Source organism: Oncorhynchus kisutch, linkage group LG30 (assembly GCF_002021735.2).
Source record: "Oncorhynchus kisutch isolate 150728-3 linkage group LG30, Okis_V2, whole genome shotgun sequence".
Lineage (NCBI taxonomy): Eukaryota > Metazoa > Chordata > Actinopteri > Salmoniformes > Salmonidae > Oncorhynchus > Oncorhynchus kisutch.
This window is the reverse complement of record NC_034203.2, coordinates 26,507,357-26,579,210: the sequence shown is the minus strand read 5'-3', so window position 1 is coordinate 26,579,210 and position 71,854 is coordinate 26,507,357. Positions and strand designations below refer to the sequence as shown.

At 43.0% G+C, this 71,854-nt stretch overlaps 3 protein-coding genes across 10 annotated transcripts in view; 1 reads left to right on the top strand and 2 right to left on the bottom strand.

The window, feature by feature from the left end:
* dusp22b (dual specificity phosphatase 22b) overlaps positions 1–9,858 on the bottom strand; it is a 16,188-nt gene extending 6,330 nt beyond the window's left edge. Inside the window, exons 1-6 of one of the 2 annotated variants that reach the window (XM_031810698.1) lie at positions 9,810–9,858; positions 8,113–8,204; positions 6,383–6,416; positions 6,118–6,200; positions 5,238–5,287; positions 3,985–4,059 (exon numbers count right to left, since the gene is read on the bottom strand). In XM_031810698.1, the coding sequence (XP_031666558.1) occupies positions 3,985–4,059; positions 5,238–5,287; positions 6,118–6,200; positions 6,383–6,416; positions 8,113–8,187 (317 nt within the window). In that variant the 5' untranslated portion in view covers positions 8,188–8,204; positions 9,810–9,858. Of the gene's footprint in view, positions 1–3,984; positions 4,060–5,237; positions 5,288–6,117; positions 6,201–6,382; positions 6,417–7,961; positions 8,205–9,809 lie in introns of those variants that run through there. The other variant, XM_020475265.2, reaches the window with a different exon arrangement.
* An 8,510-nt stretch (positions 9,859–18,368) lies between these two features.
* Positions 18,369–51,216, top strand: LOC109883234 (receptor-interacting serine/threonine-protein kinase 1). Of its 2 annotated transcripts, XM_031810436.1 has the most exons (12): positions 18,369–18,615; positions 18,938–19,147; positions 19,510–19,666; positions 19,847–19,984; positions 20,378–20,621; positions 21,979–22,128; positions 41,546–41,622; positions 41,825–41,900; positions 45,682–46,338; positions 46,486–46,638; positions 47,068–47,363; positions 49,442–51,216. In XM_031810436.1, the coding sequence occupies exons 2-11, from the start codon at positions 18,990–18,992 to the stop codon at positions 47,361–47,363; spliced, it is 2,106 nt and encodes a 701-aa protein (XP_031666296.1). In that variant the 5' UTR covers positions 18,369–18,615; positions 18,938–18,989; the 3' UTR covers positions 49,442–51,216. The 2 variants fall into 2 exon arrangements, with proteins under 2 accessions (XP_031666296.1, XP_031666295.1); XM_031810435.1 differs by lacking the exon at positions 49,442–51,216 and having other exon boundaries at positions 47,068–48,063.
* A 6,979-nt stretch (positions 51,217–58,195) lies between these two features.
* Positions 58,196–70,635, bottom strand: LOC109875131 (opsin-5). 6 transcript variants are annotated; one of them, XM_031810841.1, is made up of 6 exons: positions 70,484–70,635; positions 66,536–66,629; positions 63,950–64,112; positions 63,411–63,538; positions 62,161–62,495; positions 58,196–58,928 (listed from the first exon to the last, which is right to left on the bottom strand). In XM_031810841.1, exons 1-6 carry the CDS (start codon positions 70,535–70,537, stop codon positions 58,233–58,235), a joined length of 1,470 nt encoding a protein of 489 aa, XP_031666701.1. In that variant the 5' UTR covers positions 70,538–70,635; the 3' UTR covers positions 58,196–58,232. The 6 variants fall into 6 exon arrangements, with proteins under 6 accessions (XP_031666701.1, XP_020322932.1, XP_020322930.1 ...); XM_020467343.2 differs by lacking the exon at positions 70,484–70,635 and adding an exon at positions 68,493–68,918; XM_020467341.2 differs by lacking the exon at positions 70,484–70,635 and adding an exon at positions 68,551–68,918.
* Positions 70,636–71,854: the final 1,219 nt, after the last annotated feature.

Here is a 71,854-nt window from a genome sequence, read left to right as displayed (position 1 = left end):
TTCATCCAAAAATTAAAATAGCGCCCCCTATATCCAAGAAGTTAACACAGTGTCCAAAGAAGGGCCAGAAGTATACAGCATGGTGTCGTCTGCGTAGAGGTGGATCAGAGACTCACCAGCAGCAAGAGCGACATCATTGATGTTTACAGAGAAGAGAGTTGGCCCAAGAATTGAACCCTGTGGCACCAACATAGAGACTGCCAGACGCCCGGACAACAGGCCCGGCTGGGGGCAGAGGGTGGTCTATAGCAGGCGGCAACGGTGAGAGACTTCTTTTTAGAGAGGTGGATTTTTAAAAGTAGAAGCTCAAGTTGTTTGGGTACAGACCTGGATAGTAGGAGAGAACTCTGCAGGCTATCTCTGCAGTAGATTGCAACATCGCCCCCTTCGGCTGTTCTATCTTGTCTGAAAATGTTGTAGTTAGGGATGGAGATTTCAGAGTTTTTGGTGGTCTTCCTAAGCCAGGATTGGCAGAGTGTGCTAAAGCAGTGAATAAAACAAACTTAGGGAAGAGGTTTCTAATGTTGACATGCATGAAACCAAGGCTATTACGGTTACAGAAGTCATCAAAAGAGAGTGCCTGAGGAATAGGAGTGGAGCTAGGCACTGCAGGGCCTGGATTCACCTCTACATCACCATAGGAAAAGAGGAGGAGTGGGATAAGGGTACGGCTAAAAGCAATGAGAATTGTTTGTCTAGAACGTCTGGAACAGAGAGTAAAAGGAGGTTTCTGGGGGCGATAAAATAGCTTCAAGGTATAATGTACAAACAAAGGTATGTTAGGATGTGAATACAGTGGAGGTAAACCTAGGTATTGAGTGATGATGAGAGAGATATAGTCTCTACCAGGAGATGTCATCGCATGCGTGGGTGGTGGAACTAATAGGTTGGATAAGGTATAGTGAGCAGGACTAGAGGCTCTCCAGTGAAATAAACCAATAAACATGAACCAGAACAGCAATGGACAAGGCATATTGACATTAAGGAGAGGCATGCTTAGTCGAGTGAGTAGTGAGGTTGGTTGGGGTCATGGCGATTCAGACAGCTAGCCGGGCCATCGGTAGCAAACTGGCAGAGGATGGAGGTCTGTTTTTAGCCACCTTGTGCGTTTCCATCGGTAGATTAGTGGGGTACCGTGTGGTAGAGGGGAACAATCCAATTGGCAAAATAGATATAGTGACCCAAGAAAATTGTCAGATAGACCTATTCAGATAGCAGCCGATAAGACAGCTAACGATTAGCGGGCCGCAGATGGGCGTTCAGGTAACGTCGCGACGGAGGGGCCAGTTGGATAACTCCCTCGGGCAGATAACGTCGGTAGTCCTGTCGTGAAGACCCAGTGGGGCTCTGCATCGGCAGTAAAACGGGTCCGGATAGGTGATTGTAGTCCAGGAGTGGCTGATGGAACTCTTCACCTGGCTAGCTCCAGAATAATTGATGTTTGCTCCGGGACTGACGTAAGCCAATAGTCACTCGGATTGAAGCTAGCTAGCTGCAAGATCCAGGTGTAAATGTCCAGAGCTTGCGGTAGAAATCCAGGGATATGGAGAGAAAATTGGTCCGGTATGCTCTGGTCTGAGTCGCTTTGTACAAAACTGGCGATAGCTTTTCGAGCTAAAGGATAGCTGATGACCACCAACCGTGGTTAGCTGAATACTAACGATTAGCCAGTAAACTGGCTAGCTTCTGTCTAGCTTCTATTATGGATTTCAGATTTGAGGTGAATAATACTTTTTTTTTAATTGGTGAGGCGGGTTGCAGGAGAGTGTTTTGAAGTTGAGATTTTTAGAAAAAAAGATATATAAAAAGATATGCGAAGAAAAGATGTAAATATATATTTACACGGGACACGACAAGACGAGGAGAAAGGACGTCTGACTGCTATGCCATCTTGGGAATGAAGGATCCGAGTCCGACTCCAGTATTTTATTCAAAGCTTCTATGTCGGTATACTTATTCATAGTTGCTTTCTTTTTAGGTTTCTGTTCGGTATTATTAGTTTTTACCTTTTTTTTACCCCTTGAGAAGCATTTTATGTTAAAGTGATGAAATCTGTTTACAATGTAATGTAGTGTGCGTCTCGTCTCTGATCCAGGTAGCAGTAGTTCGCATTACGCATAAAAGGTTCTAGGCCTTGCTTTGTCCCATCCAGGTCAACTGCATATCCCTGGAAAGCTTACCTCATTGGCTACAAGACTGTCAAGGTGCCATAGTAGCCAATTCTCTGTGTAATGGATGCCTACAGCGCGTCAGCCGGCAACATCATAGTTGCCGGCTATAGTCATTCGATGGACATTGGCCATTTGATCTTGCCATTAAGTTATACATCATCAGATAACATTGGCAATAAGCTAGATTTGCTCCTACCAACCTAGGGATTAATTTCATATGCCCCATGTAGCGAAAACACAGACCAAATCGAAGCTTACCTTGTAAGACCCATGAGGATTTGGCATGGGTCCCCGTAAACCGCTACAGAGGGTAGTGCGTACGGCCCAGCACACCACTGGGGGGTGGCAGGACCTATATGACCTGGGGTGGCAGGTATCCTAGTGGTCAGAGCGTTGGATTAGTAACCGTAAGGTTGCAAGATCGAATCCCCGAGCTGACAAGGTAAAAATCTGTAGTTCTGCCCCTGAACAAGGCAGTTAACCCACTGTTCCTAGGCCGTCATTGAAAATAAGAATTTGTCCTTAACTGACTTGCCAGGTAAAATTAAAATAAATATAATAGGTGGTAACAGAAGAAAGCCCATAAAATTATCACAGACTCCAGTCACCTAAGTCATACACTGTTTTCTCTGCTACCGCACGGCAAGCGATACTAGGACCAAAAGGCTCCTTAACAGCCTCTAACCCCAAGCCATAAGACTGCTGAACAATTAATCAAATAGCCACCTGGACTATTACATTGACCCCCTCCATTTGTTTTTACACTGCTGCTACTCACTGTTTATTATCTAAGCATAGTCACTCCCCCTCTACCTACATGTACAAATGACCTGGACTAACCTGTACCCCCTCACACTGACTCGGTACCGGTACCCCCTGTATATAGCCTCGTTATTACTTTGTTATTGTGTTACTTTTTTATTATTTTTCCTTTACTTTATTTTGTAAATATTTTCTTAACTCATTTCAAGCATTTCACGGTAAGGTCTACACTTGTATTCGACCCATGTGACAAATAAAGTTTGATTCGATTATAATTTGTTTGATGAAAACGTTGGGTAAAATAAACATTTTGACTCTGGTGATCAATAACGGTAGGTCACAGGCAGCTGAATAACATATCCTTATGATCTGCGGAGTTCCGGCTTTTGGTGTTTATCAGTGTATTCCGTGTTTATTCCGTTTATGCTTCACAACGCTAACCGGAGTGAAGGTAGCAGCCATCTTGAAATGAGGTTATCGGCTCGGCCCCACCTTATACATTCGTATGCCCATATATGGTAGTGAGTCACACCAAAGACATGAAGGCGCCGATCAATAGCCAAGATACTCAGCTTTCCGCAGACATCCTGGTTTTGCAGATAGGGTCTACCATTCTCATACCAGCCCTCAATTCAATAAAACAAATCAAATAGGGTCCCCAAATATGGGGACTTTACATTTAAGAGGGAGGGATGGATAGGAGCTGGCATGGCCATGATAGAGATAAAGGGCATGGACATCAGCAGGTCATATTAATAGACAATACATTTACTTGACTTGGAAGTCAAAGATAGAGACTGTGGAGGCAACATTAGAACATTTATTTAACAGAAGGGTCTTCTGTATTTCTCAGAAGACCCTCACCAGAGATACCTCAGATAGTTGAACAACACAACATATTCAAATCAAGATTGTTGTTTGGGGAAGTTCAAGAATAGCCTTCTGTGTTATCTGTCTATGTGCTGCTTACCATAGTCACACATGGGTTCACTTGTGAGCAGTCAGATTAACCCGGAGATACAGTAACAGATGGACAACGTTTATGACTCACCAGTGGACCAGACAGCCCTCTCCTTTCAGCCGGGACTCGTGCATGAACATGATGCTCTGTTTGAAGTGCTGTGTCCTGAGAATGACACACATACAGGTTATGTACAGTCATAAGCAGGTCATAACACAATAACAAACCAGTTACCATTCCCACAGTAGTAACAACATTGTATTTGTTGTGGAAGACAAAGAATATAGGACAAGTAACATTAAATTTGACAAAAAAGCTGTAAAACGGGCCCTCCACCCCAGTCATAGAAAGTGGGGGTATGAGTGGGTAACGACTCATAATGCTGAGAGGAGAACGACTCATAATAATGGCTGGAATTGAGTGAATGGAAAGGTGGAAAAACACACATGGAAACCATGTGTTTGATGTGTTCGATACTATTCCATTTATTCCCTTCCAGGTATTACTATGAGCCCATCCTCCCTAATTACGGTGCCATCAGCCACCTGTGGTGTGCGAGCAGTGAAGGGTATGGGTGAGGGGAGGGCCATAGGGGTGAGCATGGGTGTGTTCTTCTAGGCCCTAGGGCCATCTATCTATCTATCCTCCTGACAGGACCAGGATAAGCAAGTGGTGTCTGTCCATCTCTGGCTAGCCAGGGCCAGTTTAACATTTCACCTGCAGGTTTCACACACCTTGCTGGAGAGGCAAGGTGTGGGAGTAACAGGGGAGTTGACAGCGACATCTGGGTGCCTGGGTGTTAGTGTGTGCGTGAGTCTTTTTCGGGGGTGTTATAAAAATAGAGGCGCAGTGCAGACGGACGTGGCAACTCATAGAGAACCAGAGACTTCCTGTTCCTTCCTGCATAGAGGACCAGGCCACCTGCACTCTATGCACTCAACCAGAGGAAATGTGTGTGTGCATTTGTGCATGTTTTTACAGGATCTATCTATCCACCTATTTATGTATGTATATGTTGGTATGTCGGTGCTCACTACATCTCTGCATGTTTATTGTCTTAATCCTAATGAGTAAAAAGCATTGCATGATTTCTCATTAGGGAAATAAGAAGCCGAATCGCCTAGTCAGCTGGTGATTTATTCAGTGCTTTGATTCACAGTCAACTGGTGAGCATGTGAAGCATATCATTTTCATATCAGGAGAACATGAACTAGAGACGCCCACACAGAGTGTGTGTGCTAGATAGAATGGATCTGACTGGTCTAGTCTGCTTCAGTCCGGTGCTGTTCTGTTCTGTATGGTAGCCTTGTGTACTGTGTGGTGCTGTGTGTTGGGCTACTTACAGGTTTTGTGTGGGCAGGTCCGCTGCTGAGATGCATAGATAGGTAATCTCCTGCAGGAAAACATACAACTGTTATACGCTCTAACACAATTACAATCTAACAGGCAAAGCATGCCGACAGGATCGTTGTAAACACCACTCTGTTCACACTATTACATGATGCTCTCAGTCTTACAAGTGTGTCTGCAAACAATAACAACCATTATGTAAGCTTACACACCAGGTCCTATCCTATAGACGGTGTTTCTGATGTGGTGATTGCAGCTGTAGTGGGGAAGTAAAGGAACGGGACAGACTGTGCTAGTTTCTATAGGGAGTAGTAGAATATGAGAACACCAAATCCCACACAAGCTAGAGCCAGAGCACTGGGTCAGAAACTAAAAAGAATACTCCTCTCTACCGCCTACACCCTCCCACAGAGCTCATACAGGCTCCAACAAATGATTTCTATTGATGTAATGTGAACCTGTTTTGTTTGGGATGGGGCCTAGTCTAATATTACACACTAAGCCACATTCCCATACTGCTGTCCTGAATTTTCTGACAGGCTGGTCCAGGGGCAAACATATACCATGCTCTTATAGGAAGAGCAGTCATGAGGACTGACATGGGGACTGTCAATTTATTTGCTTAACCAAACTGTGTCCGCATTCTTGGATGCAAATCTTGATTTGTCACATTAACATCCATCCAAATTGGATTTTGAAACTGGATTTTGTGTGTGCATATGCTACAGACAGGCATTAAGGAATGTGTGTTAATGCATGTGTCAGGTGTCATTAGATCACGTACATTCATATAATATCATGCTGAAAGGCGGTCTGACGCGGTATTTAGCCATTTTGATCTTGCGAATGGTCCACTGGGAATTGTTTTCTTACCGGCAGGATAGGGGCTGCACTGTCATGGATGGAGAGGATGTGTGTGATGTTGTTCCTCGCTAACTGCTCTCTGTCCCTCGCATCTAAAGAAAAACAAGTATTGAATGACAAAACACATGAATCATCTATTAAATATTCATAGAATGTTCTCAAATATGAATGTGCCACTGAAATGTACTGGAAGGGAAAATGGTAAAGGGGTGTCTTCATTGGTCTTCTCCTTAGCTCAAGCCTTTGACCAGTACAGCTGGGAAGAAACACTTACCTTTGAAGTTTCCCAAGTACAAGTCAGGCAGGACCTATGGGAAGGTAAGAATGGAATATTATTGTGTGACCTGTTGTTTACATTCACCAGTTCTTAAACCTCACATAATTACAACAAGCATTTCATTCATTACACAAATAACTAGGCTAAGCAACAATATTACTACTTAAACACAAGCCCCTGGGCCTATACTCCTGTGCCACTATTGACAGCAAAGACGAAACTCAAATATATAGCCTGTGTTCTCAAGGAAAGACAACATGGAGGTGCAGAGACTGTATATTTAGTTTGACACCAAATACCAGAGGCGAGTGAGCTCACATAACCGACACAGTTCACTCTGATGATAGTGATAATAAGACATGTTCATGTAGGATCTGTGTGTGTGTGTATATACTACCATTCAAAAGTTTGGGGTCACTTAGAAATGTCCTTGTTTTTGAAAGAAAAGCATTTTTTGTCCATTAAAATAACATAAAATTGATCAGAAATACAGTTGTAGACATTGTTAATGTTGTAGATGACTATTGTAGCTGGAAACGTCGTAATAATACTTGAAAGTACTACTTAAGTCGTTTTTTGGGTTATCTATACTTTTTACTCCACACATTTTCCATGTCACCCAAAAGTACTCGTTACATTTTGAATGCTTAGTAGAACTGGAAAATGGTTCAATTCACACACTTATCACCCCTACTGCCTCTGATCTGGAAGGCTCACTAAACACAAATGCTTTGTTTGTAAATTATGTCTGAGTGTTGGAGTGTGACCCTAGCTATCCATAACATTCCCTTTTACTTGAGTCATTGGGTACTTTTTCATCCACTGTGTGTGTGTGTGTTTATGTGTGCGTGTGTGTGTTTGTGCGTGTGTGTGTTTATGTGTGTGTGTGTGTGTGTGTTTATGTGTGTGTGTGTGTGTGTGTGTGTGTGTGTGCCTGCGTCCCTCATACCTCTCCTCCCCCATCTCAAACCCAGCTGGAACAACAGTGATGAGAGGTGCAGAAAGCTTTTCCAATTGAAATGAGTTGATGACACCTGTTGTGTACACCAAGTACCAAGCCAACATTTGAGAAGGTCAATTGCTAAAGTATCCATGATGACACGGAGCCTACAGTATGTGATAAGACACAGCAATGCATTACACCCATAAGTAATATCATCAAATGTAGCATGCTTTGATAATTTTCAACAGAAATCTGTCCAATGTGTAGCCAAGGAGTTGGAATGTAAAAGCACAACGCCTACACACCGGGTGTGTCTACTTTGATAGACAGCTAGAGTCATTAAAGTGTACAGTAGCATACATACAGCGACAAACAGACACTCTTATGGCAGATGGCCTGAAGTGAATATGCTATTATGCAATTGTGCACCGATTCAATATAAATTAGACGCAATACGTGTTCATAACACCAATAGAACACACGCATTAAACACATTTGACTACACGCGTTTGATTGACATTCTATATTCATTGAAACCCCCTGTCTACAGAACTACTGTAGCCTACTCAGCGACCATGCGTAAACTTTGCTTTAGGAGCGCATGCATAGGCTGTATATCAACGAATAACATACCTTATTGAGCCCATTACCCATTCTAAACGAAGAATTCTGTAAAACCAACAAATGGAAATTACGGCATTTATTGTTGTACTCTTGTTTCGAGAAGTAGGTCTTCAACGGCTTTCCCGAGAGCTCCCCAAATTGCGAGCGATCGAGTACTCACACAGTCTGCAGCAGCGCTGTTCCCTAAAGCTCCCGATGTTTTCAATGCTTCCTGGGATATGTAGTTTTTTCTCATCTAGAGAGGCATGGTCTCTGTAAAGGAAGGATGGCAGGCCTACGCTTATTTTTATATTCACAATTTGTATAAAGTCTATGCCACAGACTCTATGGGTAGACTTCACCGACAGTGGGCTCCAAAATGACTGGCACCCCTGACTGGCAACGCACAAACAATACTTAAAAATATATTTAAAATATAATTAGAGATAAACTCAAAATACCAACATGTGAGAAATACTGTACATTATTAATGTTTCAATGGAACTAACCAAAATCATACAATTATTTAATACAAAATACATTTCACCAAAATCAAGGTTTCATAATTATTGGCACTCCTCACTCAGTACTTAGAGCAACCACCTCTGGCAAGGATAACAGCAAGGTTAAGTAACACATTTGGAGGGATTTTGGACCATTCCTCTACACAGATCCTTTCAAAATCCTTCACATTTTTGGGTTTCGCTTATCAACTGACCTCTTCAACTCAGCCCACAGGTTTTTGATTGGATTGAGTTCTGGCGACTGAGATGGCCATGGCAGAACATTAATTTTGTTGTCACAGAACCATTTCTGTGTGGATCTTGAGGTATATTTTGGGTCATTGTCTGGTTGGAAAGTCCACCTACGGACAAGTCCCAGCCTTCTGGCAGAGGCAACCAGATTGTCAGCCAAAATTGCCTGATACTTGGTGGAATTCATTCTGCCATCAATATTAACATGTGCCCCTGTACCTCTGGAATTAAAACAGCCCCAAAACTTCACTGACCCACCACCATATTTCACCATGGGTATGAGGTGCCTCTCCTTGTATGCATCTCTGTTTCACCGTGGGTATGAGGTGCCTCTCCTTGTATGCATCTCTGTTTCACCGTGGGTAAGAGGTGCCTCTCCTTGTATGCATCTCTGTTTCACCGTGGGTAAGAGGTGCCTCTCCTTGTATGCATCTCTGTTTCACCGTGGGTAAGAGGTGCCTCTCCTTGTATGCATCTCTGTTTCACCGTGGGTAAGAGGTGCCTCTCCTTGTATGAATCTCTGTTTCACCGTGGGTAAGAGGTGCCTCTCCTTGTATGCATCTCTGTTTCACCGTGGGTAAGAGGTGCCTCTCCTTGTATGCATCTCTGTTTCACCGTGGGTAAGAGGTGCCTCTCCTTGTATGCATCTCTGTTTCACAGTGGGTATGAGGTGCCTCTCCTTGTATGCATCTCTGTTTCACCGTGGGTATGAGGTGCCTCTCCTTGTATGCATCTCTGTTTCACCGTGGGTATGAGGTGCCTCTCCTTGTATGCATCTCTGTTTCACCATGGGTATGAGGTGCCTCTCCTTGTATGCATCTCTGTTTCGACGCCAAACATGCCGATGCTGTATCGGACCAAAACGTTCAATTTTGGTCTCATCTGACCAGAGCACCTACTTCCAGTCATAATTGAAATGACGTTTGGCAAACTCCAAGCGCTTGCGTCTGTGTCTTGCGGTCAGAAAGGTCTGACCCCAAGACGCCACCAAGGCCTGCATGTTTGGGGGGGGGGGGGGGGTGCATTTCAACTGTTCCATATTTTTTTTCTTAAAAAAAAAAAAATGCCCTGACAATGCTCAGTGGTATAATAAATCATTTGTGAATCTTCTTGTAGCCATTACCAGATTTATGAAGGTCTATGACCATCTGTCTCTTTTGAACTGCCAGTTATTTTGTTTTTCTTCATGGTGTTGGATGACAAAAGGATATTGCATGCGTGTTACCTCATTTTTATACCCTAGTGAAACAGGAAGTGATGTAATGGCTCAATATAGTTCCTTAAGACTTAGATAAACATAAATAAGTCGAATTTAATTCCTGGTTTAATTTTGGTAGATGTCATTTACAATAATCTTTAAGGGTGCCATTAATTGTGAAACCTTGATTTGGAGGACATTGATTTTTTATTAAATCAATAAATGATTTTGGTGGGTTACATTGAAACATTAATAAAGTACAGTATTTCTCACATGTTGGTATTTTGAGTTTATCTCCATAATTATATTCTTTATATTTTTTAAAGTATTGTTTGTGCATTGCCAGTCAGGGGTGCCAGTCATTTTGGAGTCCACTATATAGGCAATAGGCATACAGTCAAAGATCTCTCAACTCATGAATGAAGGAATGGACATAGAGTTGTTTTCTTTTGTGTCAAAACAAAATTATTCTAATTTCACAACATACATACTCATGGGTAAAAGCCACTCACTGAACATTTTTGTTTATCATTATTATTATTATTTTTTTTTTTTCGCCTTTATTTAACCAGGTAGGCCAGTTGAGAACCAGTATTAATTTACAACTGCGACCTGGCCAAGATAACGCAAAGCAGTGTGATAAAAACAACAACACAGAGTTACAAATGGGATATACAAACGTACAGTCAATGACAGAACTGAAAAATCTGTATACTGTGTGTGCAAATGAAGTAAGGAGGTAAGGCAATAAATCGGCCATAGTGGCAAAGTAATTACAATTTAGAAATTTACACTGGAGTGATATGTGTGCAGATGAGGATGTGCAAGTAGAAATACCTGGTGTACAAAAGAGCAGAAAAACAAAAACAAATATGGGGATGAGGTAGGTACAGTTGAAGTCGGAATTAACATACTGTACACCTTAGCAAAATACATTTAAACTCAGTTTTTCACAATTCCTGACATTTAATCCAAGTAAAAATGCCCTGTCTTAAGTCAGTTAGGAACACCACTTTATTTTAAGAATGTGAAATGTCAGAATAATAGTAGAGAGAATTATTTATTTCAGCTTTTATTTCTTTCATCACATTCCCAGTGGGTCAGAAGTTTACATACACTCAATTAGTATTTGGTAGCATTGCCTTTAAAGTTTTTAACTTAGGTCAAACGTTTCAGGCAGCCCTTCACAAGCTTCCCACAATATGTTGGGTGAATTTTGGCCCATTCCTCCTGACAGAGCTGGTGTAACTGAGTCAGGTTGTAAGGCCTTCTTCTGCCCACACATTTTCTATAGGATTGTCAGGACTTTGGTGATGGCCATTCCAATACCTTGACTTTGTTGTCCTTAAGCCATTTTGCCACAACTTTGGAAGTATGCTTGGGGTCATTGTCCATTTGGAAGACCCATTTGCGACCAAGCTTTAACTTCCTGACTGATGTCTTGAGATGTTCCCACAATATATCCACATAATTGTTCTTCCTCATGATGCCATCTATTTTGTGAAGTGCACCAGGCCCTCCTGCAGCAATGCAATGCTACTACTTGCTTCATGGTTGAAATGGTAATCTTCGGCTTGCAAGCCTCCCCCTTTTTCCTTAGAACATAATGATGGTCATTATGGCCAAACAGTTCTATTTTTGTTTCATCAGACCAGAGGACATTTCTCCAAAAAGTACGATCTTTGTCCCCATGTGCAGTTGCAAACCATAGTCAGGCTTTTTTATGGTGGTTTTGGAGCAGTGGCTTCAGCACCAACCATCTGTGGCTGCAGATGTCACACTGCCGGTCGGTGCCAGGTTGGTTCCTCTGGGGATCGAGGCAGCAGGTAGGGCGCTCTGGCGTCACCCCAGGTGAGCCGGCACCATTCTCACCCAGAGCCCTCTGTTGCACATATGTTTGTGTATGTCACTTTCCCAGAGTTTTCCCCGCATTTCCAGCATAAGGCGCTCGTCGATTCCGGCGCGGCTGGGAATTTTATTGATAGAGCGTTAGCTCATAGTTTAGGGATCCCCATTGTTCCCGTGGCTATGCCTTTCCCCGTTCACGGGTCGATAGTCGACCATTAGGGTCAGGGTGGATTAGGGAGGTCACCGCTCCTTTGGGCATGGTGATGCAGGGGGGTCACAAGGAGAGAATTAGTCTCTTCCATATTGACTTTCCTGCGTTTCCCGTGGTGCTGTGCCTACCCTGGTTAGCTTGTCATAACCCCACTGTTTCTTGGCCACAGAGGGCTCTCACGGTGTGGTCACGAGAGTGCTCAGGTAGGTGTTTAGGGGTTTCTGTTGGTGCTACTACGGTGGAGAGTCCAGACCAGTTCTCCACCGTGCGCATTCCCCCTGAATATGCTGATTTGGCTCTCGCCTTCTCTAAAAAGAAGGCGACTCAATTACCACCTCATCGACTGGGCGATTGTGCGATAAACCTCCTGGTAGACACTGCACTTGCCAGGAGTAACGTGTATCCCCTCTCACAGGCGGAGACGGAGGCTATGGAAACATATGTCTCCGAATCCCTGCGTCAGGGGTACATTCGGCCCTCCACTTCACCCTCCTCCGAGTTTCTTTTTTGTGAGGGAGATCTGCGTCCCTGTATTGACTATCGGGGTCTGAATCAGATCACTGTGAGGTATAGTTACCCGCTACCGCTCATAGCCACAGTGATTGAGTCAATGAACGGGGCGCGCTTCTTCACCAAACTAGATCTCAGGAGCGCTTACAACCTGGTGCGTATCCGGGAGGGAGACGAGTTGAAGACGGCTTTCAGTACCACCTCTGGGCACTATGAGTACCTCGTCATGCCGTACGGGTTGATGAATGCGCCATCAGTCTTCCAAGCCTTTGTAGACGAGATATTCAGGGACCTGCACGGGAAGTGTGTGGTGGTGTATATTGATGACATTTTGATATACTCCGCTACACGTGCCGAGCATGTGTCCCTGGTGCGCAGGGTGCTTTGTTGCGTGTTGGTGCATGACCTGTACGTCAAGGCTGATAAGTGCCTGTTCTTCCAACAGTCCATCTCCTTCCTAGGGTATTGCATTTCCACCTCAGGGGTGGAGATGGAGAGTGACTGCATTTCAGCCGTGCGTAATTGGCCGACTCCCACCACGGTAAAGGAGGTGCAGCGGTTCTTAGGGTTTGCCAACTACTACCGGGGGTTTATCGGGGTTTTGGTCAGGTAGCGGCTCCCATTACCTCACTGCTGAAGGGGGGCCCGGTACGCTTGCAGTGGTCAGCTGAGGCAGACAGGGCCTTTAGTCACCTGAGGGCTCTGTTTACCTCGGCTCCCGTGCTGGCCCATCCAGATCCCTCTTTGGCATTTATAGTGGAGGTGGATGTGTCCGAGGCTGGGATAGGAGCTGTGCTCTCTCAGCGCTCAGGTACGCAACCAAAGGTCCGCCCCTGTGCCTTCCTCTCGAAGAAGCTCAGCACGGCAGAGCGAAACTATGATGTGGGGGACCGGGAGCTGTTGGCTGTCGCCAAGGCCTTGAAGGCGTGGAGACATTGGCTTGAGGGGGCTTGACACCCTTTTCTCATCTCGACTGTCCACCGCAATCTGGAGTACATCCGGGCAGCGAGGAGACTGAACCCTCGCCAGGCAAGTTGGGCCATGTTTTTCATCCATTTTGTGTTTACCGTTTCCTACAGACCAGGCTCCCAGAACGTTAAAGCAGACGCATTGTCCCAGCTGTGTGACACAGAGGAGCAGCCCGTGGATCCCACTCTCATACTCCCCACCTCCTGCCTGGTGGCGCCGGTAGTGTGGGAGCTGGACACAGACATTGAGCAGGCGTTATGTGCGGAGCCCGCTCCCTTCCAGTGTCCCGCTGGGCATCTGTACGTCCCGTCTGCTGTTCGTGACCGGTTGATATATTGGGCCCACACGTCACCCTCCTCTGGTCATCCTGGAATCGGTCGGACAGTGCGCTGTTTGAACGGGAGGTACTGGTGGCCTACCTTGGCAGGGTAGCCTAGTGGTAAGAGTGTTGGACTAGTAACCGGAAGGTTGCAAGTTCAAACCCCCGAGCTGACAAGGTACAAATCTGTCGTTCTGCCCCTGAACAGGCAGTTAACCCACTGTTCCTAGGCCGTCATTGAAAATAAGAATTTGTTCTTAACTGACTTGCCTAGTTAAATAAAGGTAAAATAAAAATTTAAAAAAGGACGTGAGTGTTTATGTTTCCTCCTGCTCGATGTGCGCCCAGTGTAAGGCTCCGAGGCACCTACCCAGAGGTAAGCTACACCCCTTACCCGTTCCACAGCGGCCTTGGTCGCACCTGTGAGTGGATTTTCTGACTGATCTTCCACTCTCACAGGGTATCACCGTGATCCTGGTCGTTGTGGATCGTTTCTCTAAGTGCTGTCGTCTCCTCCCTCTGCCAGGTCTCCCTACGGCCCTACAGACTGCGGAGGCCTTGTTTACACACATCTTCCGGCACTACGGGGTGCCTGAGGATATAGTGTCTTATCGGGGTCCCCAGCTCACGTCTAGGGTCTGGAAGGCGTTCATGGAATGTCTGGGGGTCTTGATCAGTCTTACTTCAGGGTTTCACCCTGAGAGTAATGGGCAGGTGTGAGAGTGAACCAGGATGTCGGTAGTTTTATGCGGTCCTATTGCCAGTACCGGCCGGGGGAGTGGGCGGCGTTCGTGCCCTGGGCCGAGATGGCACAGAACTCGCTCCGCCACTCCTCCACTAACCTCTCTCCCTTCCAGTGCGTACCGGGGTACCAGCCGGCCTTGGCATCAGGGTCAGACCGAGGTTCCTGCGGTGGACGACTGGATCAGGTGCACGGAGGAGACATGGGAAGCCGTCCGTGTCCACCTTCAGCAGGCCGTGACGCTCCAAAAGAGGAATGCACCGCAGTGAGACCCCGGTGTTCGCACCCCGGTGTTCTGTTTTCTGGTGGGTTTCTTGTTATTAAACTGCGCCGTTTGGAAACACAGTTTTTGCTCTCCTGTGTCTGACTTCTCTGTCGCCAGTACGCAGCCCTTACAGGAGAAGATACGGTGGGATTCGAAATGGTCGGTTATCTGGCCTGTTATTAATTACAGGACTTATTTCTTATTATTTTGGAGATGAGGCAAGCAGTGAGATACTGCAAACTTATTTTATCTGTCTTCACATAAACCATAATATACATATTGTTGAATAATTGCAATCACATCTCATGACCAGTAATAACATATAGAGGGATATTTGCTTTGAATGAAAGGCTTACTAAACTTATTGAGCTTTGCTGTGGGCAGAAATTGTTACAATGCTGGCCTATACAAAATAGGCATCAGGCCAGACAATAGTACATTTAGGCCTATTGCACCCATACAGTTATTGATTAAACCACTCATTCACCCAGACTCTATTACAGGCAGACAATAAGATCCAGTTAAAACAGTGGATGCCAGGGTTACTGTAATGACCATGAAAGAGAACCCAGAGAAATGGCAAATGATGATGTGAAATACTTTGTTGTGGCTTTAGTGTGTGAGGACAGGCAAAGAATATAGCGAAGGTCGGGGGCGTTTACAGAATATAGGCCTACTCCAGATGCACTGTAGGCTTTGGCCTAACTCTGCACATTCAGTGTAGTCTAGTCACTTCACCCAAAACCATCAGAAGCCCAAAACCTTCACAAGTGCTACAATTCAGGTGGTTTCCCATTCTGGTTTCAGAGAAAATCTGACTTTATCAATGGATCATAATCTCTTTGTTTTTGTGAGTATGTTGCTTTAATTCAGTGTGGTTTGGCTGTGTTGAGTCATTGTGCCGGTAAGGGAAAGTGTCTTGTTATTTCCTTTTTAGTGTCTGTAAAGTACTCTGAGGTAGATTATAAAAAATGTTCAGGTTATTTCGAGGGTAGCTATTTTTACCTTTAACATATTATTGTATTTTACCTGCTGCCTGTAGGTTCCACTGCCATAGGTTTTATTGATGTACTGTATGTCATTACTTGAGAAGTCAAAAAGGTCAAAGAAGTCTTAAAAATTAAAATTGAGACTGTCCAAAAACTAAACCATCTGGTGAAAATCCTTATAAAAAATAATCTAGTGCAGTCTTTCACAATGCCATGGCTGACATATCCTTGCTCAGCACGACCCATTGTCCATCAATGGCAAATGACTTCCAGGAACAGCCAGGCTATAAGGGTAAAGTGGCCTACATGTTTCACATGTCTCTCTCTCTCTCTCTCTGTTTCTCTCTCTCTGTTTCTCTCTCTGTTTCTCTCTCTCTCTGTTTCTCTCTGTCTCTCTCTCTGTTTCTCTCTCTCTCTCTCTCTCTCTCTCTGTTTCTCTCTCTGTTTCTCTCTCTCTCTCTGTTTCTCTCTCTCTCTCTGTTTCTCTGTTTCTCTCTCTGTTTCTCTCTCTGTCTCTCTCTCTCTGTTTCTCTCTCTCTCTGTGTCTCTCTCTCTGTTTCTCTCTCTCTCTGTTTCTCTCTCTCTCTGATTCTCTCTCTCTCTGTTTCTCTCTCTCTCTCTCTCTCTCTCTCTCTCTCTCTCTCTCTCTCTGTTTCCCTCTCTCTCTCAACACACACACAAACAAACGGTAAAGCCCGCCAAAAGTCAGGCGATACTTGGTTGTGAATAATGTTGATCCATGTTCTCTTCTTTGGAAGATGAACTGTGATAGAGGCATACCTCCAGTAGGCGGTGATAGTGCTTTATGTTACTGGACTATTTTTACTTTTATGGGCTTTTGCATCCCGATCTGACATTGGCTACTATGCAATTTTATGAACATGTGAGTTGTTTTGGGACAAAAAAAGTTGTCCAACTGTGTTATCATTGAGTTTAGCCTAGCCTATTGCCCAGGCTAGGAATCCGTCTTTGACCAAAATGTTCAGCTCCATTCACACTTTATAATATAAACCGCAGAACAAAAACGTTGAAAATGGTAAAATAATGATTTTCTCCTTGGACTTGTGGTTAGAGTGCCTTCCCTAAAGTCAATCCCTGGCAGAGTCACACCAAATACTGTACAAATGGGACCTGATGTGTCGCCTCCAAACTCGTCATCAAGCTCGAGACCCTGGGTCTCGACCCCGCCCTGTGCAACTGGGTACTGGACTTCCTGACAGGCGGCCCCCAGGTGGTGAGGGTAGGTAACAACATCTCCACCCCGCTGATCCTCAACACTGCGGCCCCACAAGGGTGCATTCTGAGCCCTCTCCTGTAATCCCTGTTCACCCACGACTGCGTGGCCACGCACGCCTCCAACTCAATCATCAAGTTGACGACACTACAGTGGTAGGCTTGATTACCAACAACGACGAGACGGCCTACAGGGAGGAGGTGAGGGCCCTCGGAGTGTGGTGTCAGGAAAATAACCTCACTCAACAAAACTAAGGAGATGATTGTGGACTTCAGGAAACAGCAGAGGGAGCACCCCCCTATCCACATCGATGGGACAGTAGTGGAGAGGGTAGTAAGTTTTAAGTTCCTCGGCGTACACATCACAGACAAACTGAATTGGTCCACCCACACAGACAGTGTTGTGAAGAAGGCGCAGCAGCGCCTCTACAACCTCAGGGGGCTGAAGAAATTTGGCTTGTCACCAAAAGCACTCACAAACTTCTACAGATGCACAATCGAGAGCATCCTGCCGGGCTGTATCACCACCTGGTATGGCAACTACTCCGCCCACAACCGTAAGGCTCTCCAGAGGGTAGTGAGGTCTGCACAACGCATCACCGGGGGCAAACTCCCTTTCCTCCAGGACACCTACACCACCCGATGTCACAGGAAGGCCATGAAGATCATCAAGGACAACAACCACCCGAGCCACTGCCTGTTCACCCCGCTATCATCCAGAAGGTGAGGTCAGTACAGGTGCATCAAAGCAGGGACCGAGAGACTGAAAAACAGCTTCTATCTCAAGGCCATCACACTGTTAAACAGCCACCACTAACATTGAGTGGCTGCTGCCAACATACTGACTCAACTCCAGCCACTTTAATAATGGGAATTGATGGAAATTGATGTAAAATATATCACTAGCCAATTTGAGCAATGCTACTTAATATAATGTTTACATACCCTACATTACTCATCTCATATGTATATACTGTACTCTATATCATCTACTGCCTCTTTATGTAATACATGTATCACTAGCCACTTTAAACTATGCCACTTTGTTTACATACCCTACATTACTCATTTCATATGTATATACTGTACTCGATACCATCTACTGCATCTTGCCTATGCCGTTCTGTACCATCACTCATTCATATATCTTTATGTACATATTCTTTATCCCCTTACACTTGTGTCTATAAGGTAGTAGTTTTGGAATTGTTAGGTTAGATTACTCGTTGGTTATTACTGCATTGTCGGAACTAGAAGCACAAGCATTTCGCTACACTCGCATTAACATCTGCTAACCATGTGTATGTGACAAATAAATGTGATTTTTGATTTGATTCTTGGCACTCAGCATTAAGGATATAGATTGGGGGTTAAGGCCCTGCGATAGACTAGCACCCTGTCCATTCACCAAGCTGCCTCACGCTACAGAAACAGGATTTGTAGGCTCCTGCCCTATGATCCGTTCCGGCTCGCACACGGCTACTTACTTGCTGTAGTCAGTGACTATTTGCATATAAATCATATGCTCCTTTCTCGATTAGCTACACTGGTCTGCAACTAACTTCCACAACATATTTTTTGTTGTTTCACTATTGCGGAAGCAAGGCAAATCCCAGAACTATACGCCTACCCGTGGAATGAAAAGGTAGGTTATTTATCTATAATTAACGATTTAACCTACATATTTTATCCTATTGAATACAAAGACCTATTTACCTTGAATATTAAACTGGATACATTATTGATGTTATCCACCCTATGTGTTGACAACTCTTTAACAGAGCAAGTTACAGTATTGGATTTCCGACTACGTCTTTCACTTCCATATTCAGTTTTGTATTTCGAGTCAATGTAACGCCGCTGAAGCTCCTTAGCCTACTCCTCCATTCGTTCGGAAATATATTATTGTTACTATTTACATGATGGGAGATTGTGATTGACCAGTAATAGAGCAATGTATCCATTAGTCTCGTATCAACGCTAGAAGGAAATACCCGACCGAGGACCGGGTAGCAAGCCATGGCTACTGCGCAGGACTCCATCTACATGAAATCCGCTGACCTTATCAAAAAGGAGCCTCTGGACTACGGTGGATTCGGTACAGTGTATCTGTGCTATCACAAAACCCTCGGCCAGGTGGTTCTGAAGACCATCTACACCGGGCCACCGCGTAATGAGTGAGTATAATGGGCTATGGTAGAGAGGATGCCCCCTGTGTCTGTAAGTGTTATGACTGTCACGCTCTACTGAGTTTCATATTGTAGTCTACACCAGGGATTCCTAAACTTTTTCACTCAGGGACTCCCTTCCAGCATTGGGAGTACCAGCGGGTAGTTCTAGGCTACACTTATCCTTTCCTGTGACAGAAAGGACGATAAAACCAGAGAAATTGGGTGACTATAGACATGTTCCTGTGATGTCTATAGTGATAAAGTAGGCTACAGTAGGCGGCCCAGTTAATACATAGGGATACATCTCCAAGTGAACATATTTCCCTAGCTCGTAGTCTTGACCAAGCCTTCCTCCCGCTCTCCCTCAGGGGCAGTAAGCAGTCCCTGCTAGAGGAGGGCAGCCTGATGAGCAGACTGAACCATGAACGGGTGGTCAAGCTGCTGGGGGTGATCCTGGAGGATGGGGACTACTCTCTGGTCATGGAGCTCCTCCCTAAAGGCAACCTGCTGGCCATGCTGAACCGGGTGAGAGGAGATCACAAAAACAGTTAACTTAGTCTACAATGTTACTATATGAATGAGGTTAGGTCCTGGACTCACTGCAGGTTTTCAAACAGAACTCCATATCAGATTTTCTCTATGTAATATCAACAAGCTATTTTCTCTCTGGGCAAACAACTTGTATATATGCCTGTCTTTTCTCAGGTACCAGTGCTGATATCCATCAAGGGCAGGATCATACTGGAGATTCTGGAGGGGATGGTGTACCTGATGAAGAACCGTGTCATACACAAAGATCTCAAACCAGAAAACATACTGGTGGACAAGGATTTTCACATCAAGGTACAGCACACACTGTATAATATGCTTTATTACTGTTTATATCATTGACTTTACGGTGTGTGTGTGAAGTCCCACAAGAATAGTAAACAAAGACAAATTTGACCAACTGGTCAAATGCTATTTCTAGGTGGTTACGGTTAGAATTAGGTTTAGTGTTAGGTGAGCTAGGGTTAGGAGCTAGGGTTAGGGGTTAGGGAAAATATGATTTTGGGACTGAATTGTGAGTCCCCCACAAGGTTAGTTATGCAAGACTGTGTGTGTGTGTGTATCCATGTGCATCTGTGTATTGATGTCTCTGTGTTCGATGTATTTGAATGAAAATGGATGTGTGTGTAATCTGTGTATGCAATGCATGTACATGTATGAATATGCATGTCTGTATCTGTGCTCCAGATTGCAGACCTGGGCCTGGCCACCTGTCAGACGTGGAGCAGGCTGACTAAGGAGGAGTCTCGCAGGCAGAGCCGGCTGGCGCGTCCTGGGGCTGGGGGAGTGGGGGGCAGGGCAGCCGGTACTCTGTGCTACATGGCTCCTGAGCACCTGGACAGCATCCACACACGCTCCTCTGAGAAGTCTGACGTCTATAGCTTCGCTATTGTCGTATGGGTCATCCTCACTGGCAGTGAGCCATATGAAAGTGAGTGTTGCTCACTCACTCTACAGAGGACTGTTGCATTCAAATGAATCTGATGCGATTTCAGCCATATATATACTGAACAAAAATGTAAATGCAACACGCAACAATTTCGAAGATTTTACTGAATTACAGTTTGTGTAAGGAAATCAATCAATTTAAATTTATTTACTGGGCCGTAATCTATAGATTTCACATGACTGGGAATACAGATATGCATCTATTTATCAGAGATACCTTCAAAAAACCGGAAGGGCAAGTATAAGAACACCAGTCAGTATCTGGTGTGACTACCATTTGCCTCATGCAGCACAACACATCTCCTTTGCATAGAGTTGAAGAGAGTTGTCCCACTCCTCTTCAATGGCTGTGCGAAGTTGCTGAAGACTGGCGGGAACTGGAACACGCTGTCGTACACGTGATCCAGACCATCGCAAACATGCTCAATGGTTGACATGTCTGGTGGTGAGTATGCAGGCCATGGAAGAACTGTGACATTTTCAGCTTCCAGGAATTGTGTAGAGATCCTTGCGACATGGGGATGTGAATTATCATGCTGAAACATGAGGTGATGGCAACGGATGAATGGCACGGCAATGGGCCTCAGGATCTTTTCACAGTATCTCTGTGCATTCAAATTGCCATCGATAAAATGCAATTATGTTCATTTTCCGTAGCTTATGCCTGCCCATGCCATAACCCCATTGCCACCATGGGGCACTCTGTTCACAATGTTGACATTAGAAAACCACTCACCCACACATCGCCATACATGTGGTCTGCAGTTGTGAGGCCGGTTGGACTTACCGTCAAATGTTCTAAAACGACATTGGACATTGCACCTGCTTATTGTGGAGAAATTAACATGTATTTTTCTGGCAACAGCTCTGGTGGGCATTCATGCAGTCAGCATTGCAATTGCACACTTCCTCAACACTTGAGACATCTCTGGCATTATGTTGTGTGACAAAACTGCACATTTTAGTGTGGCCGTTTATTCTCCCCAGCACAAGGTGCACCTGTGTAATGATCATGCTGTCTAATCAGCTTCTTGATATGCCACACCTGTCAGGTGGATGGATTATCTTGTCAAAGGAGAAATGCTCACTAACGGATAAAAATGCAATTTGTGCACATTTGAGAGAAATAAGCTTTTTGTGCATATGGAACATTTCTGGGATCTTTTATTTCAGCTCATGAAACCAACACTTGACATGTTGAGTACATTTTTTTGTTCAGTGTAGTTTGTGAACTCAGATATATTTTATAGTAAGAGGTCCTTTGTTCTTTTTTTATGAATGGATAAGATTTGAGATCAAATTTGAATGCACTGAATTAATATTGGATAAGTGGATTTCAGATGCTCGGAGTGAGGACCATATCTGCCAGTGTGTCCGTAAAGGTGATCGTCCTGATGAAGACCTCATCTCTGCTGATACTCCTGTAGAGATCACAGAGCTAATGAAGAGATGCTGGCATAAGGATCCACAACTACGACCAACATTCCAAGGTGCGTGTGCATGTGTGTAGTGAGATTGAGGTACGGGAATTCCTAAACACAGTACAATGCATTACAGTATACACAATGCCAATCAATACAATGTTATTTGTATAGCACTTTGTCCCAGCACAAATCATGAAACCCAAACCTAACCCCTTTGAATAGCAAGTTCAGGTCAACAGAAGCTTGGTATCTGAAAGGTCTGGCAATAGGTAATGATGCTTCGTGGGAGGCAGTTGTTGTGTTCAGAGGGTCACTGTTTCGAGCCGAGGTTGGGGCAAGGAGAGGGACGGAAGCAATACTGTTACACGTGTACAGACATGGCATTAAAATGGGTGTATGTTTCTCTCACATACACACACACACACACAAACACACACGTGTATATATACATACATACATACATACATACATACATACATACATACATACATACATACATACATACATACAGTGGGGCAAAAAAGTATTTAGTCAGCCACCAATTGTGCAAGTTCTCCCACTTAAAAAGATGAGAGGCCTGTAATTTTCATCATAGGTACACTTCAACTATGACAGACAAAAATCCAGAACATCACATTGTAGGATTTTTTATGAATTTATTTGCAAATTATGGTGGAAAATAAGTATTTGGTCAATAACAAAAGTTTATCTCAATACTTTGTTATATACCCTTTGTTGGCAATGACAGAGGTCAAATGTTTTCTGTAAGTCTTCACAAGGTTTTCACACACTGTTGCTGGTATTTTGGCCCATTCCTCCATGCAGATCTCCTCTAGAGCACCGATGTTTTGGGGCTGTTGCTGGGCAACAGGGAATTTCAACTCCCTCCAAAGATTTTCTATGGGGTTGAGATCTGGAGACTGGCTAGGCCACTCCAGGACCTTGAAATGCTTCTTACGAAGCCACACCTTCGTTGCCCGGGCAGTGTGTTTTGGATCATTGTCATGCAGAAAGACCCAGCCACCTTTCATCTTCAATGCCCTTCGGGATGGAAGGAGGTTTTCACTCAAACTCTCACGATACATGGCCCCATTCATTCTTTCCTTTACACGGATCAGTCGTCCTGGTCCCTTTGCAGAAAAACAGCCCCAAAGCATGATGTTCCCACCCCCATGCTTCACAGTAGGTATGGTGTTCTTTGGATGCAACTCAGCATTCTTTGTCCTCCAAACACGACGAGTTGAGCTTTTACCAAAAAGTTATATTTTGGTTTCATCTGACCATATGACATTCTCCTAATCTTCTTCTGGATCATCCAAATGCTCTCTAGCAAACTTCAGGCAGGCCTGGACATGTACTGGCTTAAGCAGGGGGACACGTCTGGCATTGCAGGATTTGAGTCCCTGGCGGCGTAGTGTGTTACTGATGGTAGGCTTTGTTACTTTGGTCCCAGCTCTCTGCAGGTCATTCACTAGGTCCCCCCGTGTGGTTCTGGGATTTTTGCTCACCGTTCTTGTGATCGTTTTGACCCCACGGGGTGAGATTTTGCGTGGAGCCCCAGATCGAGGGAGATTATCAGTGGTCTTGTATGTCTTCCATTTCCTAATAATTGCTCCCACAGTTGATTTATTCAAACCAAGCTGCTTACCTATTGCAGATTCAGTCTTCCCAGCCTGGTGCAGGTCTACACTTTTGTTTCTGGTGTCCTTTGACAGCTCTTTGGTCTTGGCCAGAGTGGAGTTTGGAATGTGACTGTTTGAGGTTGTGGACAGGTGTATTTTATACTGATAACAAGTTCAAACAGCTGCCATTTATACAGGTAACGAGTGGAGGACAGAGGAGCCTCTTAAAGAAGAAGTTACAGGTCTGTGAGAGCCAGAAATCTTGCTTGTCTGTAGGTGACCAAATACTTATTTTCCACCATAATTTGCAAATAAATTCATAAAAAAATACTACAATGTGATTTTCTGGATTTCTTTTCTCATTTTGTCTGTCATAGTTGAAGTCTACCTAAAATTACAGGCCTCTCATCTTTTTAAGTGGGAGAACTTGCACAATTGGTGGCTGACTAAATACTTTTTTGCCCCACTATATATATATATATACATGCATACATACATGCATACATACATACATACATACATACATACATACATACATACATACATACATACATACATACATACATACATACATACATACATACATACATACATACATACATACATACCGTTGAAGTTGGGAAGTTTACATACAGTTAGGTTTGAGTCATCAACAACCAATTTTTCCAACAATTGTTTACAGACAGATTATTTAACTTATAATTCACTGTATCACAATTCCAGTGGGTCAGAAGTTTACATACACTAAGTTGACTGTGCCAATAAACAGCATGGACAATTCCAGAAAATGATGTCATGGCTTTAGAAGCTTATGATAAGCTAATTGACATTATTTGAGTCAATTGGAGGTGTACCTGTGGATGGATTTCAAGGCCTACCTTCAAACTCAGTGCGTCGTTGCTTGACATTATGGGAAAATCTAAATTGTAGACCTCCACAAGTCTTGTTCATCCTTGGCAGCAATTTCCAAATGCCTGAAGGTGCCATGTTCATCTGTACAAACAATAGTATGGAAGTATAAACACCATGGGACCACGTAGCCGTCATACCACTCAGGAAGGAGACGCGTTCTGCAAATCAATCCCAGAACAACAGCAAAGGACCTTGTGAAGGTGCTGGAGGAAACAGTTACAAAAGTATCTATATCCACAGTAAAACAAGTCCTATATCGACATAACCTGAAAGGCCGCTCAGCAAGGAAAAAGCCACTGCTCCAAAACCTCCGTAAAAAAGCCAGACTACGGTTTGCAACTGCACATGGGGACAAAGATGATATTTCAGAAAAAAAGTATGCTCTTGTCTGATGAAACAAGAATATAACTGTTTGATATCAGCCAGGAAGTTAAAGCTTGGTCGCAAATGGGTCTTCCAAATGGACAATGACCCCAAGCATACCTCCAAAGTTGTGGCAAAATGGCTTAAGTACAACAAAGTTAAGGTATTGGAGTGGCCATCAAAGCCCTGACCTCAATCCTATAGAAAATGTGTGGGCAGAACTGAAAAAGCGTGTGCGAGCAAGGCGGCCTACAAACCTGACTCAGTTACACCAGCTCTGTCAAGAGGAATGGGACAAAATTCACCCAATTTATTGCGGGGAGCGTGTGGAAGGCTGCCCAAAATGTTTGACCCTTTTCACCGGTGTCGTTGGAAGTAGACCAAAGTGCAGCGTGGTGAGCATACACTTCTCCTTTTATTTAAAATGTCGCCAACAAAACGAGAAACAAAAAAACAACCGTGAAGCTCACAGGGCTATAGTGCCACTAATAAAGTTAACTACCCACACTGAAAGGAGAGAAAAAGGGCTACCTAATATGATTCCCAATCAGAAACAATGATAGACAGCTGCCCCTGTTTGAGAACCATACCCGGCCATCACATAGAAACACAAATCATAGAAATAAAGGACATATTATGCCCACACAAACCACAACCTGACCAAACAAAAAAGAGACATAAAAAATGCTCTCTAAGGTGAGGGCGTGACAGTACCCCCCCCCCCCCCCCCCCCCCCCCAAAGTGCGGACTCCGGCCGCAAAACCTGAACCTGTAGGAGAGGGTCTGGGTGGGCATCTATCCGCGGTGGCGGCTCTGGTGCGGGACGTAGACCCCGCATCACCTCTGGCTCACCCCGCTTTGGTGGCGCCTCATGTGTGAGGACCCTCGCCGCCGACCCCGGACTGGGGACCCTCGCTGTGGGCGCCCTCGCTGCGGGCTCCGGTCTGGGCGCCGACGCCGGGGGCTCCGGACGGGAAGCCGACGCCGGTGGCACCGGACTGGAGGCCGACGCCGGGGGCTCCGGACTGGAGCTATGAATCATCACTGGAGGCTTTTTGCCATGAATCATCACTGGAGGCTTCGTGCCATGGATCATCACTGGAGGCTTCGTGCCATGGCTGATCATTGGAGGCTTCGTGCCATGGATCATCACTGGAGGCTTCGTGCCATGGATCATCACTGGAGGGTTGGTTAATCCGTTTAGGGACTCAGATACTCCCAGGATTATCAGAAGCGGGTCTGGATCTATTGAAGTCTCCAATACTTCAGAGAGGATCCCAAAAATTCCACACCAATAACCATGCAAGCTAGAGCATAGGGCAAAGCAGTGGAGTAGTGTACCCTGCGCAGCCTGACATTAATCACATGTAGGGGATGTATCAGGAAATATCCTATGCAGTTTAGTTTTGGAATAGTGTAATCTGTGTAATACTTTGAAATGTATGAGACGATGTCTGGAATTAATGGAGTATGTGTGGATATACTCCAAGATCTCTTCCCAGTCTGCCACAGAAATGTCAGTCCCTAGTTCTTCCTCCCATTTTGCCTTGATGGCATCTGTAGAAGGTGTGCTAACAGATTGAAAAGCATCATATAGACGCGATATCAGTTTATCTGAGGTGGGGCATATTTTTATGCATCCGTCAAACATGGAAGGTTTAGCATTCCCAAATGTTGGGAGGTGTTTTCTAACGTAGTCTCTAATTTGTAGGTATCTGAAAAAATGACTTCTGGGAAGATTATAAGTTTCCCTCAGCAACTCAAAGGAAACAAAGGTCCCTTCTATGTATAAATCCCCTATGGTACTTATCCCCAACTCTCCCCATCGCTCAAAGGTGTTATCAAGGTTAGAAGGGGCAAAGGAGGGATTCCTGGCGACAGGGAGCATGAATGACATTGGTCTAAGCTCAAAGTGGACTTTAATTTGCTTCCAGATTCGGACTGTGCTATGTATAATAGGATTGTTACAATAAAGTGACATCTCCAGATTGACAGGTGACAAAATCACAGCGCCAATAGAGAAGGGGTGACACTCCTCACGCTCCATAGTAAAGCCAGCTGGATGACGGAAGTGCGTCATCCAGCAGAAACGTAACAATGCCAATAGAGAAGGGGTGACACTCCTCACGCTCCATAGTAAGCCAGCTGGATGCCGTAAGTACGTCATCCAACAGAAACGTAACAACGCCAGGAGGTTAGCAGCCCAACAGAGAAGGGGTCCGTCCTCATGCTCCATAGTAGCCAGCTGGATGCCGGAAGTACGTCATCCAACAGAAACGTAACAACGCGGAGGTTAGCGGCCCAGTAATAAAATATCAAATTTGGGAGAGACAATCCTCCTTCCATCTTGGATTTACAGAGGTGTTTTTTACCTATCCTGTGTGTTTTATAATTCCAGATGAAAGGATTTATAATTGAGTCCAGTTGTTTATGAAAGGATTTAGGTATGAATACTGGGATGTTCTGATATAGGTAGAGCAGTTTTGGGAGGAAGACCATTTTAATGGCATTAATTCTTCCGAGCAGAGAAATTGGGAGAGTTCTCCAAAATAGTATGTTTGCTTTGAGTTTTTGTATCAGAGAGGGGAAATTCTCTTTAAATAGTAAGGAGTATTGTTTGGTAACTACAATTCCTAGGTAGGTAAATTTTTCTGAAGATAACTTAAATGGGAGATGTTCTAGCCAGGAGGTGTTTTGCGACCGTATGGGCATTAATTCACTCTTGTTCCAATTTATTCTGTATCCCGAGAAGGTACCAAACAAATTGATCACATCAAGAATAGCTGGGATACTAGCCTGGGGTTCTGTTACATAGAGGAGGATGTCATCTGCGCATAGGGAAATCTTATTTAGAGTATCTTTAGTATTATAGCCGTGTATTGCTGCATGAGATCTAATCGTCTGAGCGAGCGGTTCGATAATTAGGGCAAAGAGCATAGGCGACAGCGCACAACCCTGCCTTGTCCCCCTGTTAAGGTTAAATCGGGGCGACAATGATTGGTTAGTGAATATTCTGGCACAGGGGTTCCTATATAAAAGCTTGATCCAATTTATGAACTCATCTCCAATATTACATTTCTGTAGGACCTTGAATACTCAACTTGGTCAAAGGCCTTTTCGGCGTCAAGAGATATGACGGCAAGGTCCACGTTGGGTAACCTCTGAGAATACATAATATTGAAGAGGCGCCTGAGATTGAAGAATGAGTTTCTGTTAGGGATAAAGCCGGTCTGATCCGAATGGACCAATTTGCCAATTAAAGTGCTAAGCCTGTTAGCCAGAGTTTTTGCTCAAATCTTTTGGTCTGTATTAAGGAGAGATATTGGTCTGTATGACCCTACCTCTTCTGGATCTTTACCCTTCTTATGTATAACTGTAATGAACGCTTCATCAAAAGTAGAAGGGAGAGCTCCATCCTCATTGGCCTCAACCAACATTTTGTGCAGGTAGGGAGAGAGCATGATGCTGAATGTTTTATAGAATTCACCAGGGTATCCATCTGGGCCCGGGGTCTTGCCACTCTTTAGAGATTTAATTGTTTCTCGAATTTCATCAAGAGATATTTCCTTATTCAGGAAGTTAGAATCTTCCTGGTTCAGGGCAGGAAGATTACAGTCTTCCAAAAATGTTTGCATAATTAAGGGGTTAGGATCCACTTTAGATGTGTATAGAGTCTCATAAAACTGCCGGAATCTGTCATTGATGTCTTTGGGGTAAGAGTAATTCCCCAGATGCAGATTTAACTGTGTGAATCATTCGGTCACTCACATTTTTTCGAAGTTGTCTGGCGAGTAATTTGTGTGGTTTGTCACCAAACTCAAAATATTTTTGCTTGGCATAGAGAAAAGATTTAGCAATTTTAGCTGAGAGAATCTGATTATATTAACATTTTAAAGAGGTAATTTTTTTATGTTTCTCCATAGATGGGTGGCTAGCATTCTCCCTATCCAGTAAGTGGATTTGTCCCTCCAGTTCTTCCAGTTTTCCTCTGTTTTGCCTACTCCTGGCAGCCTGAAAGGAGATGATACAGCCTCTCAGATAAGCCTTCAGTGCTTCCCACAATAATGCTGGGGAGGTCTCTGTGTTGTCGTTGGTATCAAAGAAAAATTTAATTTGGTCCTTAAGATATTCACAGAATGTTGGTTCTGTGAGGAGCTGAGGATTCAACCTCCAGACCCTCTCGTTTGGTACAATGTCACCCAATCTCAGGGAGAAGGTGAGTGGACTGTGGTCCGAGATTATAATATCATGATACCTCACATTACAGGTATAGGGGAGTAGTCTAGCATCCAACAAAAAGTAGTCAATTCGAGTGTAAACATTGTGAACATGAGAGTAAAAGGAGTATTCCCTACCCGTAGGGTTAGCGATCCTCCATATATCAAATAAGTTTGAATTTGTTATGTAGGTATTCAATAATTCGCTTGAATAGGAGGTAGGGGTTCGCCAGGTAGAGGATCTATCCAAATACTGGTCTAGCACACAGTTAAGGTCCCCTCCAATGACCAGGTTAGTATGGGAGATATCTGGAATCAGGGCATGGACTCTTTTGAAAAAAGAGGGGTTATCAATGTTTGGCCCATAGATACAGTGCCTTGCGAAAGTATTCAGCCCCCTTGAACTTTGCGACCTTTTGCCACATTTCAGGCTTCAAACATAAAGATATAAAACTGTATTTTTTTGTGAAGAATCAACAACAATTGGGACACAGTCATGAAGTGGAACGACATTTATTGGATATTTCAAACTTTTTTAACAAATCAAAAACTGAAAAATTGGGCGTGCAAAATTATTCAACCCCCTTAAGCTACTTTGTAGCGCCACCTTTTGCTGCGATTACAGCCGAAAGTCGCTTGGTGTATGTCTCTATCAGTTTTGCACATAGAGAGACTGAAATTTTTCCCATTCCTCCTTGCAAAACAGCTCGAGCTCAGTGAGGTTGGATGGAGAGCATTTGTGAACAGCAGTTTTCAGTTCTTTCCACAGATTCTCGATTGGATTCAGGTCTGGACTTTGACTTGGCCATTCTAACACCTGGATATGTTTATTTTTGAACCATTCCATTGTAGATTTTGCTTTATGTTTTGGATCATTGTCTTGTTGGAAGACAAATCTCCGTCCCAGTCTCAGGTCTTTTGCAGACTCCATCAGGTTTTCTTCCAGAATGGTCCTGTATTTGGCTCCATCCATCTTCCCATCAATTTTAACCATCTTCCCTGTCCCTGCTGAAGAAAAGCAGGCCCAAACCATGATGCTGCCACCACCATGTTTGACAGTGGGGATGATGTATTCAGGGTGATGAGCTGTGTTGCTTTTACGCCAAACATAACGTTTTGCATTGTTGCCAAAAAGTTCAATTTTGGTTTCATCTGACCAGAGCACCTTCTTCCACATGTTTGGTGTGTCTCCCAGGTGGCTTGTGGCAAACTTTAAACGACACTTTTTATGGATATCTTTAAGAAATGGCTTTCTTCTTGCCACTCTTCCATAAAGGCCAGATTTGTGCAATATACGACTGATTGTTGTCCTATGGACAGAGTCTCCCACCTCAGCTGTAGATCTCTGCAGTTCATCCAGAGTGATCATGGGCCTCTTGGCTGCATCTCTGATCAGTCTTCTCCTTGTATGAGCTGAAAGTTTAGAGGGACGGCCAGGTCTTGGTAGATTTGCAGTGGTCTGATACTCCTTCCATTTCAATATTATTGCTTGCACAGTGCTCCTTGGGATGTTTAAAGCTTGGAAAATCTTTTTGTATCCAAATCCGGCTTTAAACTTCTTCACAACAGTATCTCGGACCTGCCTGGTGTGTTTCTTGTTCTTCATGATGCTCTCTGCGCTTTTAACGGACCTCTGAGACTATCACAGTGCAGGTGCATTTATACGGAGACTTGATTACACACAGGTGGATTGTATTTATCATCATTAGTCATTTAGGTCAACATTGGATCATTCAGAGATCCTCACTGAACTTCTGTAGAGAGTTTGCTGCACTGAAAGTAAAGGGGCTGAATCATTTTGCACGCCCAATTTTTCAGTTTTTGATTTGTTAAAAAAGTTTGAAATATCCAATAAATGTGGTTCCACTTCATGATTGTGTCCCACTTGTTGTTGATTCTTCACAAAAAAATACAGTTTTATATCTTTATGTTTGAAGCCTGAAATGTGGCAAAAGGTCGCAAAGTTCAAGGGGGCCGAATACTTTCGCAAGAAAATAGTAATAAAGTACAAATAGTAATTATATGTACGCACACCTACACAGACATAAGCACTACAGAGGGCTGGTGGGACTCTAGTCGGGAGAGCGGCTCACGGCTAGACAAAGGTAGAACGGCACAAAACATCAACATCAACTAATCTTCTTCTGGATCATCCAAATGCTCTCTAGCAAACTTCAGGCAGGCCTGGACATGTACTGGCTTAAGCAGGGGGACACGTCTGGCATTGCAGGATTTGAGTCCCTGGCGGCGTAGTGTGTTACTGATGGTAGGCTTTGTTACTTTGGTCCCAGCTCTCTGCAGGTCATTCACTAGGTCCCCCCGTGTGGTTCTGGGATTTTTGCTCACCGTTCTTGTGATCGTTTTGACCCCACGGGGTGAGATTTTGCGTGGAGCCCCAGATCGAGGGAGATTATCAGTGGTCTTGTATGTCTTCCATTTCCTAATAATTGCTCCCACAGTTGATTTATTCAAACCAAGCTGCTTACCTATTGCAGATTCAGTCTTCCCAGCCTGGTGCAGGTCTACACTTTTGTTTCTGGTGTCCTTTGACAGCTCTTTGGTCTTGGCCAGAGTGGAGTTTGGAATGTGACTGTTTGAGGTTGTGGACAGGTGTATTTTATACTGATAACAAGTTCAAACAGCTGCCATTTATACAGGTAACGAGTGGAGGACAGAGGAGCCTCTTAAAGAAGAAGTTACAGGTCTGTGAGAGCCAGAAATCTTGCTTGTCTGTAGGTGACCAAATACTTATTTTCCACCATAATTTGCAAATAAATTCATAAAAAAATACTACAATGTGATTTTCTGGATTTCTTTTCTCATTTTGTCTGTCATAGTTGAAGTCTACCTAAAATTACAGGCCTCTCATCTTTTTAAGTGGGAGAACTTGCACAATTGGTGGCTGACTAAATACTTTTTTGCCCCACTATATATATATATATACATGCATACATACATGCATACATACATACATACATACATACATACATACATACATACATACATACATACATACATACATACATACATACATACATACATACATACATACATACATACATACATACATACATACATACATACATACCGTTGAAGTTGGGAAGTTTACATACAGTTAGGTTTGAGTCATCAACAACCAATTTTTCCAACAATTGTTTACAGACAGATTATTTAACTTATAATTCACTGTATCACAATTCCAGTGGGTCAGAAGTTTACATACACTAAGTTGACTGTGCCAATAAACAGCATGGACAATTCCAGAAAATGATGTCATGGCTTTAGAAGCTTATGATAAGCTAATTGACATTATTTGAGTCAATTGGAGGTGTACCTGTGGATGGATTTCAAGGCCTACCTTCAAACTCAGTGCGTCGTTGCTTGACATTATGGGAAAATCTAAATTGTAGACCTCCACAAGTCTTGTTCATCCTTGGCAGCAATTTCCAAATGCCTGAAGGTGCCATGTTCATCTGTACAAACAATAGTATGGAAGTATAAACACCATGGGACCACGTAGCCGTCATACCACTCAGGAAGGAGACGCGTTCTGCAAATCAATCCCAGAACAACAGCAAAGGACCTTGTGAAGGTGCTGGAGGAAACAGTTACAAAAGTATCTATATCCACAGTAAAACAAGTCCTATATCGACATAACCTGAAAGGCCGCTCAGCAAGGAAAAAGCCACTGCTCCAAAACCTCCATAAAAAAGCCAGACTACGGTTTGCAACTGCACATGGGGACAAAGATGATATTTCAGAAAAAAAGTATGCTCTTGTCTGATGAAACAAGAATATAACTGTTTGATATCAGCCAGGAAGTTAAAGCTTGGTCGCAAATGGGTCTTCCAAATGGACAATGACCCCAAGCATACCTCCAAAGTTGTGGCAAAATGGCTTAAGTACAACAAAGTTAAGGTATTGGAGTGGCCATCAAAGCCCTGACCTCAATCCTATAGAAAATGTGTGGGCAGAACTGAAAAAGCGTGTGCGAGCAAGGCGGCCTACAAACCTGACTCAGTTACACCAGCTCTGTCAAGAGGAATGGGACAAAATTCACCCAATTTATTGCGGGGAGCGTGTGGAAGGCTGCCCAAAATGTTTGACCCTTTTCACCGGTGTCGTTGGAAGTAGACCAAAGTGCAGCGTGGTGAGCATACACTTCTCCTTTTATTTAAAATGTCGCCAACAAAACGAGAAACAAAAAAACAACCGTGAAGCTCACAGGGCTATAGTGCCACTAATAAAGTTAACTACCCACACTGAAAGGAGAGAAAAAGGGCTACCTAATATGATTCCCAATCAGAAACAATGATAGACAGCTGCCCCTGTTTGAGAACCATACCCGGCCATCACATAGAAACACAAATCATAGAAATAAAGGACATATTATGCCCACACAAACCACAACCTGACCAAACAAAAAAGAGACATAAAAAATGCTCTCTAAGGTGAGGGCGTGACAGTACCCCCCCCCCCCCCCCCCCCCCCAAAGTGCGGACTCCGGCCGCAAAACCTGAACCTGTAGGAGAGGGTCTGGGTGGGCATCTATCCGCGGTGGCGGCTCTGGTGCGGGACGTAGACCCCGCATCACCTCTGGCTCACCCCGCTTTGGTGGCGCCTCATGTGTGAGGACCCTCGCCGCCGACCCCGGACTGGGGACCCTCGCTGTGGGCGCCCTCGCTGCGGGCTCCGGTCTGGGCGCCGACGCCGGGGGCTCCGGACGGGAAGCCGACGCCGGTGGCACCGGACTGGAGGCCGACGCCGGGGGCTCCGGACTGGAGCTATGAATCATCACTGGAGGCTTTTTGCCATGAATCATCACTGGAGGCTTCGTGCCATGGATCATCACTGGAGGCTTCGTGCCATGGCTGATCATTGGAGGCTTCGTGCCATGGATCATCACTGGAGGCTTCGTGCCATGGATCATCACTGGAGGGTTGGTTAATCCGTTTAGGGACTCAGATACTCCCAGGATTATCAGAAGCGGGTCTGGATCTATTGAAGTCTCCAATACTTCAGAGAGGATCCCAAAAATTCCACACCAATAACCATGCAAGCTAGAGCATAGGGCAAAGCAGTGGAGTAGTGTACCCTGCGCAGCCTGACATTAATCACATGTAGGGGATGTATCAGGAAATATCCTATGCAGTTTAGTTTTGGAATAGTGTAATCTGTGTAATACTTTGAAATGTATGAGACGATGTCTGGAATTAATGGAGTATGTGTGGATATACTCCAAGATCTCTTCCCAGTCTGCCACAGAAATGTCAGTCCCTAGTTCTTCCTCCCATTTTGCCTTGATGGCATCTGTAGAAGGTGTGCTAACAGATTGAAAAGCATCATATAGACGCGATATCAGTTTATCTGAGGTGGGGCATATTTTTATGCATCCGTCAAACATGGAAGGTTTAGCATTCCCAAATGTTGGGAGGTGTTTTCTAACGTAGTCTCTAATTTGTAGGTATCTGAAAAAATGACTTCTGGGAAGATTATAAGTTTCCCTCAGCAACTCAAAGGAAACAAAGGTCCCTTCTATGTATAAATCCCCTATGGTACTTATCCCCAACTCTCCCCATCGCTCAAAGGTGTTATCAAGGTTAGAAGGGGCAAAGGAGGGATTCCTGGCGACAGGGAGCATGAATGACATTGGTCTAAGCTCAAAGTGGACTTTAATTTGCTTCCAGATTCGGACTGTGCTATGTATAATAGGATTGTTACAATAAAGTGACATCTCCAGATTGACAGGTGACAAAATCACAGCGCCAATAGAGAAGGGGTGACACTCCTCACGCTCCATAGTAAAGCCAGCTGGATGACGGAAGTGCGTCATCCAGCAGAAACGTAACAATGCCAATAGAGAAGGGGTGACACTCCTCACGCTCCATAGTAAGCCAGCTGGATGCCGTAAGTACGTCATCCAACAGAAACGTAACAACGCCAGGAGGTTAGCAGCCCAACAGAGAAGGGGTCCGTCCTCATGCTCCATAGTAGCCAGCTGGATGCCGGAAGTACGTCATCCAACAGAAACGTAACAACGCGGAGGTTAGCGGCCCAGTAATAAAATATCAAATTTGGGAGAGACAATCCTCCTTCCATCTTGGATTTACAGAGGTGTTTTTTACCTATCCTGTGTGTTTTATAATTCCAGATGAAAGGATTTATAATTGAGTCCAGTTGTTTATGAAAGGATTTAGGTATGAATACTGGGATGTTCTGATATAGGTAGAGCAGTTTTGGGAGGAAGACCATTTTAATGGCATTAATTCTTCCGAGCAGAGAAATTGGGAGAGTTCTCCAAAATAGTATGTTTGCTTTGAGTTTTTGTATCAGAGAGGGGAAATTCTCTTTAAATAGTAAGGAGTATTGTTTGGTAACTACAATTCCTAGGTAGGTAAATTTTTCTGAAGATAACTTAAATGGGAGATGTTCTAGCCAGGAGGTGTTTTGCGACCGTATGGGCATTAATTCACTCTTGTTCCAATTTATTCTGTATCCCGAGAAGGTACCAAACAAATTGATCACATCAAGAATAGCTGGGATACTAGCCTGGGGTTCTGTTACATAGAGGAGGATGTCATCTGCGCATAGGGAAATCTTATTTAGAGTATCTTTAGTATTATAGCCGTGTATTGCTGCATGAGATCTAATCGTCTGAGCGAGCGGTTCGATAATTAGGGCAAAGAGCATAGGCGACAGCGCACAACCCTGCCTTGTCCCCCTGTTAAGGTTAAATCGGGGCGACAATGATTGGTTAGTGAATATTCTGGCACAGGGGTTCCTATATAAAAGCTTGATCCAATTTATGAACTCATCTCCAATATTACATTTCTGTAGGACCTTGAATACTCAACTTGGTCAAAGGCCTTTTCGGCGTCAAGAGATATGACGGCAAGGTCCACGTTGGGTAACCTCTGAGAATACATAATATTGAAGAGGCGCCTGAGATTGAAGAATGAGTTTCTGTTAGGGATAAAGCCGGTCTGATCCGAATGGACCAATTTGCCAATTAAAGTGCTAAGCCTGTTAGCCAGAGTTTTTGCTCAAATCTTTTGGTCTGTATTAAGGAGAGATATTGGTCTGTATGACCCTACCTCTTCTGGATCTTTACCCTTCTTATGTATAACTGTAATGAACGCTTCATCAAAAGTAGAAGGGAGAGCTCCATCCTCATTGGCCTCAACCAACATTTTGTGCAGGTAGGGAGAGAGCATGATGCTGAATGTTTTATAGAATTCACCAGGGTATCCATCTGGGCCCGGGGTCTTGCCACTCTTTAGAGATTTAATTGTTTCTCGAATTTCATCAAGAGATATTTCCTTATTCAGGAAGTTAGAATCTTCCTGGTTCAGGGCAGGAAGATTACAGTCTTCCAAAAATGTTTGCATAATTAAGGGGTTAGGATCCACTTTAGATGTGTATAGAGTCTCATAAAACTGCCGGAATCTGTCATTGATGTCTTTGGGGTAAGAGTAATTCCCCAGATGCAGATTTAACTGTGTGAATCATTCGGTCACTCACATTTTTTCGAAGTTGTCTGGCGAGTAATTTGTGTGGTTTGTCACCAAACTCAAAATATTTTTGCTTGGCATAGAGAAAAGATTTAGCAATTTTAGCTGAGAGAATCTGATTATATTAACATTTTAAAGAGGTAATTTTTTTATGTTTCTCCATAGATGGGTGGCTAGCATTCTCCCTATCCAGTAAGTGGATTTGTCCCTCCAGTTCTTCCAGTTTTCCTCTGTTTTGCCTACTCCTGGCAGCCTGAAAGGAGATGATACAGCCTCTCAGATAAGCCTTCAGTGCTTCCCACAATAATGCTGGGGAGGTCTCTGTGTTGTCGTTGGTATCAAAGAAAAATTTAATTTGGTCCTTAAGATATTCACAGAATGTTGGTTCTGTGAGGAGCTGAGGATTCAACCTCCAGACCCTCTCGTTTGGTACAATGTCACCCAATCTCAGGGAGAAGGTGAGTGGACTGTGGTCCGAGATTATAATATCATGATACCTCACATTACAGGTATAGGGGAGTAGTCTAGCATCCAACAAAAAGTAGTCAATTCGAGTGTAAACATTGTGAACATGAGAGTAAAAGGAGTATTCCCTACCCGTAGGGTTAGCGATCCTCCATATATCAAATAAGTTTGAATTTGTTATGTAGGTATTCAATAATTCGCTTGAATAGGAGGTAGGGGTTCGCCAGGTAGAGGATCTATCCAAATACTGGTCTAGCACACAGTTAAGGTCCCCTCCAATGACCAGGTTAGTATGGGAGATATCTGGAATCAGGGCATGGACTCTTTTGAAAAAAGAGGGGTTATCAATGTTTGGCCCATAGATACAGTGCCTTGCGAAAGTATTCAGCCCCCTTGAACTTTGCGACCTTTTGCCACATTTCAGGCTTCAAACATAAAGATATAAAACTGTATTTTTTTGTGAAGAATCAACAACAATTGGGACACAGTCATGAAGTGGAACGACATTTATTGGATATTTCAAACTTTTTTAACAAATCAAAAACTGAAAAATTGGGCGTGCAAAATTATTCAACCCCCTTAAGCTACTTTGTAGCGCCACCTTTTGCTGCGATTACAGCCGAAAGTCGCTTGGTGTATGTCTCTATCAGTTTTGCACATAGAGAGACTGAAATTTTTCCCATTCCTCCTTGCAAAACAGCTCGAGCTCAGTGAGGTTGGATGGAGAGCATTTGTGAACAGCAGTTTTCAGTTCTTTCCACAGATTCTCGATTGGATTCAGGTCTGGACTTTGACTTGGCCATTCTAACACCTGGATATGTTTATTTTTGAACCATTCCATTGTAGATTTTGCTTTATGTTTTGGATCATTGTCTTGTTGGAAGACAAATCTCCGTCCCAGTCTCAGGTCTTTTGCAGACTCCATCAGGTTTTCTTCCAGAATGGTCCTGTATTTGGCTCCATCCATCTTCCCATCAATTTTAACCATCTTCCCTGTCCCTGCTGAAGAAAAGCAGGCCCAAACCATGATGCTGCCACCACCATGTTTGACAGTGGGGATGATGTATTCAGGGTGATGAGCTGTGTTGCTTTTACGCCAAACATAACGTTTTGCATTGTTGCCAAAAAGTTCAATTTTGGTTTCATCTGACCAGAGCACCTTCTTCCACATGTTTGGTGTGTCTCCCAGGTGGCTTGTGGCAAACTTTAAACGACACTTTTTATGGATATCTTTAAGAAATGGCTTTCTTCTTGCCACTCTTCCATAAAGGCCAGATTTGTGCAATATACGACTGATTGTTGTCCTATGGACAGAGTCTCCCACCTCAGCTGTAGATCTCTGCAGTTCATCCAGAGTGATCATGGGCCTCTTGGCTGCATCTCTGATCAGTCTTCTCCTTGTATGAGCTGAAAGTTTAGAGGGACGGCCAGGTATTGGTAGATTTGCAGTGGTCTGATACTCCTTCCATTTCAATATTATTGCTTGCACAGTGCTCCTTGGGATGTTTAAAGCTTGGAAAATCTTTTTGTATCCAAATCCGGCTTTAAACTTCTTCACAACAGTATCTCGGACCTGCCTGGTGTGTTTCTTGTTCTTCATGATGCTCTCTGCGCTTTTAACGGACCTCTGAGACTATCACAGTGCAGGTGCATTTATACGGAGACTTGATTACACACAGGTGGATTGTATTTATCATCATTAGTCATTTAGGTCAACATTGGATCATTCAGAGATCCTCACTGAACTTCTGTAGAGAGTTTGCTGCACTGAAAGTAAAGGGGCTGAATCATTTTGCACGCCCAATTTTTCAGTTTTTGATTTGTTAAAAAAGTTTGAAATATCCAATAAATGTGGTTCCACTTCATGATTGTGTCCCACTTGTTGTTGATTCTTCACAAAAAAATACAGTTTTATATCTTTATGTTTGAAGCCTGAAATGTGGCAAAAGGTCGCAAAGTTCAAGGGGGCCGAATACTTTCGCAAGAAAATAGTAATAAAGTACAAATAGTAATTATATGTACGCACACCTACACAGACATAAGCACTACAGAGGGCTGGTGGGACTCTAGTCGGGAGAGAGGCTCACGGCTAGACAAAGGTAGAACGGCACAAAACATCAACTTGCTAACCAGGTGTCTGCGTCTGCCCCCTCCCAACCATCACCCCCAGTCCCCTGCAAGCAATAAATAAATGGTAGGAAGAATAATGTAAGGATTGTAAAATAAATAATGAAACAAAACAAAAGTGGGGGAATATAAGTATATCCATCCGAAGGTGTCAGTGATCAAACCTGGAAGTAAAAAATATGCATTGCTCTGAGCACAGCCGGGATGAAAGTGAATTTAACGTTAAATGAGAGCTCTGACCGCCATCCATTGGTTGGCTCAGTCTTACATGTTCGGTAGCCCTTGTTGAGCCAGTTTAATACGGTTTCACCCAATATGGTATAGTATGGATTTGAATCCATGAGCAGACCCTAACACGCAATGACAAGGCACTGTAACCTGTATGGGGGATTGGTGTGTATCCCCGGATAAACTTCTCTGCATCCAAAACCGAGGAGAGCCAAATCTTCTCACCTGAAGGCGGGGTAATTCTTAGTCTTGCAGGGAAGAATAAGGCTGGGCGAAAATGGAGTTTGTAGAGTTTGGTCATGACATCTCTGTAGTCGGCGCGATGCTTTGCCACATCAGGCGCATAATCCTCATATACACGGAATGGATGCCCTTTATGTGACAGGTTGCCCCTCATTCGAGCTTCACGCAGGATAAGATCCTTGGTCTTGAAACTGTGACAACAGATGATTACTGGGTGAGGACATTGGCCCGGTCCAGGCACTGGGACAAGGGAGCGATGTGCACGGTCCAGCTGGGGATTCGAATCCAAAACATCCGATCCCATTGCATCCTTCAATAGCTTGGCGAAGAAGTCGGTGGGGCGAGAGCCCGCCTCTACCCCCTCTGCCAGACCAACAACGCGAAGGTTATTACGTCTGGATCGGCCCTCCAGGTCCACCCCTTTCACAGAAAGCCTCTGCACACTATCCTGCAATGACGTGCATAGCTTCTCTAACTCGTCGATCCTACCAGCGTTGAATTCAGAAGCTTTCTCAAAGTCCACAATACTCTGGCCATGCGAAGCGAACGTTCGAATGATGCTCTCGATTTTGGTGTCCAGTTCAGCAATAGTGGCCTTAAGAGCCTCAGCTATAGCAACACGTAGCTCCCCCAAAGCCCGGGTAAGTTCTGTAAGTGTCACGTTGTTGCAGGTGCCTCCCGCCATATCTGTCTCGTTGTTTAGTGGGGAGTAGGCCTCCGCTGTGGATTTATTGTCCTTTGGTCGCTTATTACTTTGCATTTTCATATAAAAAGTTACAATCTTGTATTAGAAAGAAACGTTTGTTGTAAAAAGTGCCAAAAAGTAGGTTAAATTAGATTATTTCGCAAAAAAGTTGCAGGAGCCTCACGCACAGCCGTTCACTCCAACATGCTAGCTCCGCCCCCTAACTTGTACATTTCAACACATATTCAAAACTACTGCAATATGCAGCATATTGGTACATGCAGATATCTTCACAAGTCAACCTTGGACCTACGAATCAATTAGTACTGCAACAAGCATAATTCAAGCGAGCCCATGGCATTCACAAGTCTAATGTTGCATCATGGTCTAATACTGTCATGAGAATTTTCAATCCCAATGAAAATAACTATCAATCAATAGCTTTGACCAATCCCAGAGGTTTGTAAGACCATGGGTATAATAATAATAATTAGGCAGACTCAGATTTATGCAAAAGATTAGTACAGTTTATTCAGAGAACGTTCTGAAGTCCATTATACAAAGACATCCATTTTATAGCTGCGCACATACTTCCACAAAGACAGGAGGTATCCTACGCACATACATACACACAAACAGATATCCTACCCACATACATACACACAAACAGTTGGTGAGATTTATCCTTCTCCATAGTTCTCACCACTGTGTATCACTACCCAGCCGACAGTTCCATTCCCCCGAGATTAGGGGAACCTTGAGAAGTACTCCCTATGCTATCATAAGTTTCCCAGAGGCCTAGCCAGGTCGGTCCAAACACAGTTTAATTGTTCTCGTTTTTTTTTTTCGGCACACACATAGAAGTTCAAATCCTAAGCTACGCCTTGCTCAGACAGTCTGTGTTTTTCCACTATACAGATACATTGTTTAATCTAATTCTGACTAAAACTACACACATCATCAGATTATAATTTATGATTCTAATAAATGTCATACAATTATAAGGTTTCAGAGTGGAATTATTTTATCATTATCTTTTATCAGACTATTCTGTGGCTGTTGCTATGTTAGTCATATGACTGCTCTGATTTCACATGTTCTCTATTACAGAGGGCTACAACACCTTCCTGCCCGTCTACAGGGAGAAGTTAGAGCCAGATGTAGAGAGGGACTCACTTGGTCTCAGAGTAAGTTGCTTGTGTGAACAAAGTGACAGCATTGTCATGAGTACATTATTGAATGAACCAAGTGCACAACAAATCAAAGACCAAAACAAATACAGTAACTAAATGAAAGATATTAATGGGTGTTAATATTACCATAATATTACCAAATATATCATAAGGTCCATAACACTTTTTTAAACTGATCTGTTTCATTGGCATGCAGGACTTGTACGAGGGGCCAGAGGAGCTGGTGGAGAAGATGAAATCTTTATCCATGTCCCCTGAGAGCCTTAAAGCAGGTGAGCAGTCTGAGCACAACGTGAGGCAGGCTTCATGACCCTGGCCCTCTATAGCTCTCAGTCTTACAAGTCTACACCGCTCTCTGCATCTTTATACATGACGTACACCTCCAGACCACTATGTCTTACAACTCCACTCACTGCCTTGTTAAACAGTGTCAGCGTGGTGTAGGCTTTGTCAAGTTTAATATATAATATACTTTGCCTGAGCCCACGGATACAAAAGTTTGGACAAAGTGCACTGAACTATTGGACATGAAAGAACAGGGATACAACAATTCAATGGGATGGGATGCACAAAGACCTTTACTTGAATTTTTCCAGTATTTTATAGGTTCAGCAAATCCCCTTCTAGTTTGGGATACCTTTAAATGTACCTTCAGGGGTCATTCAATATTCATCAATAATAAAAAGCAGTTTCTGGCTAAAGAAACAAGACTAATAAGGGAAATCCATGAATTAATAGTACAGGTAGATAGCAATAAAAACAATAGTACAGAGATACAAAATAAGTTAGAGGAAAATCAAAAAGAACTTGAGGAACTTATTCAAGAATGATCAAATGTAATCTATTACAAAAATAAAGCAAACTGGATGGAAAATGGAGAAAAATGCACAAAATTCTTCCCAAATCTCCAATACAGGAACGCTAACAAAAAGAATTGCAGAAACTCGTTACTGATGACGGAGTCATCTATGATTCTCCGAATGGTATTTTAAAAGAGGAAGCTAATTATTTTAGGCAGATGTTCTCTTTTCCGTCTCATCCTCTCCCACTGAATGAAGATTACGGAAAGGAATTCTTTCATAATAATATAAAAAATGTAAAATAAAAAAAATGTACAGAAAGAAGGCCAAATTACAGAGGAATAACTTTTTGAGGCTATTAAGTCATTTCAGTCTGGAAAAACCCCAGGGCTTGATGGCATACCGGTAGAGGTATATCAAGTATTTTTTGATATACTAAAAGCTCCATTGTTAGATTTTTAACTACTCCTATAGAAATGGTAGTCTGTCAGGTACTCAGCAGCAAGGTCCGATTTCTCTATTATTAAAACAAGACCCAAATATAAAGACCCGGTCTATCTAAAAAACTGGAGGCCCCTTACACTTGCAAAAATACTAGCAAAATGCATAGCACTCAGAATTAAAAGGGTTTTTACCAGGTATTGTTCATCCTGATCAGACAGGTTTGTTACATGAATGATACATTGGAGATAATATACTACAACTACTAGACATAACAGAACATCATGAAGCCTATAAGCAGCCAGGAATGATATTTATAGCAGATTTTGATCAAGTAAGACTGGATTTTATTTATAAATGCCTGGATGTTTTCAATTTCATTAATTCTCTTGTAAAATGGGTAAAAATAATGTATAGCAACCCCAGGTAAAATAGTAAATAACAGCTACTTCTCAGAGAGTTTTGAATTGTCAAGAGGAGTTAAACAAGGGTGTCTGCTGTCACCATATATATTCGTTATGGCCATCGAAATGCTAGCTATTAAAATCAGATCCAATAACAACATTAGAGGATTAGAAATCCAGGGCTTAAAAACAAAGGTGTCCATGTATGCCGATGACTCAAGTTTTATATTAAGTCCGCAAGATAGATCCCTGCAATGTCTCATTAAAGATCTAGATAACTTTTCTGCACTCTCTGGACTACAACCTAATTATGATAAGTGTACAATATTACATATATGATCCTTAAAAATACAACTTTTACATTACCTTGCAGCTTACTTATAAAATGGGCTGATGGTGAAGTAGACATACTCTGTATTCATATCACAAAAGATATAAATAAATAAGCTCTCCACAATGAATTTCAATAGAAAACTTGTAAAAATAGACAAGATCCTGCAACCATGGAGAGGGAAATACCTGTCTATTTATGGAAAAATTGCCCCGATTAACTCCTTAGTCATCTCAGTTTACTCACTTACTTATGGTGCTGCCTACTCCTGATGATTTGTTGAGATTTCTTTTTCTTGCTTTATCTGGGACGCTAAACCAGACAAAATAAAACGTACCTATCTATATAATGCATAGGAATTGGGTGGGTTGAGATTGTTAATTATAAAAGCACTAAACCTCTCTCTAAAAGCTTCATTCATTCAAAAGTTTTATTTGAACCCTAAATGGTTCTCAAGTAGATTAATAAGAAAAGCTCATCCATTGTTTAAAAATGGTATTTTTGCCTTTGTGCAGATTGCCATGTCTCATTTTCGTTTAATTGAAAATGATACTTTTTTCAAAGTATCTGTCTTTTTCAAACAAGCATTGCAGAGCTGGCTACAATTTCAATTTCATCCCCCTGAAAAGATAGAACAAATATTATGGCTGAACTCAAATGTGCTGGGTGACAAAATATCTGTATTTATGGGAAATGATGATTGAAAAGGGTATTTAGTTCTTAAATTATATTGTAATGGTAGAGTTATGTCCTTCATGGAGTTATCAGAATTGTATTGGAAGGTCTGCTCATTCCAAGAGTACAACCAATTGAATACAGCATTGCCCCAAAAATGGAGGAGGCGGGTGGCAGCGGGAGGAGGTAGGGAACTGGTCTGTTTGCCCAATATAAAGGATCAAAACTGGCCGAGGAATAAAAATAGCATAAATAGGAAAGTATACCAGTTTCATTTGAGGACCAGGATGTTGACAACTTTGCCATACAGATTACAAAATAGTTGGGAAGAGATTTTTGATGTACCGATTCCATGGTACAGGGTGTATGAGTTGATATATAAAACAATGCAAGATTCAAGACTTCGTGCTTTTCAGCTAAAATTATTTACAGAATTTTTGCCACCAATTTTTTTATTTTTTATATTTGGGGCGTAAAATCATCGAAGCGCTGCAGATTTTGTTGTGAAGATACAGAATCAATAGACCATTTATTTTGGTATTGCCCTCAGCTAGCCTGTTTCTGGTCTCAGGTTCAGGAATGGCTGAAAATGCATAGCATTGATCTAAAATAGACCCTAGAAATAGTACTGTTAGGAGATCTGGAGAGACCGGGTCAGTCAATTACTAATACTCTTAGTAAAAGTATTTATCTTCAACACGCAATCTGTAGATTCTATTCGATTAGATAGATTGAAATTGTACGTTAAACATATGTGAAAGATATTTGTTGTGTAGAAACACAAAGTGGGTGGCCAGCAGAGATAGATGGGATGGGCTGAGGGAAGCTGAGGGTTGGTATGTGGAATTGGAGACAAGTGGGAGTGGAGTTGCTGTGTGTGAGAGAGAATGATGGTCAAAAGATAAAAGGGGGAAAAAAAGTCTAAATAAAACATAATAAAAGTAGATTTGAATGACACTTTTTTAAATGTATTTCTTTATACAACTAATCTCAAATGGTTGAGGGACAGCTATTGGGGAACTGTGGGGGGATCTTGGAGGGTTCGGGTTTCACAAGATTGTGATCATGAAAAAGGAAATGAAGACATTTTATATCACTATCATGCACACGCACCCTCACACATAAGGATGGCTCTGTTGCATGTTTGATAGTGTCTTGATGATGTAGTGTTTGTCCTTCATGTTATAATACTTTAATGTTACCACTTCCTTGTGTTTTTTGTAATAAATAATAAAACAACATTTAAAATACCTTTACTTGAGATCTTTGCCCGTGTCTAGATTTTCCATTCAAATCTCTCACTCTCATCAATAGTCAAACCATTAATACGACAAGTTGGATCTTTATACGACAACACATGGATCTTATTTTTAAATGAACCCTCTACCCCTTCTCCCTATAGACCGGCTGGCTCCCTTACTGAGCTCAGACAGTGCTGGGGCTGTTCGTATAGAGGCTGGTCCAGTGGAGTCCTGCATCGAGGACCTGAACCTCTTCCTCCCCTGTGAGCACTCCCTTATCCAGCCAGATGTCCGGGCCCTCAGCCCCACCTCGGGCATGGAGCTCAAAATGGTCAACGAACTCTCAGCCCTGGAAGTCAAACTAGCCCAGCAGTTGGAATATCACAAATACGCCAGCTACAGCCAGATGGACCAGCTTGACTTCAGCCCCTACCATAATCCTCACCCTTCCACCCCACAGCGCCTCAGCTCACAGGACCCCACCGCCAACAGAGGGCTCCCCAAAACCCAGGCCGTCCAGCCCAGCAGCGTGGAGGTGAACCCCCACCGCCGTCTTTCTAGCCTAGGAGTGTACAAGGCCGCGGACCCCTCAGGGGCCACAACACCCAGGTGCCAGCTTTCCAGCCACATGCCTGAGTCCTCCAGCAGCCCCTCTCTAAGCCAGGGCAAGTACTCCCCCCAGCAGCAGTATCCCAACGCCCAGTACTACCGCCTCCAGTCCTGGCCAGCCTACCCAGTGCCAGAGTCAACTGCCCCAGACCTCACTGCAGGGCTGCGCCTGAACTCGTGTGCCATGGTTAGACCTCCACAGGACCCAGGTAGGGGTGAAGCACAGAGATTACAGTGCTTGATACCACTATCACCATTACTAAAGCTGATGCAGATTCCCCAATCAGCGTGATAGCGATCTACCACTTCAATTAGAAAAGCATTTATGAGAAACAGTGTGTGTGTGTTGGTTTCAGGAGGCCTGTTCATCCAGAATGCCAGAGGGATCCAGATAGGGAGCAACAACATACTCAGCATCAGGGACCACAAGTCTTACAGCAGGTCAGCCAGCTCTCTCTCCAATGGGGCAAACTCACACTCTGTACTCAAAGAGACCCTGCAGATGAACGGTAAGAATAGAAACCTGCAAAGAGGAGCCTACTTCCTGAAAATAGACATCTTCCTATCTTTCTATGTCATGTTTTCTACTTTTAGTCCCATATTTTGTATCTAGCCACAATATAAGGGTTCTTACATTGTTTGTTTACTGGAATGAATGGAAAGGCGTCAAACATGTTGTTTCCATGTGTTTGATACCATACCAGCCATTCAATGAGCCTGCCCTCCTATATCTCTTCCCAACAGCCTCCTCTGTTGGGGTTATAGTTGGGTTGGGTAGTTCAACTAAGACCATGGGGCATTTATAACTGGTATTATTTAACAGTAAATTGCTATGTATCATTAATTGACATTAAATTAACAAAAACCCTTATCACAGACAAGGGTCTTTAACTTCCATTTTACACAATATATTCTGTTGTGTCCTGTCCCGTGTTCAGAGGACCAGGCAGTGACTGAAGAGCACCTTGATCTCCTGAGAGAAAACATCGGGAAGGAATGGAAGCGCTGTGCCCGTCGTCTGGGCCTGAGCGAGGTGGAGGTGGACACCATCGACCAGGACTACCATCGTGACGGATTGCCTGAGAAGGTGCACCAGATGCTGGAGCGCTGGAGGATGAAGGAGGGCTATGTGGGCTGCACAGTGGGCCAGCTCTGCAGAGCACTGGAGAACTGTGTCAAAGTAGACCTGGTAAAGAAGCTTCTTCATGCCTGCAGGACCAATACTTTTCCATAGGTACAGTAGACTATCTATTCCAGTACCCCCTACCCCTAACCCAGAGAGAGACTTTCTACTCCAGCACCCACCCATGAGTGTACAGGTTATACGGAACCCAAACCGGCTGCACACGTGTGCCATCATGCATACATTTATTTTGTCCCCCCACATCAAATGTGATTACGACACGCAGGTTAAAATATCAAAAACTCTGAACCAATTACATTAATTTGGGGACAGGTCGAAAAGCTTTAAACATTTATGGCAATTTTGCTAGCCAGCTTACACTTGCTGTTGCTAGCTAATTTGTCCTGGGATATAAACATTGAGTTGTTATTTTACCTGAAATCCACAAGGTCCTCTACTTCGACAATTAATCTACAAATCAAAACGGTCAACCGAATGATTTCTAGTCATCTCTCCTGTCATGCTCTGACCTTAGAGATCCTTTTTATGTCTCTATTTTGGTTGGTCAGGGCATGAGTTGGGGTGGGCATTCCATGTTTTGTGTTTCTATGATTTTCTATTTAGATGTTTTGGCCGGGTATGGTTCTCAATCAGGGACAGCTGTCTGAACCATACTTTAGGTACCCTTTTTCCCACCTGTGTTTGTGGGAAGTTGTCTTTGTTTGTTGGCACTATTGCCTTTAGCTTTTGTTTGTATGGTTTATTGTTGGCGTCATTCTTAAATAAAGTAAAATGTACGCTCACCACGCTGCACCTTTGTCCTCATCCTTCAACAGCCGTGACATCTCCTCCTTCTAGGCTTTTTCTTCTCTTCTCTTCTCTTGACTTTATATTGCGATTGGCAAGTTCCATAAATTAGGTGCATTACAGCCACTGACCTCGTTTGTCTTTCAGTAACCCACGTAGGTATAACCAAATGAGGAGATGGCACGTGGGTACCTGCTTCTATAAACCATTGAGGAGATGGGAGAGGCAGGATTTGCAGCGCAATCTGCGTCACAAATAGGACTGACTTCTATTTTAGCCCTTGGCAACGCAGACGCTCATTGGCGCGCACAAGCAGTGTGGGTGCAATAATTGAATAATATAGATTTCGAAAATGTATTTTATAACGCTTGCATTCGCAACGAGAGCGGTGTAGTCAGCCTATTATTATTTGACCATGCTGGTCATTTATGAACATTTGAACATCTTGGCCATGTTCTATTATAATCTCCAACCGGCACTACCAGAAGAGGACTCGCCACCCCTCAACCTGGCTCCTCTCTAGGTTTCTTCCTAGGTTTTGGCCTTTCTAGGGAATTTTTCCTAGCCACCATGCTTTTACACCTGCATTGCTTGCTGTTTGGGGTTTTAGGCTGGGTTTCTGTACAGCACTTTGAGATATCAGCTGATGTAAGAAGTAGAGGTCGACCGATTATTATTGAAAATAAATCATCAGAAAATAGAAAGTGACAGGCATTTTTCTATTTTGAAAGTCGAACTCAAATCTTACTGCTGGCAATGTCATAAGGATCTTCTCCCCACCGCCCCCCATAAAAGGCCATAAATCATGGTCAAGTCACCAAAAATACAAACATTTAGTTTGCATCGAAAGACCCTGATGGTCATTGTAAAGCAATGCCTTTCCTTCTCCATCCACATGACCTTCTATACATCCTCCACGCGCACCGTTTAGCTAGCTCATTGTTTACAATAGGAACAGTGAATGGGACAAGAAGTTTGAAGGTTCTTCACCTGTCTGGGTCTTATAGATATATATTTAAAAAACTAACTTCAAAGCCTGATTGCTAAGGTAATTTTAAGATGTCAGGCTTGAAAATCCATTCAACCATTTTAGCACAGCGACACACTACCCAAACCAGACAACTGGTTTTAAGTGGCAAAGAGACATATGATCCACTGCACGAACTGAGAATCAGACAGAGGATACAGTGGGGCAAAAAAGTATTTAGTCAGCCAACAATTGTGTAAGTTCTCCCACTTAAAAAGATGACAGGCCTGTAATTTTCATCATAGGTACACTTCAACTATGACAGACAAAATAAGAAGAATAAAAATCCAGAAAATCCATACCAGTAGGTATGGTGTTGAGGCATATTTAATATTTGGTCCTTTATCCTGTGTAGGTACACTGGCAATGGTGGGCTGTGGAAGCAGAGTGCTTGTGGCGAATGATCTTGTTCCGTCTGCAGTGTACGAAGAATTGCTGATACTGCACGTCTCCTGGAAAGACATGGTTGTGGTTTTAACATTTGACACTTTTGTGGAAGGGACGTAGGGAAACACACCATTGTTGGTATCAGTGTCAACCGATTGGGACCTACAGTAAGTGTTTAGAGACAGACTAGTGTATTGTTTAGGGACAATGAATGGAAAGATCAGTCAACATCTGGGGGGGCTGCAGAAGTTGCCTTAGAAGGGCAGTTTTTACACATTATGTATTGTTGTGTATGGGAGATTGGGGAGAAATTGCACCATTCAATCCGTCTCATATACAACTTTACATTTATTGTCTCTAAGCGCAACCCCCTTCCTCATCTCAAAAACCTATTTGTAATCCTCCCCCAGCCCAATTACTTTGACAGATCATTCTTGTCAAATTTTGTAGACATGTCTTTGCATTGTGTTTTGAGAATCTGCAGAGAGAAGAATGAAATGATTGTGTCATTACTATTGTCTTGATTTAATACCTTTCAGTGTCCCTTGCTTGTTTTTGTCCCACAATCTTGTTGCACTCCATAAGTGCAAGGTGTGTCCCCTCCCTCATGCCGACGCTTTGGGGTATTTTTCAGCAGGGCCTGTGGAAGGACTCCAAGTAACCGGAGTTTTACAAAGAGAAAAAGGTAAGAAGAGAACAGGGGTAGTACACTAAATTGATCACTTGGACTGGAAGGTACTCTGTGGTCCTCAGGCTAACCACCTGTAACCCCATAACACAAACAATACCCAATTCATGTTTATGCCATGTTTACTATAAATGGAGCTATTTTAGCTGTCAGCTTGTAAATATTTTTGCCACCTTCCTTCACCTTGTGCAGAGCTTGGGGTTGGAATCACATTACGTACCACCTACAACAACAATAATACACAATTTAACCACCCCACCAGTTGTATTGATCTCTATTAGACTGGCGTGCTTACCATACCTAACATGGACATCGCAATATTGTCAACATGCTGTTAGCTAGTTAGCATCACTAAATTGGCAGGATTGCTAGCCAGCTGAGAACCAACCATAAACAATTTATACACATTCATCATTACTACTAACACACCGATAGTGAGTTAGTTATATCGGCAATTCTATTTGGCTACCAGATTGAGTTAGTCTTATTTGCTAACGTTTGCTATCTTACGTTAGCCAACATTAGTCAGAGATAGAACGAACAGACAAATATGTTTACTCTGCTGAAGGTAGCTACAAGTCTAGCAGTGACTACCAGGACTGTAAAGTTAGCTAACGTAGCTAATTTACCTAGTCCAGCTAACATTATGTATAATCATTGTAAATTATATCATAAATGGGACTGGTGGAGTTGTCACACATGCAGACAACAAAAATATATGGAAATGTCTGCTCCACTCAAAATTACAAGCAACTAATTGCAGCATCACCGTAAAAATGGAAGAGGCAATTGTGAGGGGGAGAAAGTAAGGAACTTGTCTGTCCGCCCTGCATTAAAAGACCAAAATTGGTTAAAGAAAATTGTGATTAAAAAAAAATGTATAACAGTTTCATTTGAGGACCTAATGTTTTTTTTACTGTATTTTACTGTGTATAGATTGAAAATAGTTGGGAAGAGATTTTCACTGTACCGATTCTATGGCACATGTTTTATGAACTGATACACAAAACAATGCTGGATTCAAAACAGAGTTTTTCAATTTAAATTATCTTACATTGCTGCGAAGAGGCAGGATTATTTGTTTTGGTACTGTCCATATGTAGCTTGTTTTTGGTCGCAGGTTCATGAATGGCTGAAGAATTGCAACATTTACCTAGAGCTTTTATAGCACTGCTGGGTGATTTTAAAAAGCCATAGTCAAATCAATAACATTAATACTCTTAGCAAAAAAAATTATTTCATTTACAATCAGTAGAAACTATTAGAATAGAAAGGTTCAGAACTTTTGTGAAACATCAAAGCACAGCTGAAAATATATATGGCATATAGAAATCAAAACTGGATGTTCAGAGATAGATGCGAGGGGTTGAGTGGAGCTGAAGGGTGGGACTAAAAACATAAGATAAATAATGTAAAATATATTGTGTCCGTAAAATGTGTATAGTATGTATAACATGGAAATGGAAGCCTAAGTGTTGTTGTCCATCCATTTACTCCAATTATGGGAGGTGTGGTAGGGTTAGGGGAGGGGTGGTAGGGTTACGGGAGGGTTGGTAGGGTTAGGGGAGGTGTGGTAGGGTTAGGGGAGGGGTGGTAGGGTTAGGGGAGGTGTGGTAGGGTTAGGGGAGGGGTGGTAGGGTTAGGGGAGGGGTGGTAGGGTTAGGGGAGGTGTGGTAGGGTTAGGGGAGGTGTGGTAGGGTTAGGGGAGGGGTGGTAGGGTTAGGGGAGGGGTGGTAGGGTTAGGGGAGGTGTGGTAGGGTTATGGGAGGGGTGGTAGGGTTAGGGGAGGGGTGGTAGGGTTAGGGAAAAATAAAATGAAAATATATTTAAATACTTGATATGTACTGTATATTTACAAAAAATATATGGGGAATTGGAAATGATGCAGACAATTACTTTGATGGAAGCCACAATCTATTTGCAATATTAAAGCTTATCTACCCACAAATAAAAAATAAAAAACATTAAGGATGGTAAAGGATGATATCGCATTACTTCTCAGCTGATGTCTAAAATCCGTTCAGCCTGCAAATCCCTCTGATAATCTTTGCTCACCATAAGCATTATAGCCGCAAACCATTGACAGCATCTGGTTAAATCTCTGGTAGGTAGAACGGTAAAAAATCTATCATTTTGTTTGTAATTAGCACAGCCAAACACGCCACATGGGCATGATGAAACGTTAGCGAAAAACAAACAAACAAACAAAATCCCTAGAGAAGTTCTGATATTACTATGTTTTGGTTTGTTTGAAGTGAACGCCATGAACCAAGTTCGTGGACATGCCCCATCTTCCTAATCGGGCGGTGTCTGCATTCGCTGTGAGTGCTGTACTTTGTGGTTCACTATGAGCAGTTGAATACACAGGAAGTCACGGACTACAAAAAGAAAACCAGCCAAGTGACGGACACCGACGTCACACTTCCAGCCAAACTAAACAACTTCTTTGCCCGCTTTGAAGATAATACAGTGCCACCGTCGCGGCCCGCTATCAAGGACTGCCCCCCCCCCTTTCGATGGCTGACGTGAGTAAAACATTTAAACATGTTAACCCTCGCAAGGATGTTGGCCCAGACGACATCCCTAGCCTCATCAGAGCATGCGCAAAGCAGCTGGCTGGTGTGTTTACGGACATATTCAATCGCTCCCTATCCCAGGCTGTTGTCCCCACATGCTTCAAGATGGCTAACATTGTTCCTGTACCCAAGAAGGCAAAGAACTGAACTAAATGACTACTGCCCCGTAGCACTCACTTGTCATCATGAAGTGCTTTGAGAGACTAGTCAAGGATCATATCACCTCCACCTTACCGGCCACTCTAGACCCACTTCTGTTTGCATACCGCCCCAACAGGTCCACAGATGATGCAATAAGACTGCTGTTCATTGACTACAGCTCAGCATTCAACACCATAGTGCCCTCCAAGCTCATCATCAAGCTGGAGGCCCTGGCTCAACCCCGCCCTGTGCAATTGGATTCTGGACTTCCTGACGGGCCGCCCCAGATGGTGAAGGTAGGACACCTCCACTTCACTGACCCTTAACACTGGGGCCCCATAAGGGTACGTGCTAAACCCCCTCCTGTACTCCCTGTTCACCCATGACTGTGTGGCCATGCACGTCTCCAACTCAATCATCAAGTTTGCAGACGACACAACAGTAGTGGGCTTGATTACCAACAACTACGAGACTGCCTACAGGGAGGTGAGGGCACTCGGAGTGTGGTGTCAGGAAAACAACCTCTCACTCAACTTCAACAAAACAAAAGGAGATGATTGTGGACTTCAGGAAACAGCAGAGGGAGCACCCCCCTATCCACATCGAAGGGACAGCAGTGGAGAAGGTGGAAAGTTTGATGTTCCTCGGCGTACACATCACAGACAAACTGAAATGATCCACCCACACAGACAGTGTGGTGAAGAAGGCGCAACAGTGCCTCTTCAACCGCAGGAGGCTGAAGAAACCCTGAAACTTTTACAGATGCACAATCGAGAGCATCCTGTCGGGCTGTATCACAGCCTGGTACGGCAATTGCACAGCCCTCAACCGCAAGGCTCTCCAGAGGGTGGTGCAATGTGCACAATGCATCACCAGGGGCAAGTACCTGCCCTCCATGACACCTACACCACCCGATGTCACAGGAAGGCCAAAAAGATCAAGGACATCAACCACCCGAGCCACTGCCAGTTCACACCGCTACTATCCAGAAGGCGAGGTCAGTACTGGTGCATCAAAGCTGGGACCGAGAGACAGCTTCTATCGCAAGGCCATCAGACTGCTTAACAGCATTCACTAACTCAGAGAGGCTGCTGCCTACATTGAGACAATCACAAGTCACTTTATACAATGCCACTCTAAATAATGCCACTTGAATAATGTTTACATTACTTATCACGTGTTACAGTATTTTATACTTTCTATTGCACCTTACCAATGCCGCTCGGCCATCGCTCATCCATGTACTTACATGTACATATTCTCATTCACCCCTTTTAGATGTGTGTATTAGGTAGTTGTTGGGGAATTGTTAGATATTACTGCACTGTCGGAACTAGAAGAACAAGCATTTCGCTACACTTGCATTAACATCTGCTAACCATGTGTATATGTGACAAATAACATTTGATTTGAAGTTGAAACCGGTCCTATCTGGCCAGCCGACCAACCCTATCTGGCTTGCCGACTGGTCTTATCTTGCCGGCTGATTGGTCCAATCTGGCTACTACGTGAGGGAAGAGCAAAATCCACTTGTTAAACTGTATCACAACCGGCTGTGATTGGGAGTCTCATAGGGCAGCGCACAATTGGCCCAGCGTCATCCATGTTTGGCCGGTGTAGGCAGTCATTGTAAATATGAATTTGTTCTTAACTGACTTGACTAGTTAAATAAAAAGGTTCAATTAAAAATTTAAAACTACATAACATTCTAATAAAATGTTCGGATCAGCTAGTATGAGCCAGCTAGAATAAAGATGATCTTGAGCACCCACCTCAACTTAGATAACATTTTGCCAGGCTAATTATGACCAAATATCCAAAAGGAGATTAGGTGAAAAATCGATCAATGTCAGATTTTGGTTATCAAGAAGAGTCTGCATGCTTGTCTCAAAGCAGCACGATGGCTCCGGCCCAACCAAAACGGTTCTGAGGTAACCACACACGACTTTGCTGTAAATTACTATATCGGTTGGAAATGACTTTGGGAGTTTTAGTAAGCAACAATTTGATACATGCCTTCAATTGCATTAGCCTACTTTATTCCAATATTGTCATCATTCAGTTGACTATAACAAAAGTGAGTTTCTCGCTCTGCATTTGTTTCTTGGCACAATGGCTGTTTCCTCATCTCCTCACTCTGCTGCCACTCGCCTCTGACGCATTGTTCTCAACAAAAGTTTAAAACAAATATAATCTGTTTTATAGAAATCAGGCTTTTTTTTTTTACAGGTTCGGGCTCATTTATTTTATGTAATGTCGGACCGGGGCTCAGGCTGCATTCAACTCACCGGGCTTGGTTCGGACCGGACAAAATCAGTCCGGTTGAGAACTCTACTAAAAGGTGTAGAATCTTAATTTGTGCCAGTTCGCTACAGCAAGAAAATAATCATTACGCAACCAAAAATGTGAATTATTGGAATAATGTCTCAGCACCAAAGGAGTGGAATTGTGTCATTATTCTGCCAGTATAATTGACCTTGGTCTAGGAGAGCTACATGGTTTGCAGTCAGTGCACATAGAAATAATATGAACTCATTCTAATTCTATGGGTGTGCATCCATTTGTTCTAGCTCAGCACCAACACACTCTGATTTAAACTAATCGTGCAATCATTCAAATTAGAGACGTTGATTATTTGGGTCAGCATTAGTACAAAATTACACCATGTAAAAGTAGCTTTCTAAGAACAGAAAAGAGAAGTAGAGACATCCTGTGTACAACAAGCATGTGACCAATATAGACGTTGTTGCTGTCGCCCTGCTCTCTGCTAGAGGACAGTAGACTGTATATTCCCTGCCAGTTTCCTTTCATAATCATGACGCACTAGCCGCACCGGAGGACTCCAACCTTACACTCTTTATCCAGATACAGCTGTCAGTCAGGAATTGGCTTCTCCATCCATGGACGTTTTTTTCTCCCAGTGTACGGCAAATGAAATATGAATGCTTAGGAATTGAGGCAATTGCCTATTCGACAGACTAAAGGTCCTATCAATGAGCCACTGTTATTAAATCCTCTGTCTCTAGGCTAGTTTAAATGAATCGTTGTAGTGTGTTTGTAATACAGATCAGGAGACATGCATTGCAGTGGCCTCATGGGTGGAATGTTATTCATATATTTCACAACTAATAAAACATTAACACTGAAATACCAGTGTTATGTCAAACAGTTTTGTTTTATTTGAGTCTGTGATAAAGTATATACAAGTGTAATATCGGGATACAAATTCAAAATGGAATACATTTCAACTATATTTGACATGGTACAATAAGTTATTTTTTGCAAGCCCATAACCATGTGTGTGAGGTGTATACTTTTGTTTCAAATTAGATTTGTTTAAGACTACCAAGAAAACTGTGACCCTTATTTAGCACACTGCACTAAAAGGTTCATGTCTGCTATTGGACATGTGTGTCAGTGAAGTGTTTATTATGGTGCGTATGTGTTTTTACTCGTATTTGTGTGAGAGGTATCGTAAAAAGAGCTGGTGGTGCCACTTTTCACTGTCTTGTTAAATAAAGTCTGTTCCAGGAAGGTGTGTTTTGTCCTAATTATGCTCACATCTAGTGGTTTGCAGTCCATGACTCACTAAACCCCCCTCAGTCCTTGTAGTGAAGAAAACATTTACTTTACTGGAAATACATTTTTGCATGATAGTTTTTTTTTCCTTTAACAATTATTTAACACTAACACTTATGTTAAATGTGGATCTCCCATTCTACATTACATGGGGACACAATTGTTTTTCCTGTCCTCAAACTCCTGGCCCCGCCCCTAATGATGAACTAGTGTGCCCAGACAGCAATAACAGAACAGGACTTGGGTAGAGCCTAGATTAACTAGTTTGCCTAGGCAGCAAAAACAGAAACGTGGGTAGAGCCCAGATTATGAAATAGTTTGCTTAGACAGCAAAAGAAACTTGGGTAGAGCCCAGATGCATGAGATTAGAAGACCATAGAGCAGCTGTGTTCAAGAAGCTTCTCCTTGGGGGTCGGACTCAACCAATCCCAGATCTATCCAACCGCAGTGGACCAACTCTAACCACCAAATGGTTGCTGCTGTGAAACACTTAATTTAATGTTTTAAAAAGGATTAGGGATAAGTAAGCGATAAGATCAACACATTGTTTAAAGACATTGATTTATGTTTCGTGGCAACCTTCCCATATTGTAATACTAATATTCTAATCAAGGCTGGAGCCTGTTGCTTTCATGAATTCCCTACGCAAACAGGAGAAAATTAATCTCTGCATGAATGACTGATGACTAGATCAGCTAATGCAAACGTGGATTAGCGTCGGTTCTCCACCCAATAATTACATCCATCAATTTTAAGGTTGTTTAAATCAACATTGTTTCAGTTGCACCCAAATGATTCACTCTAAGTACAACTGTTTACTTTAATCATTATATTCTCAAATAGGAAGTTAGTAATTAAATGAATGATTAAAACACCAGAGTTCAATAGTTACCCAGAGAGAGAAGGTGCATGGCAAGTTAGTTAAGTTGTGGAAACCGGGAGGAAGGTTCAATTGCTTTGTAACAGGATTGGAGGGAATCGACATCTTGTAGATATTTTTGGGGGGGACCTGTGTGATGGAAGACATCCCATGCAGATGACTGTCATGCATATTTAACAACTAGTTCACACACACACAATGAGTCAATACCAGAAAACACATCTGTTTCTGCTTGTTTTGTCCTCCCCACTCTCTCGTTGACTTTGAATTGGACTATTTGTTTATTTGCCTTGCTCACGCTCTCCCCTCTGTGTTGCACTTTTATACAGTTGTTGAATGAGTTGTTTTATTGTTGAGTGAGTAGCGAATTCACTCGTCTATTGTCATCTCTTAAAGTATCAGTATGTACATCTGTTTGATTCTCTCTCATCTCTTTTACACATCCAGACAACAATGTCGTTTCATGTTGAGTAAAGCCACGCTGTACTAAACCAACCTGTTATCTACATTAGTAATACAGCATCCATGTACCTGCATTAGCAACGTGTGAACAATGGTTTAAATTGGGGTGTAGAGGAAGTTGGACTGATGTGAAAGATGGTTGGGCTTTCCATCGTCATGTGTCCAACCAATTATTACCGCACACAGAAAACAGTATTGTACCGGTTCTTGCCAATCCATCAGGTCCTTCTGTTCCACTGTAATCACCGCCAGCCCCCATGAATCCCTGAGGGACAACCCAGGTTTTTAATAAGTAGTATGTTTTAACAAAGAGTCAATGTCTATCTTGACAGATAAACATATTTTAAATTATGGAATTTATTTATATATCAACAGCTAAATATAGACCAGAGATGTAAAAAAAACTATAAAACCAGAATGAATATTTAACATTTTAGGGCCAGGCCACTTTAGCGTGTCCCGGCACCATCTCAAAGTTGATCCGAAGGTTGTTGATTTCTGAGGTCCTTTTGCTGTGCTTGGTGGCTCGCAGGGACTTCTTATGACACGCTGCCTGCTTTTTCTGCTTCCGCATCTGTTTTTGCGTCATCGACTGCAGCTGGGGCTCTGTTGAGAGCTGATCCTGAGGTGCGTAAACTTTGGCTGAGGAGCTGGGGATGTTGGTACCGCCATGGCAACCTCTTGGGTAGTGTCTGAAGCACTCGAAGGCATCGCTGCACTTCTCGCAGGTGCTAGTGCAACCTCTGGACCCGCCCAGGGCTTGGCGGGCAGACGAGGTGGGGGAACAGGACTGGCCGTGGCCCGGACGTCTACAGAACGATTGGAGGCTGACCCGGACCACCAAGTGGGAGTGGCACTTCCCCACAGCGCCCTGGGAGCAGGAGCACAGGCAGCCCTTCAGAAAGGCCCTGCAAAGGCTCACCAGGTCTCGGTACATCACCCTGCGGAAGTTAGGCCTGAGCAGCAGGTAGATAATGGGGTTGTAGATGGTGGAGGACTTAGCAAACATGGCAGGCATGGCGAACGCCAAAGGTGGGATGTTATCCATGTGTCCGAACGCTGCCCACATCGACACCACGGCATAAGGGCTCCACGCTGCGAAGAAACCGATACAGACAGCGACACTCAACTGGAGAAGAAAACATTTAAAAGAAAAGGGGGGGGGGGGAAGGAAAGAGAGCACAAATGTAAACAGTTCAACAAGGTCTATTGGCAGATTGCACTTCATACCCAACTGGCTGACTCCCAAGGATTAAATGATTGAAACAGGCCATTGAGATTCTTTTAACGTCAAGGTTTAAAGCAAGCGACATCAGAGCCCAGCTGACTGCCATTGATTGGATGGAGAGAGTAAAATATATAGGTGAAGCATTGTTGTATGGATCACAGCATGGCCGGGGGTTGCTGAGGAGTATTTTTCACCCATAATAAAAGGCCTAGTTCACAGATTTTTGAAAAAAAGAAAATGTAAAAGCTTCGAGGGTGAGCAGTCAATAAGTTTTGCGTTCAGCCAGTGTGTTACTCTGGCTCAATTTATTTTGACTCTACATTTCCATATACGTAGGAGATTTTTTTTTTTGTTTCGGCTCATTCCAAGGGGAGGAGAGTTATAGAAGCATATGTGAGTTTTTCAAAACTTGTGAATTTTAGACAACTATAAAAATAAATAAATCTGTAAAAAAATTAAAGAATTAACCCATACACACACAGTGCATTCAGCAAGTATTCAGACCTTGACCTTTTTCACATTTTGTTATAGCCTTATTCTAAAATTGATACAATATCCCCCCCATCATCATCTACACACATTACCCAATAATGACAAAGCAAAAGCAGGTTTCTCAAATTTATAAAAAAGCGGAAATACCTTATTCACATAAGTATTCAGACCCTTTGCTATGAGACTGCAAATTGAGCTCAGGTGCATCCTGTTTCCATTGATCATCCTTGAGATGTTTCTACAACTTGATTGGAGTCCACCTGTGGTAAATTCAATTGATTGGACATGATTTGGAAAAGGCACACACAGTTGACAGTTCATGTCAGAGCAAAAACCAAGCCATGAGGTCGAAGGAATTGTCTGTAGAGCTCCGAAATAGGATTGTGTCGAGGCAGAGATCCGGGGAAGAGTACCAAAAAATGTCTGCATCATTTAAGGTCCGCAAGAACAGTGGCCTCCATCATTCTTAAATTGAAGTTTGGAACCACCAAAACTCACCCTAGAGCTGGCTGCCTGGCCAATCTGAGCAATCAGGGGAGAGGTACCTTGGTCAGGGAGGTGACCAAGAACCCGATGGTCACTGACAGAGCTTCAGCGGTCCTCTTTGGAGATGGGAGAACCTTCCAGAAGGACAACAAACTCTGCAACACTCAACCAATCAGGCCTTTATGGTAGAGTGGCCAGACGGTAGCCACTCCTCAGTAAAAGGCACATGACACCCACTTGGAGTTTGCCAAAAGGCACCTAATGGACTCTCAGACCATGAGAAACAAGATTCTCTGGTCTGATGAAACCAAGAATGAACTCTTTGGCATGAATGTGAAGTGTCACGTCTGGAGGAAACCAGGCACCATCCCTACGTTGAAGCATGGTGGTAGCAGCATGTTTTTCAACAGCTGCAGGAACTAATCACGGCTAGTCAGGATCGAGGTAAAGATGAATGGAGCAAAGTACAGAAAGATCCTTGATGAAAACCTGCTCCAGGGCGCTCAGGACCTCAGACTGGTGTGAAGTTTCACCTTCCAACATGACAAGGACCCTAAGGACACATCCAAGATAATGCAGGAGTTGCTTCGGGACAAGTCTCTGAATGTTCTTGAGTGGCCCAGCCAGAGTCCCTTGAACAATGTCGAACATCTCTGTAGAGACCTGAAAATAGCTGTGCAGCAACGCTCCCCATCCAACCTGACAGAGCTTGATAGGATCTGAAGAGAAGAGTGGGAGAAACTACCAAATACAGGTGTGCCAAACTTGTAGTATCATACCCAAGAAGACTCGAGGCTGTAATCACTGCCAAAAGTGCTTCAACAAAGTGCTGAGTAAAGAATCTTAAAAGTAATTATAAAACTCACAAGCAGCCAGTGCAGAGACCTTAAATCGGTATAATGTGTGCTCTCCATCTTGTCTTGGTCAGTACCCATGCTGCAGAATTCTGTGTGCTTTGCAGTGTACCAATAGCTTTCTTGGATAGACCAGACACGGCCTGACTCTCCCTGTGCTTTGGCTCCAACAATAAGTACCTCAGTCTTGTCTTGATTTAGCTGGAGAAGCTTCCAGTATTTAAATCACATATACAGTCAAATTTTTCCATGGAGCTAAAATCCTCTGAAACAGAATTTTTTTAAATATTTTATTTTACCTTTATTTAACCAGGTAGGCAAGTTGAGAACAAGTTCTCATTTACAATTGCGACCTGGCCAAGATAAAGCAAAGCAGTTCGACAGATACAACGACACAGAGTTACACATGGAGTAAAACAGACATACAGTCAATAATACAGTATAAACAAGTCTATATACAATGTGAGCAAATGAGGTGGGAAGGGAGGATGCAACGTCGTGTATTGTCTGCGTAGCAGTGAAAATGAATGCTGTGCTTTCTGAACAGTACCAGACCCAAAATCAAACCTTGTGGAACGCCACATGCGATATGCATTTGAGTTATGTTCACTAAGTGAGACAACACACAACAAATAGGTCCTGAAACCAATTTAGAACACGACCGGAGAGGCCAACCCACCTCTCCAGTCTGTCCAGAAGGACATCATGGTCAACAGTGTTGAATGCAGCACTTAAAGTACAAGGAGAGAGAGCTGTTTGGCAACTGTGTTGGCTCTAAGATCATTTACCACTTTAAGGCTGTCTCTGTGATGTGGTGGGCCCGAAAACCTGATAGGAATTTTTCTACAGTTGGCACTTAAATAATGTAGCTGTTTGAAAACCAATTGATCCAGAACTTTGCTTAAGAATGTGCTCTTATAAAGCTCTTATGGGGTGATTATACAGGAACACAGTAATGCAGGAGAGGGAGAGAGAGCAAAAGGACCAAATGAAGCATCATTATTGTTAGCCATTTTCTGCAGTATTAATTAGGGAATGTCTTGAGTGTACTGACTGAGCGTCCTATTCATGACATTAACCCAAGCAGGACACGATACATCTATAGTGCCATTCTCCTATTCCCTGTCCAACTACAAACCTCCTATTACAATATGTGAAGTGGCCCTAGTTGTGAGTATACAATAGGCAATTTAATTACTTTCCCAAAATGGATCAACCAATCAAATGTATTTATCCCTTTTTAAATCAACAGTTGTCACAGCATGCTTTACAGTACCCCTGTGAGACCACACCATGCTCACCTTCACAATAACATCCTGGATGTTGCTCATCTTGGTCTGCCGGGCCTCGTGATGCTCCATGGCCTTATGGGAGGCTCGGACCGCCATCAGGATGCCCGTGTAGGACGCCACGATGACACAGCAGGGCACGATGTAGCACAAGACAAAGAGCACCGCCGTGTAGGAGCGGGCCACGGGATGCAGGTTGGACAGGCGCCAGTCGATGCAGCAGGCTGTGCCGTAAGGCTCCGGACCATACTCACCCCAGTGGGCCAGAGGGGAGCAGGCGAACACCAGGGCCCAAGCCCATGCACAGGCTATCAGTAGACGGCCATGGACGGCGTTGAACCGGTTACCTGGACGGATGGATGGGGATAAGGAGAGTCAGTTTAAAGCTGCAATATGTAACTTATTTGGCGACCCGACCCTATTCACATAAAAATTTGTTATAGATCTGGTATTCGCATCGAAAAGAAGTCAAAGAATCCAGCCATCGGTTCTATGCTTTCTGTTTCATTTTAACGGCTTTTACTTTCAGTTTTGTACACCAGCTTCAAACAGCTGAAAATATAATATTTTGGGTTATTGAAAATATATATTTCACAGCGCTTTAGATGGTGCAATGATTATCATAAACTGAAATTAGGCAAACCATTCGCATTTTAGCAACCAGGAAGTGACAGTGTGATTTCTGCATATTGCACCTTTAATAGGGTAGCATGGTCATCATTAGAGAATCTGGGGTGGATTTGCGGAGGAACATGATGTTTCTCAAAGTGAACATGTCATAGGGTAATATTTTGAGAAGTACACATTTTTCTGAACTGTTTAATGCTACGAGGGGTTATTTCCCAATTCCCAGGCCTGGATATGTATAGTGCACATGGAATTTACTAAATATATGGACAACTAACCCATTATATTACATACTAGGCCCATTTCAGAACAGCAATGAATAACTAAATTGTTCAAATTGGTCAAGTGTGTCTCGGGCTAAAACATCCAAGCAGATGCAATTTCAGTACCATTGCAAAAAAGGACATTCTCAGAATTAAAAACTGAATAGCACACTAATTGAGTGTTGGCTAGTCGCTAGTGGACACTCATTAGCCATCAAAGCAGTGGCTGATGAGTGTTTGGTCACTGTGGAATTATGTAGTTCTTAAATTTTCACAGTCAATAAATCAAAAGTCACCCACTTAGGATCAGTACATTTCAAAACTATGTCAATTCCATGGGCAAGACTAAGGCCAGGCTCTTTGATAACTTACCGTAGAGAGGATAACATACTTTCACAAAACACACCATGCTCAACAGGGTGAGAGTTGTCAGACTGCAGACTCCAAACAACATGCCGCAGAACGCATAGATCAAACACACTGTTTTCCCAAACAGCCACCTGAGAGAGGGGAGGGAGAGGAGAGAAAGGGGTAGAGACCGAGAGACGGGAGGGAGTGAAAGAGGAAAAGGAGGAAGAAAGTGTGAGAATGACTGAGACAGAAAGAATGAGTCGGAGATAGAACACTAGTAATTTGTTTAGCACTCCACTGTGGCTTGGCAGTACTGTAAGTGGTCTTTCATGCTGAACCGAACTGCACTGTGCTGGCTTGGACATTTCCTTTTCACTTGATCCTTTCCAGGAGGTTCTAGTGGATAAGTAACCAGGTCAGCACAGTTCGGCTTGGCTGGAATGTAAAATTGCATACAGTACCAGACCTGGGTACTTCCTAATTTCACTGTTATTTGTACAGTACCTGTGGTAGATATTTGCTAGGATTGGCTATGTAGTGTAAACAGGTGTGTGCAGTACCTATGGTAGATGCTGGAGGTGATGGCCATGGGGTAGAGGGACAGGGTTAGACTCATGTCGCTGATGGCCAGGTTGATTATGAAGAATTCAGCAGGTTTGAGCAGGTGCTTCTTCTTGTAGGAGATGTATAGTAGTGTGCTGTTGCTAAACAGAGAGCACATGCCTGCAGACCAGAGAGAGATATCACTCAGTATCCTGCTGTGAGAATTACCACAGACAGACAGCTGAAGTCAAGAACTAGAGGTGTATACTGTTGAGGTCGGAAGTTTACATACACCTTAGCCAAATGCATTTAAACTCAGTTTCACAATTCCTGACGTTAAATTATATTAAAAAGTCCCTGTCTTAGGTCAGTTAGGATCACCACTTTATTTTAAGAATGTGAAATGTCAGAATAATAGTAGAGTGATTTATTTCAGCTTTTATTTCTTTCATCACATTCCCAATGGGTCAGAAGTTTAAATGCACTCAATTATTATTTGGTAGCATTGCCTTTTAAATTGTTTAACTTGGGTCAAATGTTTTGGGTAGCCTTTCACAAGCTTCCCACAATAAGTTGGGTGAATTTTGGCCCATTCCTCCTGGCAGAGCTGGTGTAACTGAGTCAGGTTTGTAGGCCTCCTTGCTCGCACACGCTTTTTCAGTTCTGCCCACACATTTTCTATAGGATTGAGGTCAGGGCTTTGTGATGGGCACTCCAATACCTTGACTTTGTTGTCCTTAAGTCATTTGCCACAACTTTGGAAGTATGCTTGGGGTCATTGTCCATTTGGCAGACCCATTTGCGACCAAGCTTTTAACTTCCTGACTGATGTCTTAAGATGTTGCTTCAATATATCCACATAATTTTCCTGCCTCATGATCCCATCTATTTTGTGAAGTGGACCAGTCCCTCCTGCAGCAAAGCACCCCCACAAAATGATGCTGCCACCCCCGTGCTTCACGGTTGGGATGGTGTTCCTCACAGCTTGCAAGCCTCCCCATTTTTCCTCCAAACATAACGATGGTCATTATGGACAAAAAGTTATATTTTTGTTTCATCAGACCAGAGGACATTTCTCCAAAAAGTATAATCTTTGTCACCACGTGCAGTTGCAAACCGTAGTCTGACTTTTTATGGCAGTTTTGGAGCAGTGACTTCTTCCTTGCTGGGTGGCCTTTCAGGTTATGTCGATATACGACTCGTTTTACTGTGGATATAGACACTTTTGTACTCATTTCCTCCAGCATCTTCACAAGGTCCTTTGCTGTTCATCTGGGATTGATTTGCACTTTTCGCACCAAAGTACGTTAATCTCTAGGAGACAGAACGTGTCTACTTCCTGAGCGGTAAAAAGACTGCGTGGTCCCATGGTGTTTATACTGGCATACTATTGTTTGTACAGATGAACGTGGAACCGTTGTGCGTTTGGAAATTGCTTCCAAGGATGAACAAGACTTGTGGAGGCCTACAAAAAAAAATCTGAGATCTTGGCTGATTTCTTTTGATTTTCCCATGATGTCAAGCAAAGAGGCACAGAGTTTGAAGGTAGGCCTTGAAAGACATCCACAGGTACACCTCCAATTGACTTAAATTGTCATTTAACCTATCAGAAGCTTCTAAAGCCATGACATAATTTTGGGGAATTTTCCAAGCTGTTTAAAGGCACAGTCAACTTAGTGTATGTAAACTTCTGACCCACTGGAATTGTGATACAGTGAATTATTAGTGAAATAATCTGTAAACAATTGTTGCAAAACTTACTTACGTCACACACAAAAGTAGATGTCTTAACCGACTTGCCAAAACTATAGTTTGTTAACAAGAAATGTGTGGAGTGGTTGACAAATGAGTTTTAATGACTCCAACCTAAGTGTATGTACATTTTTAACTTCAAATTGTACATATGTAGAACTAAAAATACTAGAACAGGAATGGATGTACTGTCAAGTGGCCATCGTCTGGGGGTATGTCCATTCTAGTCATTCTATTTATATGCCTAAAAACAGTACAGGAACATGTTTGAAGTAAATAAAAATAAATCCCAGTGTTCAGAAGGAATATTAAGTGAAGTGTTCAGAGACACTGATATGTTTTAACAGATCTCTTCAGAGCTTAATGCTATAGTCTGTATTAGATATGAAAAGTTTCCAGTAATGCTTTCAAGATCAAAGCCTTCGGTGGAAAGATAGCTAGTCAATCTGGGTGAGATTTCTACAGCGTTGTGGCCTTGGCGCACAACTCAACCATCGACAGAACTAACGCCCCACGGCCTCATCTCTTTTCAGAACCCAAGATGAGACACGTGTATTTCTGTGTGTCATGGGGAATACAGATTCCCTCCACACTCTTACACACAAACTTAGTCCCACTGTATAGTCTGGAATCATGTTGAGTTGGTGGACATGTCTCAGCTGAAGCAGAATTATCCTCACAGCAGGAAGCTGACTGAGAGTAGGTCATGTTACAGTACAATAAGATTCTTCATCCTCTTGTTTCTGCCTACAGTACATTTATTTGAATTAAAGCAGCGTGGCTCTGTTTTCCGTCACAGGTGGCTAACTGGGGGTGTAAGTTAATCCTTTTTGAAGAGAGAGCTTTCTTACCAAACACTGCATACACTATGGCTACTGTTATATCTGCTGCCACGGGTATGTTTGAATGGAATGCAATGTCGTCAATGCTCGCTAACACGCCCATCTGAAATGGAAGAGAAGAGAAAGAGTTACATAGGTGTACTGAACATGATCAATACCCTCGCTCTCACCAATATGTGGAGTTGCCTACATCAAAACAAGTTGGTTTCAATAAAAAAAATATCTACATCCATTCATCCAAGTCATGTGGTCCAGTGATGTAAGGAAAGGCCTAGTTAAGCTGCAGCTGGCCCAGAACAGTGGCATGTCTGGCTCTTTATTGTAATCAGAGGGCTAATATAAATACTATGCATGCCAGTCTCTCTTGGCTAAGAGTTGAGGAGAGTGACTGTTTCTTATAAAAGTAATGATGTAATGTGTTTCATGTTGTGTGCACCCCAGGAAGAGTAGCTGCTGCTTTCACAACAGCTAATGGGGATCCTGATAAAATACTAAATACCAAGAAAGGTTGAATACCTCACATGTCCAGTCTGTTTTCACCTTGGTGTACTGTGAGGTTTACTGACAAGTTTACCTTTTTCCCCTCAGTGTTGCATGCAAGCAAATCAGAGAACATCCATGACCATACATCACCAAAATGTTGTATTGTTAACAGAAAAATGACTAAGAACTATTTGAGTACATCCATCTCTCTGTGTATGTGAAACCATATATATATATTTTTTTACATGTATTCAATTTAGAGTTCACATGTTAACAACAACTTGTCATCGATGCATAGTCACTTGAATTAACTCTACGTGTACATACTACCTCTACTAACCGGTGCCCCCGCACAGGCACCCACCTGTATATATTGTTAGTTTTTACTGCTGCTCTTTAACAGGCAATAGCTGACACCCCCATAGCTGATGTTTTGCAGGTGTGGGATGTGGAACTGCATTGGAGGAGCTTTCCAATCGGGGAGCAGCTGCTCTTGTGATTGTAATGAAGTCACACCCTCCCACTCGTGTTAGAAATTCAGAACGAGTACGTGTAGGTTATAGGCCTATAGAAATAATGACGCTCAAATAGAAATTAATTATTTCGTTTAATGATTTTCAATCAGCCTAATTGAGGTGTAGATTACACATCTGTGTTCAACTTGTAAACAAGGATGCATTGGATTTATTATTTACTTGCAACCTCTTGGTTACTAGTCAAACGTTCTAACCACTAGATTACCTGCCGCCCCAAATTGGTGTTCGATGGATTTATTTGACAGAAGTCAATGCAGCTACTCTATCAAATTGGATATTTAATGTAAAGTGTAGACCATAACACGCAATTTAGAACACTGCTTTAAAATCAGTCACCCTGGGGAGATGTTTAATTGAAATGTCTTTACTTACAATCCAATTTAGCTCCGTTCAAGCCTTGAGCTTCGTTCAAAAGCAGAACACGTCAACTCTGAAAGGTAATTAATTACAGCCATGTGCTAACTCGGAGTTGATGGATCTTAATGTTTTGTAGCGGAGTTTGTCACACCTGCTGTGAATAACTTTAATCCCACCGCCAATATTTTTTTTCAATTCAGTGGAACTGAGTTGATATGGAGTGATAATTAATAGTGTGGGGTCTTTTTTATTAATGCCTATCCTGACAAAACAAAACTCAGTGGGTCAGATTTTTGCAAGTGTTTCGTGGAATCCTGGATTGGTTTATTGTTTGAGGCATATAAACCCAGTCTAGTAGTGCAAGACTTCAGGATCAGAGCTCAATTGGGTCATTATTCTCGAAGCATCAGCCCCAGTGGTGCTTGAATGAACAGCAAAACAGTTATTTTATTGACATGAAAAAAATGATTCGATACCAACTCGTGCATATTCAGCTTTTTAAACTCGATGCTACAGAACTATTGAATCCCAATTTCAATCATTTCGCATGCAACAACAAAAGACGAGTAAAGGCTATTTCAAGTTCGTACCTTGTCAGAGTGTGCTGCTGGATTTAAGGTATGTTGCTTGAAAGCCCCGGAAAGTTACCTGAAGATGCTGTTATTTAGCCTCCATAATACCACATTGGTCATGTCCAGCGGTGCGGTAACCCAGGTGGTAATTCAATTGGTTGTCAAATATGCGCAGACACAACAAGCTACACGGGTCTCCGAAAGGCTGAGCGCTCATAAGTGAACAGTCCTTGGGAATGTGGCATAGCACCTGTGTGTGAATTGGGCTATACTCATCGAAAACAGTCCTGTCCACCTTTTTAAGCTTAGACTTGATTTGTCAAAACATCATACTGAATTAATTTAACAGCATGTTGCTTCTGTTCATTGCTGACGTCCAGTGCAAATTCGTAGAATCCTGGAGCAAATGGGAGCCCGGGCTTTTACGCACATTGATACTGATTCTCCAATTACCTCCCTGTGAAATCGTTTCCTGCATGCTTTGTGAGTGTCTGTCATACTATGGATGTTAACACTAGTCTAATTATTCCTACAGGCCGTGTGTACTGGTCCGTCACTATTAAATTAAATACTAAATGGATTTTAATGTTCTGTAATTACATTGGACAACATTCCTAGAGGGTTCAATAGGTCAACAACTAGGGTGTTCAATACATTTGACTTTATAAATAACTTTTTAAAGTATTCTGATTAGGGACTGTACATGATTGCGGCAGGTAGCCTAGTGGTTAGAGCGTTGGACTTAAAAGGTTAACAAGGTAAAACATTGTTTTTGTTCTTTTATTTAACCTTTATTTAACCAGGTAGGCAAGTTGAGAACAAGTTCTCATTTACAATTGCGACCTGGCCAAGATAAAGCAAAGCAGTTCGACACACAGAGTTACACATGGAGTAAAACAGTCAATAATACAGTAGAAAAGTATATACAATGTGAGCAAATGAGGCGAGATAAGGGAGGTTAAGGCCATGGTGGCGAAGTAAATACAATATAGCAAGTAAAACACTGGAATGGTAGAGTTTCAGTGGAAGAATGTGCAAGGTAGTGATAATTGGGTGCAAAGGAGCAAAATAAATAAATACAACAGGGGAAGACGTAGTTTGGCCTAAATTATAGATGGGCTATGTGCAGTAATCTGTGAGCTGCTCAAAGCTAGTGAGGGAGATGTGTTTCCAGTTTCAGAGATTTTTGTAGTTCGTTCCCATCATTTGGCAGCAGAGAACTGGAAGAACTGACTTGCCTAGTTAAAAGGTTACGAACAAATTATTGTAATGCCAGCCTACCAAACGGCTGAAGCCCTCCTGCCGGGACGGGGATTAAATAATAAATAAAATGAAAATAGGACAAATCACATCACGACGAGACAATTTAAAGACCTATGACAAGCAAGGCAGCAACAAAACATTGTACCGGCACAAAACATGGTACAAACATTGGGCACAGACAACAGCAATGGGCAAGAAGGTAGCGACAACAATACATCACGCAATGCAGACAACTGTCCGTAAGAATGTCCATGATTGAGTCCTTGAATGAAGAATTTGAGAACTGTCCCGTTTGAGTGTTTGTTGCAGCTCTTTCCAGTCGCTACCTGCAGCGAACTGAAAAGAGGAGCAACCCAGGGAGGCACATTTCAAAGAAAATGATCAAACCATTGAATACAATCAGAAAATGTTTTTCGAACCGAGTGGGGACGTGGGTGGAGGATGACTGCATGCAATGTTTGAAATTATAAATGAAGCATTACATACCATTGACATGGTGTTTTGTCAGCCAATTAGATTTTTTTTTTTACCTTTATTTAACTAGGCAAGTCAGTTAAAAGAATTAGGCTACAACATAAGTTAATTGCATATCCCCCCACGTAACCTTAAATCGATTCGAATGGAAGGATTAAGTCAAAAGCGCATACATTTTCAATTTGCCACAGAAAACGACATTGGTCATACCTTGAAAGATGAGTTTAATTATACTGAAACAAATTGTATCTATGGAGACCGGGGGAAGTTACCTGTTTTAAAGGTGTAACATGGTCAATCTGACGTCTACATTGACCGTGGAGCATTTACAGTGATATGGCTTCTGTAGAAGTCAGGCATTCTTACTTCTTGCTCTTCCCAGCGCAGAGCTGTTGGGAAGGAAGTGAAAGTGTTCATACAGGACCTCCCGCCCTCACTTACGGTCAACCAATCGTTAGTCTGCATTGTCAGTTCTATTTGTGATGCAAATCGCGCTGCAAGTCCTGCCTCTCCCATCTCCTCATTGGTTTATAGAAGCAGGTACCCATGTGCCATCTCCTCATTGGTTATACGCATGTGGGTGACTGAAAGATGAGTGAGGTCTGTGGCAGTAATGCACCAAATTTATGAAAGTTGCCAATCGCAATATAAAGTCAAGAGAAGAAAAAGCCTAGAAGGAAGAGCGATGACTAGAAATGTGTGGATTAATTGTCGGAGTAGAGGACCTTGTGCATTTCAGGTAAAGTAACAACTCAATATTTATATCACCTGGCAACCTTGGTTAGCGTGCACTGCGCCCGGCCCGCCACAGGAGTCGCTGGTGCGTAATGAGACAAGGATATCCCTACCGGCCAAGCCCTCCCTAACCTGGACGACGCTAGGCCAATTGTGCGTTGTCCCACGGACCTCCCTGTCGCGGCCGGTTGCGACAGAGCCTGGGCGCGAACCCAGGGTCTCTGGTGGCACAGCTGTAGTTTTGATATTTTAACCTGCGTGTTGTGATCGTGTTTGGTGTGGCGGGACAAAATACATTCGAGGGCATTATCACTTTTATACAATGGGTTATTAACATATTTTCATTAACGTTATTTTGATGAATTTATTCATACTATTTCTACCTTCCACAAGACATAGTCGCAAAACAAATCTACGGTTGCTACCCAAGCCGGCTGGTCGTTCGTTCTATTGGTTCGGTTGACGGAGATGCGACCCAATCGTTCAGTCTTTTTGTTCTGTATCTATGGGTCAGTCGTTCGTTCTAAATGTTTCATTGCCATACTGGCTAACAACGTTCTTATACCTTGCTTGCTAGCTAGCCAACTACGGCTAATTTACAGTTACGTCAAACATTGCAGACAGAATAATAACAGTAGTTGCATTTGTTTAAGCTGTTTTCTAATGTTAGTGACATTTATTTGGATTCATCCATAACATTGACCGAAAGCTGCGTGATTTCGCCTGGCATAGAAAATGTGCTCACTCGTAAGGACAGTGTTGTTCAGAGGAGCTAGCCAACAACACAGCTAACACTGACTTCAAACTGAAGCTGGAAAGACTGCAAACTAGCTGCACTTCGTTTCGTTTGCCCATTTTCAATTGACATTTCTTTGTATATCCATAAAAACGATGCCAGCTGATTCATG

Bases quoted from the DNA above. Each gene is read 5' to 3' on its own strand.
- LOC109883234 (XM_031810436.1), top strand. From the start codon at position 18,990: ATGGCTACTGCGCAGGACTCCATCTACATGAAATCCGCTGACCTTATC. The intron at 22,129-41,545 runs GTGCGTGTGCAT...TCTCTATTACAG, and splicing joins ACTACGACCAACATTCCAAG to AGGGCTACAACACCTTCCTG. The intron at 46,339-46,485 runs GTAGGGGTGAAG...TGTTGGTTTCAG, and splicing joins TAGACCTCCACAGGACCCAG to GAGGCCTGTTCATCCAGAAT.
- LOC109875131 (XM_031810841.1), bottom strand. From the start codon at position 70,537: ATGCTCCACGGTCAATGTAGACGTCAGATTGACCATGTTACACCTTTA. The intron at 66,630-70,483 runs GTAACTTCCCCC...CTTCCATTTCAG, and splicing joins ATGTTACACCTTTAAAACAG to ATGGGCGTGTTAGCGAGCAT. The intron at 62,496-63,410 runs GTAAGTTATCAA...CCATCCGTCCAG, and splicing joins AGTATGTTATCCTCTCTACG to GTAACCGGTTCAACGCCGTC.